The sequence below is a fragment of the Strix aluco genome, chromosome 19, assembly GCF_031877795.1.
Source record: "Strix aluco isolate bStrAlu1 chromosome 19, bStrAlu1.hap1, whole genome shotgun sequence".
In the NCBI taxonomy this organism is placed as follows: Eukaryota; Metazoa; Chordata; class Aves; order Strigiformes; family Strigidae; genus Strix; species Strix aluco.
In genome coordinates this window covers 16,762,386-16,831,972 of record NC_133949.1, presented here as the reverse complement: position 1 = coordinate 16,831,972, position 69,587 = coordinate 16,762,386, and the positions used below count along the sequence as shown (strand labels likewise).

Genomic DNA, 69,587 nt, shown 5'->3' with positions numbered 1-69,587 from the left:
TTTTGGTCTGCAAGTTTTTTCTGGCCTCAAATTCTCTCCAGCCTCCCACCCCTTTTTGGCCTCCCACCCCTTTTTGGCCTCCAATTTTTTCTAGCCTCTACTTCTCTCCAGCCTCCCACAACTTTTTGGCCTCCCACCCCTTCCTAGCCTCCCACACCTTTTTGCCCCGCACTCACTTTTGGCCTCCAAGTTTTTTCTGGCGTCTACTTCTCTCAAGCCTACCACCCTTTTTTGGTCTCCCAGCCCTTTTTCGCCTCCAATTTTTTCTAGCCACTAATTCTCTCCAGCCTCCCACCCCTTTTTGGCCTCCCACCCCTTTTCGGCCTCCAATTTTTTCTTGCCTCTACTTCTCTCCAGCCTCCCACCCCTTTTTGGCCTCCCACCCCATTTTGGCCTCCAATTTTTTCTGGCCTCTACTTCTCTCCAGCCTCCCACAACTTTTTGGCCTCCCACCCCTTCTTGGCCTCCCACTCATTTTCGGCCTCCAATTTTTTTCTAGCCTTTTCTTCTCTCCAGTCTCCCAACCTTTTTTGGACACCCAAACCTTTTTGGCCTCCCACCCCATTTCGGCCTCCAATTTTTTCTAGCCTCTACTTCACTCCAGCCTCCCACCCTTTTTTGGCCTCCCACCCCTTTTTGGCCTCCCACCGCTTTTCGGCCTCCAATTTTTTCTAGCCTCTACTTCACTCCAGCCTCCCACAACTTTTTGGCCTCCCACCCCTTCCCGGCCTCCCACACCTTTTTGCCCCCCCCACTCACTTTTGGCCTCCAAGCTTTTTCTGGCCTCAAATTCTCTCCAGCCTCCCACCCCTTTTTTGGCCTCCCACCTCATTTCGGCCTCCAATTTTTTCTAGCCACTACTTCTCTCCAGCCTCCCACAACTTTTTGGCCTCCCACCCCTTTTAGGCTTCTAATTTTTTCTAGCCTCTAATTCCTTCCAGTCTCCTACACCTTTTTGGCCTCCCACCCCAATTCGGCCTCCAATTTTTTCTAGCCTCTACTTCACTCCAGCCTCCCACCCTTTTTTGGCCTCCCACCCCTTTTTGGCCTCCCACCCCTTTTTGGCCTCCAATTTTTTCTAGCCTCCACTTCTCTCCAGCCTCCCACAACTTTTTGGCCTCCCACCCCTTCTTGGCCTCCCACTCATTTTCGGCCTCCAATTTTTTTCTAGCCTTTTCTTCTCTCCAGTCTCCCAACCTTTTTTGGACACCCAAACCTTTTTGGCCTCCCACCCCATTTCGGCCTCCAATTTTTTCTAGCCTCTACTTCACTCCAGCCTCCCACCCTTTTTTGGCCTCCCACCCCTTTTTGGCCTCCCACCGCTTTTCGGCCTCCAATTTTTTCTAGCCTCTACTTCTCTCCAGCCTCCCACCCCTTTTTGGCCTCCCACCCCTTTTCGGCCTCCAATTTTTTCTAGCCTCTACTTCTCTCCAGCCTCCCACAACTTTTTGGCCTCCCACCCCTTCCCGGCCTCCCACACCTTTTTGCCCCCCCCCACTCACTTTTGGTCTGCAAGTTTTTTCTGGCCTCAAATTCTCTCCAGCCTCCCACCCCTTTTTGGCCTCCCACCCCTTTTTGGCCTCCAATTTTTTCTAGCCTCTACTTCTCTCCAGCCTCCCACAACTTTTTGGCCTCCCACCCCTTCCTAGCCTCCCACACCTTTTTGCCCCCCACTCACTTTTGGCCTCCAAGTTTTTTCTGGCCTCACGTTCTCTCCAGCCTCCCACCCCTTTTTTGGCCTCCCACCCCTTTTTGGCCTCCAATTTTTCCTAGCCTCTAATTCTCTCCAGCCTCCTACACCTTTTTGGCCTCCCACCCCATTTCGGCCTCCAATTTTTTCTGGCCTCTACTTCTCTCCAGCCTCCCACCCCTTTTTGGCCTCCCACCCCTTTTCGGCCTCCAATTTTTTCTAGCCTCTACTTCTCTCCAGCCTCCCACAACTTTTTGGCCTCCCACCCCTTCCCGGCCTCCCACACCTTTTTGCCCCCCCCACTCACTTTTGGTCTGCAAGTTTTTTCTGGCCTCAAATTCTCTCCAGCCTCCCACCCCTTTTTGGCCTCCCACCCCTTTTTGGCCTCCAATTTTTTCTAGCCTCTACTTCTCTCCAGCCTCCCACAACTTTTTGGCCTCCCACCCCTTCCTAGCCTCCCACACCTTTTTGCCCCGCACTCACTTTTGGCCTCCAAGTTTTTTCTGGCGTCTACTTCTCTGAAGCCTCCCACCCTTTTTTGGTCTCCCAGCCCTTTTTTGCCTCCAATTTTTTCTAGCCACTAATTCTCTCCAGCCTCCCACCCCTTTTTGGCCTCCCACCCCATTTCGGCCTCCAATTTTTTCTTGCCTCTACTTCTCTCCAGCCTCCCACCCCTTTTTGGCCTCCCACCCCATTTTGGCCTCCAATTTTTTCTGGCCTCTACTTCTCTCCAGCCTCCCACAACTTTTTGGCCTCCCACCCCTTCTTGGCCTCCCACTCATTTTCGGCCTCCAATTTTTTTCTAGCCTTTTCTTCTCTCCAGTCTCCCAACCTTTTTTGGACACCCAAACCTTTTTGGCCTCCCACCGCTTTTCGGCCTCCAATTTTTTCTAGCCTCTACTTCACTCCAGCCTCCCACAACTTTTTGGCCTCCCACCCCTTCCCGGCCTCCCACACCTTTTTGCCCCCCCCACTCACTTTTGGCCTCCAAGCTTTTTCTGGCCTCAAATTCTCTCCAGCCTCCCACCCCTTTTTTGGCCTCCCACCTCATTTCGGCCTCCAATTTTTTCTAGCCACTACTTCTCTCCAGCCTCCCACAACTTTTTGGCCTCCCACCCCTTCTTGGCCTCCCACTCATTTTCGGCCTCCAATTTTTTTCTAGCCTTTTCTTCTCTCCAGTCTCCCAACCTTTTTTGGACACCCAAACCTTTTTGGCCTCCCACCCCATTTCGGCCTCCAATTTTTTCTAGCCTCTACTTCACTCCAGCCTCCCACCCTTTTTTGGCCTCCCACCCCTTTTTGGCCTCCCACCGCTTTTCAGCCTCCAATTTTTTCTAGCCTCTACTTCTCTCCAGCCTCCCACCTCTTTTTGGCCTCCCACCCCTTTTCGGCCTCCAATTTTTTCTAGCCTCTACTTCTCTCCAGCCTCCCACAACTTTTTGGCCTCCCACCCCTTCCTGGCCTCCCACACCTTTTTGCCCCCCCCACTCACTTTTGGTCTGCAAGTTTTTTCTGGCCTCAAATTCTCTCCAGCCTCCCACCCCTTTTTGGCCTCCCACCCCTTTTTGGCCTCCAATTTTTTCTAGCCTCTACTTCTCTCCAGCCTCCCACAACTTTTTGGCCTCCCACCCCTTCCTAGCCTCCCACACCTTTTTGCCCCGCACTCACTTTTGGCCTCCAAGTTTTTTCTGGCGTCTACTTCTCTCAAGCCTACCACCCTTTTTTGGTCTCCCAGCCCTTTTTCGCCTCCAATTTTTTCTAGCCACTAATTCTCTCCAGCCTCCCACCCCTTTTTGGCCTCCCACCCCTTTTCGGCCTCCAATTTTTTCTTGCCTCTACTTCTCTCCAGCCTCCCACCCCTTCTTGGCCTCCCACCCCTTCTTGGCCTCCCACTCATTTTCGGCCTCCAATTTTTTTCTAGCCTTTTCTTCTCTCCAGTCTCCCAACCTTTTTTGGACACCCAAACCTTTTTGGCCTCCCACCCCATTTCGGCCTCCAATTTTTTCTAGCCTCTACTTCACTCCAGCCTCCCACCCTTTTTTGGCCTCCCACCCCTTTTTGGCCTCCCACCCCTTTTTGGCCTCCAATTTTTTCTAGCCTCCACTTCTCTCCAGCCTCCCACAACTTTTTGGCCTCCCACCCCTTCTTGGCCTCCCACTCATTTTCGGCCTCCAATTTTTTTCTAGCCTTTTCTTCTCTCCAGTCTCCCAACCTTTTTTGGACACCCAAACCTTTTTGGCCTCCCACCCCATTTCGGCCTCCAATTTTTTCTAGCCTCTACTTCACTCCAGCCTCCCACCCTTTTTTGGCCTCCCACCCCTTTTTGGCCTCCCACCGCTTTTCGGCCTCCAATTTTTTCTAGCCTCTACTTCTCTCCAGCCTCCCACCCCTTTTTGGCCTCCCACCCCTTTTCGGCCTCCAATTTTTTCTAGCCTCTACTTCTCTCCAGCCTCCCACAACTTTTTGGCCTCCCACCCCTTCCCGGCCTCCCACACCTTTTTGCCCCCCCCCACTCACTTTTGGTCTGCAAGTTTTTTCTGGCCTCAAATTCTCTCCAGCCTCCCACCCCTTTTTGGCCTCCCACCCCTTTTTGGCCTCCAATTTTTTCTAGCCTCTACTTCTCTCCAGCCTCCCACAACTTTTTGGCCTCCCACCCCTTCCTAGCCTCCCACACCTTTTTGCCCCCCACTCACTTTTGGCCTCCAAGTTTTTTCTGGCCTCACGTTCTCTCCAGCCTCCCACCCCTTTTTTGGCCTCCCACCCCTTTTTGGCCTCCAATTTTTCCTAGCCTCTAATTCTCTCCAGCCTCCTACACCTTTTTGGCCTCCCACCCCATTTCGGCCTCCAATTTTTTCTGGCCTCTACTTCTCTCCAGCCTCCCACCCCTTTTTGGCCTCCCACCCCTTTTCGGCCTCCAATTTTTTCTAGCCTCTACTTCTCTCCAGCCTCCCACAACTTTTTGGCCTCCCACCCCTTCCCGGCCTCCCACACCTTTTTGCCCCCCCCACTCACTTTTGGTCTGCAAGTTTTTTCTGGCCTCAAATTCTCTCCAGCCTCCCACCCCTTTTTGGCCTCCCACCCCTTTTTGGCCTCCAATTTTTTCTAGCCTCTACTTCTCTCCAGCCTCCCACAACTTTTTGGCCTCCCACCCCTTCCTAGCCTCCCACACCTTTTTGCCCCGCACTCACTTTTGGCCTCCAAGTTTTTTCTGGCGTCTACTTCTCTGAAGCCTCCCACCCTTTTTTGGTCTCCCAGCCCTTTTTTGCCTCCAATTTTTTCTAGCCACTAATTCTCTCCAGCCTCCCACCCCTTTTTGGCCTCCCACCCCATTTCGGCCTCCAATTTTTTCTTGCCTCTACTTCTCTCCAGCCTCCCACCCCTTTTTGGCCTCCCACCCCATTTTGGCCTCCAATTTTTTCTGGCCTCTACTTCTCTCCAGCCTCCCACAACTTTTTGGCCTCCCACCCCTTCTTGGCCTCCCACTCATTTTCGGCCTCCAATTTTTTTCTAGCCTTTTCTTCTCTCCAGTCTCCCAACCTTTTTTGGACACCCAAACCTTTTTGGCCTCCCACCGCTTTTCGGCCTCCAATTTTTTCTAGCCTCTACTTCACTCCAGCCTCCCACAACTTTTTGGCCTCCCACCCCTTCCCGGCCTCCCACACCTTTTTGCCCCCCCCACTCACTTTTGGCCTCCAAGCTTTTTCTGGCCTCAAATTCTCTCCAGCCTCCCACCCCTTTTTTGGCCTCCCACCTCATTTCGGCCTCCAATTTTTTCTAGCCACTACTTCTCTCCAGCCTCCCACAACTTTTTGGCCTCCCACCCCTTCTTGGCCTCCCACTCATTTTCGGCCTCCAATTTTTTTCTAGCCTTTTCTTCTCTCCAGTCTCCCAACCTTTTTTGGACACCCAAACCTTTTTGGCCTCCCACCCCATTTCGGCCTCCAATTTTTTCTAGCCTCTACTTCACTCCAGCCTCCCACCCTTTTTTGGCCTCCCACCCCTTTTTGGCCTCCCACCGCTTTTCAGCCTCCAATTTTTTCTAGCCTCTACTTCTCTCCAGCCTCCCACCTCTTTTTGGCCTCCCACCCCTTTTCGGCCTCCAATTTTTTCTAGCCTCTACTTCTCTCCAGCCTCCCACAACTTTTTGGCCTCCCACCCCTTCCTGGCCTCCCACACCTTTTTGCCCCCCCCACTCACTTTTGGTCTGCAAGTTTTTTCTGGCCTCAAATTCTCTCCAGCCTCCCACCCCTTTTTGGCCTCCCACCCCTTTTTGGCCTCCAATTTTTTCTAGCCTCTACTTCTCTCCAGCCTCCCACAACTTTTTGGCCTCCCACCCCTTCCTAGCCTCCCACACCTTTTTGCCCCGCACTCACTTTTGGCCTCCAAGTTTTTTCTGGCGTCTACTTCTCTCAAGCCTACCACCCTTTTTTGGTCTCCCAGCCCTTTTTCGCCTCCAATTTTTTCTAGCCACTAATTCTCTCCAGCCTCCCACCCCTTTTTGGCCTCCCACCCCTTTTCGGCCTCCAATTTTTTCTTGCCTCTACTTCTCTCCAGCCTCCCACCCCTTTTTGGCCTCCCACCCCATTTTGGCCTCCAATTTTTTCTGGCCTCTACTTCTCTCCAGCCTCCCACCCCTTCTTGGCCTCCCACCCCTTCTTGGCCTCCCACTCATTTTCGGCCTCCAATTTTTTTCTAGCCTTTTCTTCTCTCCAGTCTCCCAACCTTTTTTGGACACCCAAACCTTTTTGGCCTCCCACCGCTTTTCGGCCTCCAATTTTTTCTAGCCTCTACTTCACTCCAGCCTCCCACAACTTTTTGGCCTCCCACCCCTTCCCGGCCTCCCACACCTTTTTGCCCCCCCCACTCACTTTTGGCCTCCAAGCTTTTTCTGGCCTCAAATTCTCTCCAGCCTCCCACCCCTTTTTTGGCCTCCCACCTCATTTCGGCCTCCAATTTTTTCTAGCCACTACTTCTCTCCAGCCTCCCACAACTTTTTGGCCTCCCACCCCTTCTTGGCCTCCCACTCATTTTCGGCCTCCAATTTTTTTCTAGCCTTTTCTTCTCTCCAGTCTCCCAACCTTTTTTGGACACCCAAACCTTTTTGGCCTCCCACCCCATTTCGGCCTCCAATTTTTTCTAGCCTCTACTTCACTCCAGCCTCCCACCCTTTTTTGGCCTCCCACCCCTTTTTGGCCTCCCACCGCTTTTCAGCCTCCAATTTTTTCTAGCCTCTACTTCTCTCCAGCCTCCCACCTCTTTTTGGCCTCCCACCCCTTTTCGGCCTCCAATTTTTTCTAGCCTCTACTTCTCTCCAGCCTCCCACAACTTTTTGGCCTCCCACCCCTTCCTGGCCTCCCACACCTTTTTGCCCCCCCCACTCACTTTTGGTCTGCAAGTTTTTTCTGGCCTCAAATTCTCTCCAGCCTCCCACCCCTTTTTGGCCTCCCACCCCTTTTTGGCCTCCAATTTTTTCTAGCCTCTACTTCTCTCCAGCCTCCCACAACTTTTTGGCCTCCCACCCCTTCCTAGCCTCCCACACCTTTTTGCCCCGCACTCACTTTTGGCCTCCAAGTTTTTTCTGGCGTCTACTTCTCTCAAGCCTACCACCCTTTTTTGGTCTCCCAGCCCTTTTTCGCCTCCAATTTTTTCTAGCCACTAATTCTCTCCAGCCTCCCACCCCTTTTTGGCCTCCCACCCCTTTTCGGCCTCCAATTTTTTCTTGCCTCTACTTCTCTCCAGCCTCCCACCCCTTTTTGGCCTCCCACCCCATTTTGGCCTCCAATTTTTTCTGGCCTCTACTTCTCTCCAGCCTCCCACCCCTTCTTGGCCTCCCACCCCTTCTTGGCCTCCCACTCATTTTCGGCCTCCAATTTTTTTCTAGCCTTTTCTTCTCTCCAGTCTCCCAACCTTTTTTGGACACCCAAACCTTTTTGGCCTCCCACCCCATTTCGGCCTCCAATTTTTTCTAGCCTCTACTTCACTCCAGCCTCCCACCCTTTTTTGGCCTCCCACCCCTTTTTGGCCTCCCACCCCTTTTTGGCCTCCAATTTTTTCTAGCCTCCACTTCTCTCCAGCCTCCCACAACTTTTTGGCCTCCCACCCCTTCTTGGCCTCCCACTCATTTTCGGCCTCCAATTTTTTTCTAGCCTTTTCTTCTCTCCAGTCTCCCAACCTTTTTTGGACACCCAAACCTTTTTGGCCTCCCACCCCATTTCGGCCTCCAATTTTTTCTAGCCTCTACTTCACTCCAGCCTCCCACCCTTTTTTGGCCTCCCACCCCTTTTTGGCCTCCCACCGCTTTTCGGCCTCCAATTTTTTCTAGCCTCTACTTCTCTCCAGCCTCCCACCCCTTTTTGGCCTCCCACCCCTTTTCGGCCTCCAATTTTTTCTAGCCTCTACTTCTCTCCAGCCTCCCACAACTTTTTGGCCTCCCACCCCTTCCCGGCCTCCCACACCTTTTTGCCCCCCCCCACTCACTTTTGGTCTGCAAGTTTTTTCTGGCCTCAAATTCTCTCCAGCCTCCCACCCCTTTTTGGCCTCCCACCCCTTTTTGGCCTCCAATTTTTTCTAGCCTCTACTTCTCTCCAGCCTCCCACAACTTTTTGGCCTCCCACCCCTTCCTAGCCTCCCACACCTTTTTGCCCCCCACTCACTTTTGGCCTCCAAGTTTTTTCTGGCCTCACGTTCTCTCCAGCCTCCCACCCCTTTTTTGGCCTCCCACCCCTTTTTGGCCTCCAATTTTTCCTAGCCTCTAATTCTCTCCAGCCTCCTACACCTTTTTGGCCTCCCACCCCATTTCGGCCTCCAATTTTTTCTGGCCTCTACTTCTCTCCAGCCTCCCACCCCTTTTTGGCCTCCCACCCCTTTTCGGCCTCCAATTTTTTCTAGCCTCTACTTCTCTCCAGCCTCCCACAACTTTTTGGCCTCCCACCCCTTCCCGGCCTCCCACACCTTTTTGCCCCCCCCACTCACTTTTGGTCTGCAAGTTTTTTCTGGCCTCAAATTCTCTCCAGCCTCCCACCCCTTTTTGGCCTCCCACCCCTTTTTGGCCTCCAATTTTTTCTAGCCTCTACTTCTCTCCAGCCTCCCACAACTTTTTGGCCTCCCACCCCTTCCTAGCCTCCCACACCTTTTTGCCCCGCACTCACTTTTGGCCTCCAAGTTTTTTCTGGCGTCTACTTCTCTGAAGCCTCCCACCCTTTTTTGGTCTCCCAGCCCTTTTTTGCCTCCAATTTTTTCTAGCCACTAATTCTCTCCAGCCTCCCACCCCTTTTTGGCCTCCCACCCCATTTCGGCCTCCAATTTTTTCTTGCCTCTACTTCTCTCCAGCCTCCCACCCCTTTTTGGCCTCCCACCCCATTTTGGCCTCCAATTTTTTCTGGCCTCTACTTCTCTCCAGCCTCCCACAACTTTTTGGCCTCCCACCCCTTCTTGGCCTCCCACTCATTTTCGGCCTCCAATTTTTTTCTAGCCTTTTCTTCTCTCCAGTCTCCCAACCTTTTTTGGACACCCAAACCTTTTTGGCCTCCCACCGCTTTTCGGCCTCCAATTTTTTCTAGCCTCTACTTCACTCCAGCCTCCCACAACTTTTTGGCCTCCCACCCCTTCCCGGCCTCCCACACCTTTTTGCCCCCCCCACTCACTTTTGGCCTCCAAGCTTTTTCTGGCCTCAAATTCTCTCCAGCCTCCCACCCCTTTTTTGGCCTCCCACCTCATTTCGGCCTCCAATTTTTTCTAGCCACTACTTCTCTCCAGCCTCCCACAACTTTTTGGCCTCCCACCCCTTCTTGGCCTCCCACTCATTTTCGGCCTCCAATTTTTTTCTAGCCTTTTCTTCTCTCCAGTCTCCCAACCTTTTTTGGACACCCAAACCTTTTTGGCCTCCCACCCCATTTCGGCCTCCAATTTTTTCTAGCCTCTACTTCACTCCAGCCTCCCACCCTTTTTTGGCCTCCCACCCCTTTTTGGCCTCCCACCGCTTTTCAGCCTCCAATTTTTTCTAGCCTCTACTTCTCTCCAGCCTCCCACCTCTTTTTGGCCTCCCACCCCTTTTCGGCCTCCAATTTTTTCTAGCCTCTACTTCTCTCCAGCCTCCCACAACTTTTTGGCCTCCCACCCCTTCCTGGCCTCCCACACCTTTTTGCCCCCCCCACTCACTTTTGGTCTGCAAGTTTTTTCTGGCCTCAAATTCTCTCCAGCCTCCCACCCCTTTTTGGCCTCCCACCCCTTTTTGGCCTCCAATTTTTTCTAGCCTCTACTTCTCTCCAGCCTCCCACAACTTTTTGGCCTCCCACCCCTTCCTAGCCTCCCACACCTTTTTGCCCCGCACTCACTTTTGGCCTCCAAGTTTTTTCTGGCGTCTACTTCTCTCAAGCCTACCACCCTTTTTTGGTCTCCCAGCCCTTTTTCGCCTCCAATTTTTTCTAGCCACTAATTCTCTCCAGCCTCCCACCCCTTTTTGGCCTCCCACCCCTTTTCGGCCTCCAATTTTTTCTTGCCTCTACTTCTCTCCAGCCTCCCACCCCTTTTTGGCCTCCCACCCCATTTTGGCCTCCAATTTTTTCTGGCCTCTACTTCTCTCCAGCCTCCCACCCCTTCTTGGCCTCCCACCCCTTCTTGGCCTCCCACTCATTTTCGGCCTCCAATTTTTTTCTAGCCTTTTCTTCTCTCCAGTCTCCCAACCTTTTTTGGACACCCAAACCTTTTTGGCCTCCCACCCCATTTCGGCCTCCAATTTTTTCTAGCCTCTACTTCACTCCAGCCTCCCACCCTTTTTTGGCCTCCCACCCCTTTTTGGCCTCCCACCGCTTTTCGGCCTCCAATTTTTTCTAGCCTCTACTTCTCTCCAGCCTCCCACCCCTTTTTGGCCTCCCACCCCTTTTCGGCCTCAAATTTTTTCTAGCCTCTACTTCTCTCCAGCCTCCCACAACTTTCCGGCCTCCCACCCCTTCCCGGCCTCCCACACCTTTTTGCCCCCCCCCCACTCACTTTTGGTCTGCAAGTTTTTTCTGGCCTCAAATTCTCTCCAGCCTCCCACCCCTTTTTGGCCTCCCACCCCTTTTTGGCCTCCAATTTTTTCTAGCCTCTACTTCTCTCCAGCCTCCCACAACTTTTTGGCCTCCCACCCCTTCCTAGCCTCCCACACCTTTTTGCCCCGCACTCACTTTTGGCCTCCAAGTTTTTTCTGGCGTCTACTTCTCTCAAGCCTCCCACCCTTTTTTGGCCTCCCAGCCCTTTTTCGCCTCCAATTTTTTCTAGCCACTAATTCTCTCCAGCCTCCCACCCCTTTTTGGCCTCCCACCCCATTTCGGCCTCCAATTTTTTCTGGCCTCTACTTCTCTCCAGCCTCCCACCCCTTTTTGGCCTCCCACCCCATTTTGGCCTCCAATTTTTTCTGGCCTCTACTTCTCTCCAGCCTCCCACAACTTTTTGGCCTCCCACCCCTTCTTGGCCTCCCACTCATTTTCGGCCTCCAATTTTTTTCTAGCCTTTTCTTCTCTCCAGTCTCCCAACCTTTTTTGGACACCCAAACCTTTTTGGCCTCCCACCCCATTTCGGCCTCCCACTGCTTTTCGGCCTCCAATTTTTTCTAGCCTCTAATTCTCTCCAGCCTCCTACACCTTTTTGGCCTCCCACCCCATTTCGGCCTCCAATTTTTTCTGGCCTCTACTTCTCTCCAGCCTCCCACCCCTTTTTGGCCTCCCACCCCTTTTCGGCCTCCAATTTTTTCTAGCCTCTACTTCTCTCCAGCCTCCCACAACTTTTTGGCCTCCCACCCCTTCCCGGCCTCCCACACCTTTTTGCCCCCCCCACTCACTTTTGGTCTGCAAGTTTTTTCTTGCCTCTACTTCTCTCCAGCCTCCCACCCCTTTTTGGCCTCCCACCCCTTTTTGGCCTCCAATTTTTTCTAGCCTCTACTTCTCTCCAGCCTCCCACAACTTTTTGGCCTCCCACCCCTTCTTGGCCTCCCACTCATTTTCGGCCTCCAATTTTTTTCTAGCCTTTTCTTCTCTCCAGTCTCCCAACCTTTTTTGGACACCCAAACCTTTTTGGCCTCCCACCGCTTTTTGGCCTCAAATTTTTTCTAGCCTCTACTTCTCTCCAGCCTCCCACAACTTTTTGGCCTCCCACCCCTTCCTAGCCTCCCACACCTTTTTGCCCCGCACTCACTTTTGGCCTCCAAGCTTTTTCTGGCCTCAAATTCTCTCCAGCCTCCCACCCCTTTTTTGGCCTCCCACCTCATTTCGGCCTCCAATTTTTTCTAGCCACTACTTCTCTCCAGCCTCCCACAACTTTTTGGCCTCCCACCCCTTTTAGGCTTCTAATTTTTTCTAGCCTCTAATTCCTTCCAGTCTCCTACACCTTTTTGGCCTCCCACCCCATTTCGGCCTCCAATTTTTTATGGCCTCTACTTCTCTCCAGCCTCCCACAACTTTTTGGCCTACCACCCCTTCTTGGCCTCCCACTCATTTTCGGCCTCCAATTTTTTTTCTAGCCTTTCTTCTCTCCAGCCTCCCAACCTTTTTTGGACACCCACCCCTTTTTCGCCTCCCACACCTTTTTGCCCCCCCACTCACTTTTGGCCTCCAAGTTTTTTCTGGCCTCAAATTCTCTCCAGCCTCCCACCCCTTTTTTGGCCTCCCACCCCTTTTTGGCCTCCAATTTTTCCTAGCCTCTAATTCTCTCCAGCCTCCTACACCTTTTTGGCCTCCCACCCCATTTCGGCCTCCAATTTTTTCTGGCCTCTACTTCTCTCCAGCCTCCCACCCCTTTTTGGCCTCCCACCCCTTTTCGGCCTCCAATTTTTTCTAGCCTCTACTTCTCTCCAGCCTCCCACAACTTTTTGGCCTCCCACCCCTTCCTAGCCTCCCACACCTTTTTGCGCCGCACTCACTTTTGGCCTCCAAGTTTTTTCTGGCGTCTACTTCTCTCAAGCCTCCCACCCTTTTTTGGTCTCCCAGCCCTTTTTCGCCTCCAATTTTTTCTAGCCACTAATTCTCTCCAGCCTCCCACCCCTTTTTGGCCTCCCACCCCTTTTCGGCCTCCAATTTTTTCTTGCCTCTACTTCTCTCCAGCCTCCCACCCCTTTTTGGCCTCCCACCCCATTTTGGCCTCCAATTTTTTCTGGCCTCTACTTCTCTCCAGCCTCCCACAACTTTTTGGCCTCCCACCCCTTCTTGGCCTCCCACTCATTTTCGGCCTCCAATTTTTTTCTAGCCTTTTCTTCTCTCCAGTCTCCCAACCTTTTTTGGACACCCAAACCTTTTTGGCCTCCCACCCCATTTCGGCCTCCAATTTTTTCTAGCCTCTACTTCACTCCAGCCTCCCACCCTTTTTTGGCCTCCCACCCCTTTTTGGCCTCCCACCGCTTTTCGGCCTCCAATTTTTTCTAGCCTCTACTTCACTCCAGCCTCCCACAACTTTTTGGCCTCCCACCCCTTCCCGGCCTCCCACACCTTTTTGCCCCCCCCACTCACTTTTGGCATCCAAGCTTTTTCTGGCCTCAAATTCTCTCCAGCCTCCCACCCCTTTTTTGGCCTCCCACCTCATTTCGGCCTCCAATTTTTTCTAGCCACTACTTCTCTCCAGCCTCCCACAACTTTTTGGCCTCCCACCCCTTTTAGGCTTCTAATTTTTTCTAGCCTCTAATTCCTTCCAGTCTCCTACACCTTTTTGGCCTCCCACCCCATTTCGGCCTCCAATTTTTTATGGCCTCTACTTCTCTCCAGCCTCCCACAACTTTTTGGCCTACCACCCCTTCTTGGCCTCCCACTCATTTTCGGCCTCCAATTTTTTTTCTAGCCTTTCTTCTCTCCAGCCTCCCAACCTTTTTTGGACACCCACCCCTTTTTCGCCTCCCACACCTTTTTGCCCCCCACTCACTTTTGGCCTCCAAGTTTTTTCTGGCCTCAAATTCTCTCCAGCCTCCCACCCCTTTTTTGGCCTCCCACCCCTTTTTGGCCTCCAATTTTTCCTAGCCTCTAATTCTCTCCAGCCTCCTACACCTTTTTGGCCTCCCACCCCATTTCGGCCTCCAATTTTTTCTGGCCTCTACTTCTCTCCAGCCTCCCACCCCTTTTTGGCCTCCCACCCCTTTTCGGCCTCCAATTTTTTCTAGCCTCTACTTCTCTCCAGCCTCCCACTCCTTTTTGGCCTCCCACTCATTTTCGGCCTCCAATTTTTTTCTAGCCTTTTCTTCTCTCCAGTCTCCCAACCTTTTTTGGACACCCAAACCTTTTTGGCCTCCCACCTCATTTCGGCCTCCAATTTTTTCTAGCCTCTACTTCTCTCCAGACTCCCACAACTTTTTGGCCTCCCACCCCTTTTAGGCTTCTAATTTTTTCTAGCCTCTAATTCCTTCCAGTCTCCTACACCTTTTTGGCCTCCCACCCCATTTCGGCCTCCAATTTTTTCTGGCCTCTACTTCTCTCCAGCCTCCCACCCCTTTTTGGCCTCCCACCCCATTTTGGCCTCCAATTTTTTCTGGCCTCTACTTCTCTCCAGCCTCCCACAACTTTTTGGCCACCCACCCCTTCTTGGCCTCCCACTCATTTTCGGCCTCCAATTTTTTTCTAGCCTTTTCTTCTCTCCAGTCTCCCAACCTTTTTTGGACACCCAAACCTTTTTGGCCTCCCACCCCATTTTGGCCTCCCACCGCTTTTCGGCCTCCAATTTTTTCTGGCCTCTACTTCTCTCCAGCCTCCCACCCCTTTTTGGCCTCCCACCCCTTTTCGGCCTCCAATTTTTTCTAGCCTCTACTTCTCTCCAGCCTCCCACAACTTCTTGGCCTCCCACCCCTTCCCGGCCTCCCACACCTTTTTGCCCCCCCCCCCCACTCACTTTTGGTCTGCAAGTTTTTTCTGGCCTCAAATTCTCTCCAGCCTCCCACCCCTTTTTGGCCTCCCACCCCTTTTTGGCCTCCAATTTTTTCTAGCCTCTACTTCTCTCCAGCCTCCCACAACTTTTTGGCCTCCCACCCCTTCCTAGCCTCCCACACCTTTTTGCCCCGCACTCACTTTTGGCCTCCAAGTTTTTTCTGGCGTCTACTTCTCTGAAGCCTCCCACCCTTTTTTGGTCTCCCAGCCCTTTTTTGCCTCCAATTTTTTCTAGCCACTAATTCTCTCCAGCCTCCCACCCCTTTTTGGCCTCCCACCCCATTTCGGCCTCCAATTTTTTCTTGCCTCTACTTCTCTCCAGCCTCCCACCCCTTTTTGGCCTCCCACCCCATTTTGGCCTCCAATTTTTTCTGGCCTCTACTTCTCTCCAGCCTCCCACAACTTTTTGGCCTCCCACCCCTTCTTGGCCTCCCACTCATTTTCGGCCTCCAATTTTTTTCTAGCCTTTTCTTCTCTCCAGTCTCCCAACCTTTTTTGGACACCCAAACCTTTTTGGCCTCCCACCCCATTTCGGCCTCCCACTGCTTTTCGGCCTCCAATTTTTTCTAGCCTCTAATTCTCTCCAGCCTCCTACACCTTTTTGGCCTCCCACCCCATTTCGGCCTCCAATTTTTTCTGGCCTCTACTTCTCTCCAGCCTCCCACCCCTTTTTGGCCTCCCACCCCTTTTCGGCCTCAAATTTTTTCTAGCCTCTACTTCTCTCCAGCCTCCCACAACTTTTTGGCCTCCCACCCCTTCCCGGCCTCCCACACCTTTTTGCCCCCCCCCCACTCACTTTTGGTCTGCAAGTTTTTTCTGGCCTCAAATTCTCTCCAGCCTCCCACCCCTTTTTGGCCTCCCACCCCTTTTTGGCCTCCAATTTTTTCTAGCCTCTACTTCTCTCCAGCCTCCCACAACTTTTTGGCCTCCCACCCCTTCCTAGCCTCCCACACCTTTTTGCCCCGCACTCACTTTTGGCCTCCAAGTTTTTTCTGGCATCTACTTCTCTGAAGCCTCCCACCCTTTTTTGGTCTCCCAGCCCTTTTTTGCCTCCAATTTTTTCTAGCCACTAATTCTCTCCAGCCTCCCACCCCTTTTTGGCCTCCCACCCCATTTCGGCCTCCAATTTTTTCTTGCCTCTACTTCTCTCCAGCCTCCCACCCCTTTTTGGCCTCCCACCCCATTTTGGCCTCCAATTTTTTCTGGCCTCTACTTCTCTCCAGCCTCCCACAACTTTTTGGCCTCCCACCCCTTCTTGGCCTCCCACTCATTTTCGGCCTCCAATTTTTTTCTAGCCTTTTCTTCTCTCCAGTCTCCCAACCTTTTTTGGACACCCAAACCTTTTTGGCCTCCCACCTCATTTCGGCCTCCAATTTTTTCTGCCTCTACTTCACTCCAGCCTCCCACAACTTTTTGGCCTCCCACCCCTTCCCGGCCTCCCACACTTTTTTGCCCCCCCCACTCACTTTTGGCCTCCAAGTTTTTTCTGGCCTCAAATTCTCTCCAGCCTCCCACCCCTTTTTTGGCCTCCCACCCCTTTTTGGCCTCCAATTTTTTCTAGCCACTACTTCTCTCCAGCCTCCCACAACTTTTTGGCCTCCCACCCCTTTTAGGCTTCTAATTTTTTCTAGCCTCTAAGTCCTTCCAGTCTCCTACACCTTTTTGGCCTCCCACCCCATTTCGGCCTCCAATTTTTTCTGGCCTCTACTTCTCTCCAGCCTCCCACCTCTTTTTGGCCTCCCACCCCTTTTCGGCTTCTAATTTTTTCTAGCCTCTAATTCTCTCCAGTCTCCTACACCTTTTTAGCCTCCCACCCCATTTTGGCCTCCAATTTTTCTAGCATCTACTTCTCTCCAGCCTCCCACACTTTTTTTGGCCTCCCACCAGTTTTTGGCCTCACACCCTTTTTTGGTCTCCAATTTTTTCTGGCCTGTATTTCTCTCCCCCTCCCACCCTTTTTTGGCTTCCCACCCCTTTTCAGCCTCCAATTTTTTGGCGTCTACTTCTCTCCAGCCTCCCACCCTTTTTTGGCCTCCCACTCATTTTTGGCCTCTACTTCTCTCCAGCCTCCCCCCCTTTTATGGCCTCCCCACCCTTTTTGTCCTCACACCCCTTTTCGGCATCTAATTTTTTCTGGCCTCTACTATTCACCGCTCTCCCTCTCCTTTTTAGCCTCCCACCCCTTTTTCAGCTTCCAATTTTTTCTGGCCTCTACTTCTTTCCAGCCTCCCACCCCTTTATGGCCTCCCACCCCCTTTCAGCCGCCACTTTTTGTGGCCTCCACTTCCCTCCAGCCTCCCACCCTGTTATCACTGCTGTGCCCCCAGGCAGAACAGCTCCAACCCATACATAAACAGGCACATACCAACACTGCACACATACAAGACAAATGCTGTGACAGAGACATTAAAACAAGCTCTCTAAGAATGACCCCCTCAGCCAGAGAATGTGCCATATGAGAAGACCTGGGAGCCCATGAAGAATAATCCATGGCAGGCTGAGAAGTGCCAAACGCTGTGACCTGAGACAAAAAACAGATGGGAGCAACTGGGATGAGGCAGGTGCAAGACACCTTACTTCAAGACCTAAGCATGTAAGGATTGCAGGGTAAAACTCCCAGGAAACGTCTTTACAAAAATGGACTGCTCGAGACCAGAGATGTTAACGCAGTCTGGAACAATGCCGCAAAAGCAGACCAACCTGAAACTTCCAAGACTTATCCACACTTTAGGCTTGTAATGAAATAAAAAAAAAGCACCCGACCGGCACTGTGTCAATGACTACAGGCATTCAAGACCCGAGGGATGGTGCCTGAAGCACACGCTGTGCTACTTCAGCGCAAAGAGTGACGAGGATATCGTGACCCAAGGAAGCTCTAGCACACATAAAACGGAAAACATGAACTACACAACAACACAGCCATAGGCTGGAACTGCCCTGCCCGACACATGGCAGTCTTGTGCAGAAAGGTCACCTGCTCCTTTTCCCTGCCCAAAAGGCACTGTTCCTGGACAGTCCTCTCACCTACGCTAACTTGAAAACTCCTCCCTGCAATTCCCAACCTTGGGCTCACCCCAGAGACCTCTCCCAAACACCTGTCCCTCAACTTATCTGGGGGCTGGGAGTCTGAAGCCATTTTTCCACAACAACCACATCAGCTAACCTGGATATTCCTATGGACACCAGGTTCCTTGTGGGAGGCATTGGCCTGCCAGCCTTGCACAGCCTCTGAGAAAGTGCTAGGCTTTGATGAAAAACAGGCCTTGGATGAAAGATAAGAGACTGTTGAGTTATGCCAAGGTGGCAGGGAAAACACTAAACTGTGGAAAAGTACTGGACTGTGAGAAGATGCTACCGCAAGAACAGCACGTGAACGAGAGGGTGATTGGTCGGCACAGCGCGTGTTCGAGTGGTCTTATGCTGATAGGAGAAAAGGTTGATAGCTGTCTAATTGCTGATTTGTTAACTATGAAGTAAGAGCTTTACCGACAGCATCCGAGAGCATAAGCATGTATCATTGTAACAGTAAACTCTCTCTTTCTCTCTCTTCTTCTCTCTGGATTTCTTCGGGAGTCCATGCCTCAGTTGCCACAGTTCCTCTTCATCATCTGCACAAAAACAGCACCAGGAGTCAGCACCGTGTTGGCTGACACAGCCCTCTTCTGCAACACGCTCCTCCTCAAAAGCATCAGACTTTCTGCTCACCTGCTCCGTACCGGTTTCGGTGTTGGACACTACGGCGATCATCGCTTGTGGCACCTATGACATCAAAAGACAAAACATCGTAGTTGTGCTTGTGTGAAAACACTGGGGCCATGCTCCTCCTCTCTACTACCCCAGCTCATTTCAAATGCTCATTCTATTCCAAAGGCTGCCTACACAGCACCTGCAAAACAACATGGTTCTCTGCAGGGAATTAGGAAAGGCAATGAGCCATCCTGTACCCTGAAAGACCCTGCGCCTTACATCCCTGCCCCTTTTCTGAGAAATGCTAAAATTCCATGTACAAATGCACACAAGATGCTCATTCTAACCCTTGCTACATTATCTCATCTTTGGTCCTATTTAGACAGATGATATCAACAACTTACAATGTGTACAGCAATACTAGGGAAAAAAACAAGCTCCCATCTTCAATAAAGTTATAAAAGCCAGGAAAATACAACACACATGCTATTAAGCCATCTTAAACACACACACCCACCACCACTTAATACAAAATTACTTACCTGAAAATAAATCACTATGTGCCACTGCACCTCCTCTTATATATGCTGCTGAACCTTGACTGATCCTGAAACTCTTACCTTGGGTAGCTCTATTTCTGTGGTTATCAAAACACACCTGCCTAAAGAGCTTTGACAGCTCAAAAGCTGCTATTTACACAAGGACCACTAGAGCACTGACCTCAGAGAGGCCCAAGAGCAGAATGACCACCCTGAGGAGAGGCTGTGGTTTATATACCCCGGGCCCCACCCACCACCCTGACCACAATCACCTGGGAAAGGGGAGGGCTGAACCACCAGAAGGCACAAAAGCAGCCAGGGGAGCAGAAGCAAGTTTTCTCACCTGCCTTAAGTTTACTGAATGGAAAGTGCTGTTTGAAGAAAGCAACCCTTACTGGAAATGACAATATCTGCTCTCTCGCTACATCTGTTGCATCAGCGATGTGACTGGGTAGGGAATTAAAATTAGCTTTTCTGAGGTGGTATAGATAGAAAAAGACAGATATTGTACTAAGCTATCAGCTAAATAACCAATACTAACTGTACTAACCAATCAGCTAAATGCAATAACAATATCATTATCCAAAAGGATGTGCTTTAGTTTCCTATGAAAAAATGAAATGCTACGGGGTTACGCTTCTTTTCTAGCAAGACCACGCATGCTACCTAACTTCTAACAGAACCGTGTTCTGGATAGGAGTAAAGAACAAAGCACAGCGAGATGGAGAAATCACTATAAAAGGGATGAGGAGTCCTGCTGGGGCATGGTGGAAGAAAAACAGGGTCAGGGAGCAAGGGAGATGGAAATAGAGAGAAAGTGATGAGAGGGGAGCAAAAAGGACAGAAAGAGAGAGAAATTAAATGAGGGGAATAAGGAAGGTGGGAGGAGAGGAGAGAAATAGATGGAGAAGAAGCCAGAAGGGTTGATAGAGTAAGAGAGAGACAGACAGATCAGGGCAAAGAGAGGGACAACAAGAAAACTGTGGTACGCTGCAGGATGAGGAAAAAGGGGCAGAGAGAAGGACAGAGGGGAATAATGGGATAGGGAGCTTGACAGGGGGGATATAGTGAGAGTTAATGGGACAGGGAGCTTGACAGGGGGATATAGTGATGGGACAAGCCATGATATGGAGATACACATTCAAATGGTTAGGGAGAGGATGGAGGAACTAAGACAAAGCAGAAAGGGGGTGAGGCAGAGATGGAGAAAGAAATATTAGAGAAATGGATAGAGTGACTGGACAGAGTCAGAGAGATAGAAAAACAAAGGACAGTGCAAGATAGGAAACTAGAGAATCAAGAAGAGAGATAAGAGACAGAGATCTAGAAGACAGGTGAGGGACAGGGAGCCAGAGAGCAGGAGACCACTGCGGAAGACAGAGGGACACAGAGCAGGATGCTGGATTAGAGAGCAAAGAGCAACAGAGAATGACAGAGAGGTGGAGTACGACAAAGAACAGAGACAGAGAACAGGACAGAGAGATGAAGCAATAAATAATTGAGACAGGGAGCAGCACAAAGGGTCAGAGAAAGGATGAGATAAACAGGGAGGAAAAGAGGGACAGCAAGATATAGAATAAGGGGGGTGGGCATCAATGACCAAGGTAAAGGGATACAGAATGCCAGGGGAGGAGGGAGAGAGAGCAACTCAGAGACATGGAGCGGCACAGACAGGCATGGAGAGGAAAAGAACGCCAGGGAACAGGCCAGAGAAGTTGTGGGCAAAAACAGACCAATGCCGATCAGGACCAAGAACTAGAAAAGGAAAAAACCAGCACTAGGCTACAGGAGAGAGGTGGAGGATGAAAAAAAGGAAGGAGAGGGAGAGGAACAAAGGCATCTAGAGAAAAAGAAAAAGGGAGAGCTAGAAGAAGACACAACAAGAGGGAGTGGGAGCAGGAGAGAAGAAGGAGAGTAGAGATAAAGGGAAGCAAAAACATCACAGCAGCGTGGAATAGAGAGGGGGCCAGGGGAGAGCCCAAAACGCACAAGAGGGGCGACAGGGCCCTGAGGGTCTGCGACTCACCCCAGCCGTCGCTCTCAGTGCTGCCAGGAAAATTTGCCAGTTCAGAGCCTTCTTTCTCCTTCTCTCCTCCCTTCCTCTTTTGTAGCTCCAGTCGCTTGGCTGTCCTCCCCCTAAAAGAATACCTGGGTGTGTCTCAGTTCTTATGAGACACAGCTTTCCATTCATGCAGCCTCACTCGCTCACGCACTACGCTGCCGTACCACACTTGGGGTGACGCACACAGACCCTATGGTGCACGTTGGCGGTCTGGCTTGCTGCAGACTATGAAGAGGGCTGCTTCCTCATCCAGAGAGGCAGGTTCTCTCTTCCTGCAGTGGGAGGCGGGTGCTGCCCAGATGGCCTTGATTTTCTTCTTCATTCCCTTTCTCCGGCCTCTCCAGCTTCAGCTGTGGCAGCTCCTGTCCATATCCAGAAAACATCCCAGGGGCCTGTCCCTTTTCACCTCTATGCTGAGAGGAGCACAAGGCCAGGCAGAGACACCCCACACAGTTCTGAGGTGGGTCCAGTCAGCAGCATCCCCAGGGAAGGAACAGGCAAGCACAGCCTCAGTGCGGCCTCTGGGAGAAGGAAAGATGAAGCGACTACCATTATTACCATAGATCACCCCTGGCCGGAGCCCCTCCTTCCACAGGGGCTTCTGCAGATGCACCAAGGGCCAGCTTGCTGCCATCCCCACAGGGCTTGGGGGTGACCTGGGGCTATGGGACAGGCTTCAGGGGAGGTGCGAGAGCTGGGGCCAGCTGCACGGTGCGGGTGAGGCCAGTACCAGCTCAAGGGGAGCTCTGGCAAGCTGGGGAGGCACCCAGCACCAACCCCTGGCGGGGACACCCATCTTCTTCCCCTTTTCCTTTCTACCAGCTCTCAGGTAACTCTCTGGGGCTCCGCCGGCCCAGATCACCTCCAGCAGAGTGGAGGCATGACACAGCAGGTGGTGTGAAGCTTCCTGTCCCACCACTGCCATGTGGCCAGCAGGCAGGAGGTGCCCCCACACCTGCCAAAGGGGCTTGGTGGCCTCAGCGGTGGCCTTGGCCCTCACCCACCACCAGGAATCACGCCCAGCAAGTCATCATACTGCGGCAGCAGGAAAGCCAGCTCTGGCAGTGCTGCGCACCCGTGCAGTGCTAGCACTGCAGTCCTGCACTTTGCACGCCGAGCACCCACCGACAGCGTGCACGTGGGGTGGCGGCAGCATTTCCTTACCAGGAGGCAGCACCAAGTGTGGCCGCACCACCCCACAGGCATTGGAGCATCACATTGATGTTACTGGTGGGTGGCAGTGTGGGGCATGGGGGCACCTCTGCGTCACCCACATGCAGTACCATGTTGCGTTTGCCAGACAGCAGGAGCGAGCACAGGCGAGCACCACACCCCACACGAGCAGCGGCCAAGTGGCAGTACTGTTCGTTGGATGTGGGGCGGTGCACCACTGCGCTCGCACTCTCGAGGTATGGGCACAAAGCTTTTTGGGGAGCAACCAGAAGCCTGCAGGAAACCACATGAAAGCAGTAACAAAACTATCCCTCGTGCTGCGTTACAGGGGCCATAGTGGTAGCAAGGACTATGCCGTGCTATGCACGCCCGTGAGCAATGCAGCTGCCTGGCAGCCAAGTCTGCAAAACCTACAGCTCCTGGCACATGCTGGCAAACACAGCATGGCCACCTGCAAGCCAAGTGCTGGAAGACCACACATCCCAGCACGCCCCAGGGAACCAACGTGGCTGACCAGAAACCCCATACACCAGGACTACAGCTCCTGCTATGTTGTGAGAGGCAGCTTTTCCTACTTTCTGACCCTGCAGGGACACCATTGTTCACCCCTCCCAACCCCCACCAATACACCCAGAAGCCCCACCAGGCGCAGACCTGGACAGCCTGCCCCACAGTGCCCCCGCCACCGGCTTCAACACCGAGCAGTGTCCCCCCGTTGCTCTGTGCCACCCCATTGCCACCCTGCAGACACCACCATCCTCTCCATGAGCTCCTTCCCCAGGAGCTGCCAGTTGATTGCACAGCTCCACTCACCTTCTCCCTCGGTGCAGCCACAGCCCAGCAACACTCAGTGACTGCTCTGCTCCTTCCTTGGTTTACACCAACCCCTCTGAGGGCTCTCCTGCTTTCAACAGCAGCACCCACCCCTCCACCTGGAGCAACCCCTTTACAGGGAGGGGCCACTGCCATCAGCCTCATTGCCCACACCTGGGGTCCCTCCAGCTCCAGCCCACAGCTGGAGGCCATCCCCCCACCCCCACAGTGCATCATCACCCCTCCCCTGGGCTCCCTCACAGCCCCTCGCCTAGGGCAAAGGAAGCACAAAAGGCAGCCAGCAGACAGCAAGTGTTTATTCAGTCACGCACATAACAAGTCCCAGAAGGGAGTCTGCTCCGGGGCTCAGGGCCCCTAATGCTCCCCCTGCCCCTGGCACACCTGGGCGCTTGTTCCCAGAGCCACACTCCTCAGGCCAGCAGGGAACAGTCAGTCAGTCAGTCGGCTCCTGGAACAACGGGCTGCTGGGCACAGCTGGAGACTGCCAAAAATGAGGAGAAGGGTGCAGGACACTAGAAGACAGGAGAAAAGGGGCAGCCAGCTGGCCAGTATGAGGGTAGCGAGAAAACAAGAGGCAAGGAATGGGGTGGTGAGAGGATGGGGACAGGGAGCCTGACACGGATACGGAGAAAGAAGCAACAGGGAGAGAAGAAAAGAGGCAGCAGAAAGAGGAAGGAGGAGCAGGACAGAGACCAACAAAGAAGGATGAGGAGCAGGACAGAGATGCAGAAAAAAAACCTGGGATGGGCAGCACAACAGACACGGAGGAAAAAAGAATATTAGGGGCAGGGAGCTAGACCAAGAGAGATGGCAAAAGACAAAGCTACAAAGAACAGGGCACAGAGGGAGGAAAAAGCAACAGCGATGGGGAGTCAGGACAGCAAACAATGGAGGGAAAGGGCAGGGGAGGAACGCAAATCAAACCACAGAGCTACATGTTACAGGGCAGAGAAGGAAGAATTAGGAAACAGGGACAGAGAGACAGTAAAAAACAGACCTGGAGACAAAAACTAATACCAATGCATACAGAAAGAAGAGGGGGGGAATTCTAAAACAGAGGAAACAGAGACAGTGAGATGAAGAAAGGACAAAAGCAACAGACTACAAGGCATCAAGAGAGGAATTACTGAATAGAAACAGAGCGCCAGCCAGAAACAGACCACGCAAGAGAAAAGATCACGCGGGGTATGGGGCACAGAGGAAGGAATTCAAAAACCAGGGACAAGGAGCCAGACAGAGAGACACGCAAAAATTAAATGGGGAAAAGAGACAGGCTACAAGGCAGAGAGGGAGGAATTGATAAATAGGGACAGGGCACCAGACAGAGCATGATGGAGAATGGGAAAAAAAATAGCAGCAAGCTACAGGGAAGAGGGAGGAATTAAAGAACAGTGACTGGAAGACAGACAGAGAGACATGGAGAGAGAAGACAAAAGAGCAATGGGCAACAAGATGGATAGGGAGGAAATAAAAAATAGCAGAAGGGAGTCAGCCAGAGAGAAAGACACCGAGGAAAAAGGCCAGACAGGCTATGAGGGGCGGAGGTAGGAATGAAAATCTGGGGACAGGGAGTCGGACAGAGAGAGATGGAGATCACAGGAAATAGCAGCAGGTGCAGGAAGAAGAGGGAGGAATTAATCGATAGGGACAGGGAGCTGGACAGAGAGGGATCAAGAAAGGCAACAACAGTGGCAGGGTACAGGGCAGAGAGAGGGATGACCTACAAGACGGGGACAGGGAGATGCTCCAAGCAAGATGGAGAAGGAAGATACAGCTGAGCAAAAAAAGCTGAGCAGCATCAGAAAGAGAGGAGTCTAGGAGAAAGACAGGGAGGGACCAGGACACACAAGAGGGATGAGAGGGCCCCGAGCGCTCGGGACTTACCGCAGCTCTCAGTGCTGCCGGGAGAATTTGACAGGTCAGACTCTTCCTTCTCTTTGTCTTCTCCCTTCCTCTTCTGTAGCTCCAGTTGCCTGGCTGTCCTCCACTTCAGAGAATATGTAGGCATCTCACAGCTCTTACGAGATGAGGCCTGCTAGACACGGAACCTCACTCAATCACACACTACATGCAGGAGTAGGACAGAGGAAAGAGAGAGAAACTGATAAGCGAGGAGCAGAACAGACGGATCGAGAGAGAAATGGACTGAAAAGAGGAGTGAGAGCGATACAAAAGGTACAGAACAAGCTGGAGTGGTTGAGGAAATAAGAGAGAGAAAAACAACAAGCTGGAGTGGTTGAGGAAATAAGAGAGAGAAAAATCCACACAGATCAGGACAACTAGAGGGAGGGATTAAAACCATGGCTGGGCTGCAGGATTTGAAAAAAGCCAGGGAGCACAACACAAGAAATAACGGGACACTGAGCTGGGCAGGGGGATATAGCAAGAAACAATGGGACAGGCAGTGGTATGGAGCTCTACAGGCAAAATGTTTGGGAGAGGGTGGAGGACAGAGAGAAGAAGAGAAAAGGGACAGGCAGTGATGGAGAAAGGAACAGCAGCAAATGAGAGATGAGGAGAGAGACAGGAGAGAGGTGGAGAAAGAATGCCAAGCCAGCGATGAGTAGCAGGCCAGAGGGATCAGAAAACAGAGGAGGCAGGACAGAGGCATCTAGAAGAGAGGTGAGGGACAGGGAGCCAGAGAGCAGGAGACCACTGCGGAAGGGAGAGGGACACAGAGCAGGATGCTGGCCTAGAACCAGCAAGAGCAACAGGGAGAATGACAGAGAGGTGGAGCATGAGAAAAGACAGGAACACATAAGACACATGAAGCAATCAATAGCCGAGGCAGGGAGCAGCACAAAGGGTCCGAGAGAGGGCGAGGTGAAGAGGGTGGAGGACGGGGACAGGGAGATAGAGAATGAGGGGGTTGAGCGTCAGTGAGCAAGACAAAGAGATAGAGGTGGAGAAGGGGGGAGGGCAATAGGCAGTCAAGGACACATAGCAGCACGTGCAGGCACAGAGAGAAAAAGAATGAGTGGGAGCAGGCCAGAGAAGTTGTGGGAGAAAAGGGATCAATGCCAATCAGGATGAAGAACGGGAAAAGGAAAAAACCAGCACTAGGTTACAGGAGCGAGACAGAGAATGAAAAAAAAGGAGAGGAAGCAGGACAATATCATGGAGAGAAAAAGAAAGAGGCAGAGCTAGAAGAAGAGAGAGAAAGAGGGAGAGGGAGCAGGACAGAAGAGAGGAGAGCAGAGGTAAAGGGAAGCAAAAAAAAAAAAAAATCACATCAGTGTGGGATAGAGAGGGCAACAGGGGAGGGCCCACATGCACTCGAGGGGCTTGCAGGACCACATGGTCCCAGGACTCACCACAGCTCTTGCTCTCAGCACTGCCAGGGAAATTTACCACTTCAGACCCTTCTTTCTCCTTCTCTCTTCCCTTTCTTCTTCTGTAGCTCCAGTCGTCCCCCTAAAAGAATACGCGGGTGTCTCTCAGCTCTTACAAGCCCGGCCGAACACAGCTCCGAGAGCCACAGCGCGGCTCCGGGCAACACCACCGCCGCCCGGCCCCACCGCGGAGCGCCTTCTGCCCCCAGTCCCGCCGCACCGCGCGGCCCCCCCCGTCGCGGCTTTTCCCGGCAGCCGCCAGGCGACCGACCGCGCGGCCCCGCTCGCCTTCTCTCTGCTGCTCCCTCGGCTCGCACCGGCTCCTCCTCCAGCACCGCCCCGGACAGGGAGGGGCCGCTGCCCACAGCCTCACTGCCCGCCCCTGCGACTCCTCCAGCCCGGCCCACGCTCCCCCCCCCCCGCAGTAACTATAGCGACCAAGACCGTTATTAAACGCCTAAAGTGCCGCTCAGTCCTCCGAACTCGCGCTCTATGAGCTGCCAGTCCTCCAGTCCCGGGGGGGGGGGGCGGAGCCAGCGTGGGCGGGGGGGCGGAGTCAAGAGCCGCGGGGGGCGGGGGGACCCAGAGTGGGCGGGGGGCGGAGCCAGGAGCCGCGCGTGCGCGGGGGGCGGGGGGCGTAGCCAGCGTGCGCGGGGGGCGTAGCCAGCGGGGGCGGGGGGCGGAGCCAGGAGCCGCGCGTGCGCGTGCGCGGGGGGCGGAGCCAGGAGCCGCGCGTGCGCGCTGGGCAGGGGGCGGAGCCGGCGTGGACGGGGCGGAGCGAGGTGTCGCGCATGCGCGGTGGGTGGGGGGCGGAGCCAGGAGGCGCGCAGGCGCGGGGGGCGTGGGGGCGGAGCCAGCGTGCGCGGGGGCCGGAGCCACGATCCGCGCATGCGCGGGGCGGGGGCGGAGCCAGCGTGGACGGGGGGCGGAGCCGGGGTGGGCGGGGGGCGGAGTGAGGAGTCGCGCATGCGCGGTGGGCGGGGGCGGAGCCTCCGTGGACGGGGCGGAGCCAGGAGATGCGCGTGGGCGGGGGGGGCGGAGCCAGGAGCCGCGCGTGCGCGCTGGGTGGGGGGCGGAGCCGGCGGGGGCGGGGGGCGGAGCCACAAGCCGCGCGTGCGCGCTGGGCGGGGGGCGGAGCCGGCATGGGCGGAGCGAGGAGTCGCGTGTGCGTGGTGGGCGGGGGGGGGGGGGGGGGGGGGCGTAGCCAGGAGCCGCGCATGCGCGGTGGGTGCGGAGGCGGAGCCATCGTGGGCGGGGGCGGAGCCAGGAGCCGCGCGTGCGCGCTGGGCGGGGGGCGGAGCCACGAGCCGCGCGTGCGCGGTGGGTGGGGGCGGAGCCACAAGCTGCGCGTGCGCGCTGGGCGGGGGGCGGAGCCGGCGTGGGCGGGGGGCGGAGCCACAAGCCGCGCGTGCGCGGGGGGCGGGGGGCGGAGCCGGCGTGGGCGGAGCGAGGAGTCGCGTGTGCGCGGTGGGCGGGGGGGGGCGGAGCCAGGAGCCGCGCATGCGCGGTGGGTGCGGAGGCGGAGCCATCGTGGGCGGGGGCGGAGCCAGGAGCTGTGCGTGGGCGGGGGGGCGGAGCCAGGAGCCGCGCGTGCGCGCTGGGTGGGGGCGGAGACGGCGGGGGCGGGGGGCGGAGCCACGAGCCGCGCGTGCGCGGTGGGTGGGGGCGGAGCCACAAGCTGCGCGTGCGCGCTGGGTGGGGGCGGAGCCGGCGCGGGCGGGGGGCGGAGCCACAAGCCGCGCGTGCGCGCTGGGCGGGGGGCGGAGCCGGCGTGGGCGGAGCGAGGAGTCGCGTGTGCGCGGTGGGTGGGGGGGCGTGGCCAGGAGCCGCGCATGCGCGGTGGGTGCGGGGGCGGAGCCATCGTGGGCGGGGGCGGAGCCAGGAGCCGCTCATGCGCACAGGGCGGGGGGCGGAGCCAGGAGCCGCGCCTGCGTGCTGGGCGTGGGGCGGAGCCAGCGGGGGCGGAGCCAACCACCATGCATGTGCAGTAGCCCGGGGCGTGTCCAGAAGTCACGCATGCGCACTGGGTTGGAGGAGGCAGAGGCAGTCACCGCGCATCCGCGCATGCGCAGTGGGGGGCGGGGGGGGGGGGGCGGAATTCCAGGATGCAGTATCCGCTTTTGGCCACACCGTGGCAGCAACGAGCAGGAATGCGGCGGTGCCAGCGGGCATGTGCGATCGCTGGGATGCAATAAGCGATTTTAACCACTCACCTGGGACAACCCCAATAGATGATCCACTCTGGAAAACTGACCCTCCCGGGATAATCCACACCAGAGAACCCCCAGAAATGCCCCTCAAACAGCCGGCGTCTCACCCCAGATTTTCCCTAAATTGGTTGGTTTTATTTCTGTAACACAAAAACTGGGGGTTTTGTGCTTTTCCGAAATACTCCACTTCGGTTTTTTTCAGCACTTCTCCACAACATCAAAATTGGTGATTTCTGGTTTTGTGCATGAAAAGGGGTTTTCTGTTCTCCAGCTGCACCAATCCAGGCAGGTTTGGCTTTCCCAGGAGCCCCAAAATGAAGGTTATTTTCCAAAAAAAACTGGGGTTTTTTTCCTCCCGTTGCAGACCCTGAATCAGGATGCTTGGGGTATTTTTGTGCCGTGGCAGCGACACAGGGCTGGCCCCGCTGTCAGGGGGTTAACGGCCGGCAGGCAAACCTGGCCCAGGGGACCTGTCGAGCATCAAGGAGACGCTTACAACAACACACCTGAAAAACAAAAACCCCAAATTCTATTCCGGCATCTTGAAAAATAAGACAGAAGAAAGTTCCATCAGAACAAGGGTCAGGATAGCAGTGGAGCTCAGGCAGGACTCTTTGTGAACAGGTCAGCTCCACATACAACACACCCTGGCAAGGCCGGAGCGATTTCACCTCCTCAAACCACCAGCAAGGCCGATCGATACGATCCCGAGCACATCCTGCCCATAAAAGCAAACGCTCTTGCTGGTGTCAGAATGTCTCATCCCATCCATGCAGCAGGGCTGCAGGGAGGGAACCCCGCGAGGCTGCAGGATGAGGTCGTACCGCCATCACAACCTATGGCTGACGGATCTGCCACGACAGCCACGGCCCTTGCGCTGCTGCTGCTGCTGCTGCACATCCTGCTTGCTGGGTCAATAAAATCAGAAGTGAAGTGTAAAACTTTAAAGAGTAAAACAAAGAATAAAGAATAAAGCTCAGTCCTTCACTCTTTAGTATAAAGGTGGGCATATGCTTATAGAAGTGTTTTTATTAGATGTGTAAGTATTTGATTTTCCTTTTGCATTCCCTGAACTCGCCCAGCTGTGAGCTGATACCATTAGACTGTCTATCTCCAAAATACACACGGACAACTTGACGGGGGGGGGTGGTGGTGTGTTCCATAATTAGCAGGGACATCTGGCCAGCTGCACCACCCAAGAGTACTACTGCCAAATACATCATCTCTGAAGATCCACTCTGATGGGAAATTCATAAAATGAAACTTCTTTGAGAAAGGTTTCCATTTTGTAAAGTCTCTTTCTAACTGAAGTCAAGATTAGACACTGTAGGGCAGTGGTCCCTGATCCCTCAACTCAGCTTTCAGAGGCCCAGGGGTCTGAATCCATCCTCAACAAAAATCACATCAGCTAACCAGGATATTCCTGCAGCTGCCAGGTTCTTCTTCATCATCTGCAAAAAAAAAAAAAACAGTGCCAGCAGTCAGCATCACATCAGCTGACACACCTCTGCCACAACACCCTCCACCTCAACAGCCATGGGGCTTTCCGCTCAGCTGCTCTGCGCAGAGTCCAGTGTCGGACGCTGCGGCCAGCGTGGCCCGTGGCACCTACGATACCAAAAGACAGAGAGCTACCACTGTGCTTGTGAGAAATCACCAGCCCCATGCTCCTCCTGTCTACTACCCAGCTCACCTCAAACACTCATCCGATTCCAAAGGCAGCCTGCCCGGCACCTGCAAAACCAAACAGAAATGCTTCATCGAGCTGCCACTTGATTCTCTGCACGAAAACCCTGACCCAGCTGACAACCGCCTCGCTGTCCTGGACTGCTCAGCGGCACGCGGCTTCGCCCCTCCCAGCCTACATGTGGCACCTGCAAAAACCAAAGTGAGAGGCACAAGCTGAACCTGCAGCCTGCCCCCACCGACTGCCATCTCCTGCCCCGTTACCTTGGCCGCTCACCCACCCTGCCTCTGACATTTACTGGTCGCCACGTCAAGGCCTGGGTACCACCTGTAAGACACAGACAACAGGAGATGCTTCTAGCTACACCAACAGTACGACACCTGAAAAATAACTGCTACTTCAGCCCACTCGTCTCACCTTGCCCGAGTCACCTCCAGTGTCGATATCCTGCTTTGCACCTTCAAAATAAAAAAAACCCCAAACCAATAAGCTAGTCATGTAGCAACCAGTCACGTCTTCTCCTCTGACACCACATGCTGACCCACCTTCTTACAGTGCTCTGCTCGCTGCCTCTGTCACTCTTTGGTGCATGTATTGTCCCTCTGGATCTGAAAAAAACTTTTAAGCAAGTCACCTGGATGCTGAGTGACAGCTTAACAATTCCAGAGTTCTTGACTCCATGTAGGAACACTGTCTAGGGTCTCATTACAGCCTGCCATTAAAAAAAAACATAAAAACAAAACAGCATTAAGCCCTACATACACAAGCCTTAACACCTTTGAGATTCCATCTGTTCAACTACCACTCCCGCAGCCTCTCCCAGATAGCTCCCGTCATCCCCGTGACATCCTTGCCTGCTGCTGAGGGCTGCTTGCTCTGAGGGGGCTGTACGGGCTGTACCTAAACAGTCCAGGCAAATCAACATTAACTACAGACTCTTAGTGCTATTCTTCCCCTGACTGACATTGCTGTGCCCCCAGGCACCCAGATATGTGCAGACTGACACACCACAGAGTAAGAGAAGAGTGCTCTGAAGAGCACCAAAAAACAAAATCCAAAGGGAGCTAAAGTGCCACAAGAGTGCGGTGGAGTACGCAAAAGGACTCAGAAGACATTGTTATAGAGAGCAGAGGAGTTAGGAGGGGGCAGGATAAGAAAAGAAGCCTTGCAGACACAGCGAGGGCCCTGGAGTCTCAGGAGGGCAGCTGGGCAAACTACAGATGACAGAGAACAACCAAACGGATACACCCTCGATGGCAGAGAGAAAGAAAAAGGAGCGCTGCACAGCAAAGAAAGGAGGGAGGCTCTGACAGAACGATAGAGAGAGAAAAGGAGATCGAGTGCTACAAGGTGCTGTGGAGATCAAGGGAGGTCTCAGCAGGCACTGCGACTGTGAGGAGAGGGATCATGGGGGCGGGGCTGATGGATAAACGAAGGCTGAGGGACAACCAGGAGGAACTCGGGTGATCACCTGAGCAGAGTACAGGTGGTCTTGGGTGGCTGGGAACTAAACACGGGAATCCTGGCTAGCACAGAGCAACAAATTTGTTTGTTTGTGGCTCAAAGATGGCCCCACAAAGTGCTACAGGACGGAACCGGACCACAAGGAAGGTCTTGGGAGGCATCGTGACTGGGAGGAGAACTGTCCCGAGGGAGCCAGAGAGACAGAAAAAGGATGGGGGACATGACGATTAAATCCCGAGGGGATCTGAACCAAGTAAACACGTCATCAGAGGGACAGGGAACGAACAGAGGCACGGCTAGAGGGAAGAGAGGTCAGAACGAGCGGCTTCTGCCCCCGGTCCCGCCGCACCGCGCGGCCCCCCCCGTCGCGGCTTTTCCCGGCAGCCGCCAGGCGACCGACCGCGCGGCCCCGCTCGCCTTCTCTCTGCCGCTCCCTCGGCTCGCACCGGCTCCTCCTCCAGCACCGCCCCGGACAGGGAGGGGCCGCTGCCCACAGCCTCACTGCCCGCCCCTGCGACTCCTCCAGCCCGGCCCACGCTACACCCCACGCCCCCCACCCCCCCCGCGGTAACTATAGCGACCAGCACCGGGATTAACCGCCTGAAGTGCCCCTCAGTCCCCCGAACTCGCGCTCTAGGAGCTGCCAGTCCTCCAGACCCGGGGCCGCCGCGGCGCATGCGCAGTCAGTAAAACTGATTAACTTGATTTTTTTTTTTTCCCCCAAAGAGAATGAAATGAAGACATAGTATGAAGATCGTGAGCACTGCCAACTAACGAGGACAGTCGCTGCTCAGGCTGAACCGCCTCCACTGTTGTCAGTAACACGACAAGAAGCCATACAAGCAGGTGATTTTAACCGGGCAGAGAAGACCCCAGAACTAGTGTGTGGCGACCACGAGTGCATGAACCTGAGAAAATACTTAAACAGAAATACAACAAACATGGGGAACCCGAGGGGTTACCTCAGGGATAAAGGACACTGTCGAAAGCCTGCAAGGGGCAGAGGAAGAAACCAGAGAATACTGAAGAGCTGGTCGGAGCAGTTTAACCTTTATCTTCTCTGAGAGTTGCCCCCGAGGGGGATATTGCCCCCGGCCACCTCCACTCCCACTCGCCAGCACTCACCTGCCAACACAACTTCTGAGCTCCAGATGAGCACAACGGGGCTCCGTTGCCTCAAGTTCGAGCACAGGCAGGGCAAACCCTTCCTGAACCACTCAAGTTTTATTAGAGAAAGTTCAGGAGAAGGGAAGGGAGTGGAGGAAAACGAGGAAAACACTCCATGGTTGCAGAGTGGCAGCTGCTGCTTCACTTCCTTCACGGAGCTCACGGGTGTGCTGCACTTCTTGGCAATTCGCTCAGGCACGTTCCAGGGTCTGTCTCAACTTTAACAGCATTAAAATAGAAGGTTAAGAAGTGAAGCGGTCGTGCTGATCATTTACACCTTTACTGGTAGCAGCACCTTGCATTTCTCAAAAGGAACCTTTCCTGCTTTTGCCCCCAACTGGGGAGCAATTTTACCCCAGTCCACTCCGACGAACACCTTCGCTGTGGAAGCGGCACTCAAACTCGCAAGTTTGCGGCGGTGACGCTTTCTTTTGACTTTCCTAAGGCGCAGGTTTGCAGCGCTTCTCGGAAGCAGATGGGAACACTGCAGTTACTGACGGCCCTCCTCAGCCTCAAGATGCAGAAGGATGGAGGCCGAGACGGTCGGGGGGGCCGGGGCCTTGTCCGTTCTCAGAAACCCTCCCCAGTTTGCTCTGCACACCAGTCCCGTGCAGAACACGCGCAGCCGCGGCTCTGGCTGGCCCTGACAGCTCACCCTTCTATCCCCTTGCCAGGAACTAGCGCACCACCGGCTACAGCTCAGCCCAAAGCCAAACCAACATAAAATTGCTCCTACGGCGACACCGCCCCACCACCAACCTCATCTTTGGAAACCACCACCTGATCTCCCCGTGTTTTGCTGATTAGGGTATCAATTAAACTCGGACACCAGAGTGAAAAGCGCAGGCGTCTTTTACTAGAAATAACTAAATAATATAACAGGATAATACAGAAAACATACAGTAAGAAAACACAGAATAGTGCACTCAAACAAACAGGAAAATACAGGGTAATGCATCAAATCATTACTACCCGAGAGAGAGGGAATAGCGATTAAGAAAGACCCATCACCACTTGCACCCGTTCCCATCATCCAGACCTGCAGGTGCTGGGCAGCCCCGGTTACAGCGAGGATTTGGAGAGCCTTTCCCGGCAAGTGGGAAGTCCTACACGGTGCGTTCACCCGTAGGTGAGGCTTCCAAAGTTGCTGTGAGCGGGTCCAGCCTTATATACCCAAAAATCAGCAAGCCAGAATAGCTGGCACCTTTGAGTTGAGCTGAAATATCTGGTTTCAATCTCACATTAGATTCCTTCAGAGCCTGGCCAGGGCTCAGGGGAGAAGCTAAGGGAGTTCCTCTGCTTATCTAACTGGATTAGGCGCAAGGTCTCGCATCAGGCCACAGCGACAGACAACGGTCTCCATGACCCTGTTATTTTATCCACACACAAAAAAAGATAAATATACATTCAAGACAGCTACGTCTTCCATACGTATCTCACTAATGATTACATACTGAGTTAGCAGCATAAGCTCAGGGCCTGTTGCTCAGGCTTCAACACTTCCACTTTTTACATCAGAACCGTGCAGGTGCTGAAAGAGAAGCATTCAGAACAGGGAAAATCACCTCCAAATCCCTGCTCCCAACTGCTCTTCCCCTGGCATGCCACACAGCCTCAAAGGACACTTCGGGTGGCTGCAGAGCCCTCCCACTCCCCACAGCTGGTGCGGCCACGTCAAAGTACAAAAAGGCGTTTTCAGACAACTTCAGGAAGTCGAGTCATCTTCAGGTGGAATTGGAGCAGTTTCTAAAACTCTGGAGAACTGCCAGGAGCCAAGTACCTGCTCAAGAGGCACAGAAAACATCCCCAAAGGGGCAGGGATGCTTGAGGAGTGCTTTCTCTTGCTTCTTCGGCAGCCCGCTGCCACTCCTCCCCCGGCTCGCTCTTGCCTTTGCAGGTCCTTCCACACGCGATGGTCGTCTCTTCCTTCTGCTCCACCACCAGCTGCTGCAATGGCAGAAGGACGCCGTTGGGTCTGAGAGGGACGCTCACCACAGCATCACCCGAATCCCGTCCGCCCTCCCACCCGCAACCCCCTATACCCTAACACCCCCCACCCCCCCTCCCCCCAAAAAACCTCAAAGATCAGCTTTTCTCACCCAATCGGCACTCCGGGGCTGCCACATGTGGAGTCCCAGCCGGCACTTGGAGCTGGGCTTGGAGTCGGGCACTCTGGGCAAATGGAAGCTGGGCACGCAAAACAGCGGCCAAAGAAGCTGTGCCCCTGCCTACAGGGGGCTCGAGCCGCTGTCGGGACTGCAGAGTGCCTGGGGCTGCAGGTCACTGGCCAGCCCCAGACTTACTAAAGCAGCCTGCCCAGCCCTGCTTACAGGGCGGCTGAGCGGCTCCTGGGGACAGAGGGCTCCACGGCTCGTGGCACTCGCCCCGAGTACAGAGCGGGCACGCTGGCAGGTCGCCAGCAGGACAGGCAGCCACCCAGGCAGAGACCCGGGCCCTGACTACAGGTGGGTCGCACGTTGGCCGCGCTACGGCCACGCGGCTTCACTCTGTCCTTGGAAAGGAGGGGCAAGCCGGGACTCGCCCTCCGCTAGCGGGCTCAGAGGGGACCGACCCTCTGTTGCTGCACAGAGCCCTTCTTTCCCTCCTGGGAAGTTTAAGCTAAGTACACTGCAGCGATTTCAACAGGGGCCTAAACGAGCAGCTCATTCGCTCGCTCACTCACTCGCGCGGACGCAGGCAGGCACACAGACACAGACAGGGACAAACAAAACTTCCCGGAAGAGAGAGCGAGCTCTGTGCAGCCAGTGTCTGGGGAGCCACCCCTTCCCACGAGCAGGAGAGCAGAGCCCCAGACCTGCCTCCCAGGACACACGGAGCCCACAGGGACTCAACATGCCATGGGGCTTCACAGGTGGCCAAGGGACAAATGCCGTGACACGCCCCGACTCCAGGGGGTCATGCCGGCCAGGCCGCCAGCAGCCAGAAAGCCGCCAGGGCCGGGGAAACAGCCCTCCCCTGCTTACAGGGCGGGCGTGGGGTCTGGAGAGCCCCATTTCCCCCTCAGCGCAGAGACAGCGCTGCTCGTTCTCCTTACAGGGCCACCCTTCTCTCCGGGCAGCCAAACCGTGGGGCAAGATGGCAAAAGACCAGAGACCCGAGCCCTGCTTACAGGGAGGTCACTCAGCATAGTGCTGGCCAGGACACCAAAGGTGCCGGCAACGGTCTTGTGCGACCGCAGCCCCGGTAACATGGAGGCCCCTTTGCCCAGAGCTCCCTTCTCTCGCCCCGCTCCTCTCTTCAGCCCGCCGCTCCTCATGATGCCTCGTCTTTCTTCTCCAGGAGCTGCTGCTTGGAAGGAGAGTACAGTCAGGTGCCAGCTCCCCCACCCGGAGCACAGAGGGAAGCCGGCCCACGGAGGGAGGTCCCCACAGTGCACCGGCCCACCCCCCATACCTCAACACCCCCCCCTCCTCCCTCCCCCACGAAAAAACCTCACAGATCGGCTTTTCTCACCCAGTTGGTGCTTCAGTGCTTCCTGCAGGGACGACTGCAACGGGGACTTGTCTGCTCCAGGCTCCTGGCTGCGTCCAGCGGGGCCTTAGACCCTCCTCAGCCCCTGAGGCGACAGCGCTCCCCCCCCCAGGTGGCTCCAGTCCACCCACTGCCCGCCCCGCGGCAACGGCGCTCCCCCCAACCCAGGCGGCTCTGTCCCCCCACCGTTCCCCACCCCCCCGCGGCAACGGCGCTCCCCCCGCCCCAGGCAGCGACGGCGCTCCCCCCCCCCCCCCCCCAGGCGGGTTCCAGTCCCCTTCCCCTCAGGTGGCCGCTCCGCCCCTCACAGTGGCGCTTTGCCCGGAGCGCCCTTCTCCCACTTTTTGCCCAGACTTCCTCCGCTCCTCCTGCCGCTCTCTCTTGCCTTGCGGGTCCTTCCGCACGCGATGTTTGTCTCTTCTTTCTCCACCACCAGTTGCTGCAACGGCAGGAGGACGCCATCGGGTCTGAGAGGGACGCCGGCACCCAGACACAGCTCGCCACAGCACCACCCGAATCCCGGCCACCCTCCCCACCCCCGTCCCGAAAAAACCTCACAGATCGCCTTTTCTCACCCAGTTGGTGCTCCAGTGCTTCCCGCAGGGACGACTGCGACGTACTCCGTCTGCTCCGAGCTCCTGGCCGCGTCTGGCGGGGCTGGACCCGCCCCCTTCCCCTCAGGCGGCCGCTCCGCCCCCACGGCGACTTTCCCGCCCTCACAGTCTATTACCTGGGCTACAGTACTTGATCTTGTCCAGAGAGTGGCAGTGTGGTTGCGTCTGGCCTCTCTGCCTATAAGCGGAGGATGCCGTAATCCAATTATAACTGAAGGGAATTTTGTGTTTGATTAGCTTCTATTAAAAAAAAAAAATTATTTTAGGGAAGTATACACACAGGGATACTTTTGTAACTGAGTGATCTGTTTAACCATCCTCCAAACCTTAATATACAATACTATTAGAAGTAGTAAACATATTAAAGTTAGAATTAGGAAAATCAGACCGAGTGAAACATGGAATTAAACAGTCCTGTTGGTGGTGGTGACCATCCAAATAAGCTTTCCCACCGTCGATGTTGTCGATGTTCTTCAAGGAAAGAAAAGAGAACTGTCTCGGGGTGGAGGGGGGGGGAGGCTGAACAGGTTACCCCTTAGGATGCAGGATAAATCCATCTCGTACTGATTTTGGTTTACTCCATTATTGTCAATAGCATCCCATGCTAGAGGTAGGGGGGGGTGCACCTAAAATTGGTGAAGGTTTAAATGGTTGCTGTAATGCTAGTGGGTCAGTATTAATAGGCATTTGTAATTTAGATATGTTTTTAATTCTAGTATCAGAGTTTTAATCGCTTCTTCATGTTCTGAATCCCAACTCTACGGTTTTCCTTTTTGTAAAAGCAAATACAGTGGACAGGCAATGGAGAATCCAGGTACATGTTTTCTCCAATATCCTAAAGTACCCATTAGCTATTGTAATTGTTTTTCTAGATTGGGGCATTTCTGATTGTTCTATTTTATTTAGAGTATCTGGTGGTGCTGGGGACCCGCGGGCTCTGCAGGGCTGTTTGCACCTTTCCTCACCTCTGGGCTACCGGTGCTCTGCTCTCTTCCCCCGGCATCCACACGAGGCTCCCTGGGCAGGGCCTGTCCCTTCGAGAAGAGACGCTGCACAAAGTTCCTCCCCAGCCTGCCCTCCAGCGCGCGGCGAGCCGTGCGGCAGGGAAAGCAGAGAGGCCCGTTGGGCTGGGAGATGTCCTCAGCAGGGGACCGCAGAGCCCGGGAGGGTCCGTCTTTGATCCGGGCAGCCGCGGAGCGCTGCGCTCCTTGCCGCTCCCACCAGCGAGCACTATGCTGCCTGCAACACGCAACATGCAACACTTGGTGGGCTGGAGGGGCTGTTCTGCCACTGGGTCAGGCGAGCAGCTCAGTGCCTTCGTCTGCCTAATCCACCTCCTTAAAACATACCATACCTAGTCCTGAGAGTCAGCCCCTCCCACTTGCCCAGCTTTCCAACAAGTGACTTATAAGGAGACTCCTGCTCTAGCTTCCACAGCTTCTAGACCTTCCATTGGCAAGAGATATAATTTGTTGCACACAAGATAAATAACATGGAAGAGGGACATTTCTTCTTATTCCGGAATTTTATTGCCAAGTGGGAGACTGCATCAAGTGTTCTTGAGCATAGATAGATATGAAACAGATAGCTGGAAGTACTAGGTCTGTATTAGTTACCCTGCACAACTAGAACCAGGACAGCATTGAGCCCAACCAATAAATCTGGAGGTTTGTCAATCAAATTTCAGCAGGAGCTGCCTCTTTGGAGCACACACAGTCTCCCAATATGATGGCTTCAGAAGTTGTTAATGTAAACAGACTCTCTCATTTGTAGGCAGAGCACTTCATCAATATACAATGTATTCTCCTTAATCTGGATCTCCTCCTCCAAGGAAAGCTGTCGGCGGCTCAGACCTTTCAACTCTGCCTCAGCCTGTGCCAGTGTGTCCTTTAATCTAACAAGGAAAATACAGAGAGACATTAGTTCAAAACACATGGATAGGTTTTTTTTCATACAGGATAAGAATTGAGGGGGGAAAAAAAAAAAAAAGATGAGAGGGGATTTACAGAGACAATATCCATGCAGCTTCCCTTAAAGTGTCCTGCCCTTAAGGCAAAAGCAATTCCCAACCTTTTAGGGAGAATAACTGGGACCCATGTCACTCTGACTCATTAAATTAACTCAGTAACCTATACCACAGATTTTCCCCTCTTTCATTATTTCCACTTACCTTTGAATATTTTTTGTAATCTCTTGAACTTCATTAATCAGCCTGTCTTGCACCGTGTCATAACACAATTCCACATTGGGGCGATGGTTTCTTGCTTGCAAGCGGGTTTGAGCCACTTTAACAGGTCCTTCTTTATCAGCAATTGCTTTCTTTAAGGCTGCAATGTTCACCTCCTGTGAGGCAGTCTCATCCAGCACCTTAACAAAGCCACAGAATGAAGTGCTGCACACTGTCTCTTACAATGGGTGAAATCATCAACATCTCTTTAATAGTTACAGTAAAACAATCACAGCGACAGTCATTATGTTGTTATTTCATCAAAGGATGGCAGTGGGGAGGCAAAATGCGGCAAAGGTTGCCAATATTGTAAAGGTAAAATTCTTAAAGCGAAGTAGCTCAAGCCATTGGATTGAAAAAACTGGTAGATAACCCAAGCCCATTGTTTCCACATTTTGGCTGACTGTCCCCTACCACTTACCACTGCAAGGAGTGTCTCTAGCTTGTGCTTGGCATCCTTGACTTCCTTCACCCTTTTTCTAAAAGCGACATTCACCATCTCACATTGCTTGTGCATGTCATTCGCTGTCTGTGAGAGGATGCCATCAATCAGCACCCTTAGTGCCAAAGAATTGTTTCTCTGCTTGTCAGCCTTTTCAACATTTATGTTTGAGAAACTTATCCAGTCTTCAGGGCTAACAAAACTGAAAGAGATTCAAAATAAAAGGTCATCAACTGACAGCATCAGACCCCCTGTGACTTCATAAATCTATGATTCCACAAAACTGAGAACGAAGCAGTATTATTAACTGCCCGCGCCAGTGAGTGCCAGTTGTGCTGGAAATCATACAGATACAAAATAAAGACCCTCTCTGTCGCAAACATTTCAGAACAAAGTAGGCAAGGGTAGGATGGAAATGAATTTGCTAATGTCACAGAGCAACTTTGTTATAACTTTTCTTTCCCTGACAAAGGATTAAGTTGTTGTGGGAGAAACACGGATAATAACCAATATTTCTTGGAACACCTTTTATTAAGCAAGCTGTTATTACTAATACAATTCAGCTGTTACTACTAATAGTAGATAACTATTAACATAAAACATTCATTTATTCTCTCACACAGTTCACCACCTACAAGACAGGCACTTATAGCACCTGGCTGGAGCAACAGTTGAGAAGACAACCCCCAACTACATCCCCAGAATTAGAGGGTCATACTTCAACACCAGTGGCTTGCAGGCACGTGTCTGTAAAGATCCTCAGAGGGTTCCTTGTTTCATTGCACGGATATATAAAGCTGTAATTGTCATTTGCATATATCAGCCAACACCATTCTGGGTGTGGTCTGAGTCATGCAACCTGTTGCTGATGCATGCTAACATGCTAGAAGCAAAAACTGTCAGTCTCTTGATGTTCCAAGTTTGTCACGCTGCTTTCTCAGTATGTGTCCTGTTCTCAACCTGTTTTTCTGTGGTAGCTATTTCTCCATCTAAACCATTCACACTAACTAATCCACACAGGAGGGGCATATTTGAGATGTTAATGACTGAGTCAGAAACTGACTCCACACCTCATGTGTCCCAGACCAGTGTTCTTCACACTAGGACACTCTGGGAGAGGAGAAGAAGTTAGATTAGTAAATCTATTCTGGGTTTAAGCAATGTGTGATATTTTTCCCTTAGCTAACTGTGAGCCTCAAAAACTTTTAGTAAACTGCTGTTCATTGGGAACATGATTATTGTGGCTTATTTCACAGACATATTACACAGATATTAAAGTGATACACAGAAGTATAAAAAACAATCTACCAACAGACAGATGATGGACAGATATAGTCCATTTTACACAAAATTACGTTATTCTTGCTATTACTGGAACAGCTTATACTAGCTGTATAATTATCACACGTTCATTGAACTAAATAACCACTTACTTTCCTTCTATTTTCACTGCATTATCAGCACATCTGATATCAGGAGTGTTGTTTGTGAGGCTAGCACAGTAATCATCGATCATCAAAGCTGTGAACTTGTCCTTCAGATCCATTTCCAGGTTGTATTTTGCTGAACGGTTTAGTCTAAGAGGAGAAACAACCAAACTCTAAGCCAAAGTGTAGGCACTCACAGGTGTCCCTAACATGCATGCATTAGGTAATACAAATGATGTTATGGAATTCTTCATGTATGAACTGTTAGCTGCAAAGTCCCAAAATCTAGAGCATGAAGCCACCTCCATACAAATTGATGGTACAGTTTCCACTGGAATTAAAGGCACAGGAATGGATCATGAGAAGACCAGAGATCATGTGTAACTACTATGAGTTCTAATAAACAGGACTTCTCACCATTACTGATCGCATGGTATGAACTAGGACTGCTTTCCTGTAACTGTTTAGCACTGAAGGTAACTTTGGACCTGTGCTCAGCCTGGCTCTACAACTTCTCAGGATGGTGGCTGTCCTACTTCTCAGCTCATCAGTGTTCAGTTGTGCTCTTTGCCTCTGCACCTGATTTGCTCATTGGTTTGTTCCAATGTACGCCCAAGCAAAGCAATAACCCCCTGGAGGACTTCAGCTTCCTTCAGCAGTTCCTCTTCCACTTTATCATGCACCAAGTCAATCCCAGCTCGCCTCTGCCTAAACAAAAAGAGGAAAAGCCATCAGACACACTGTTCAAATGTAAGCACCTAACAAAGGATGATGAAGCCCAGCTTTACAAACTGAAGGCTTTTCCTTGCCACACGGGAAGTTTTTCCTTTATGGCCTTGGCTCCCCAGTGTTATAACACCTAAATCAGACTGTGACTCCACTGCAAAGAGGCAGACCCTTAGTTTGCAGCCTTTTTTATTACTTGTTAACGGTTCATTACTCGGAATGCTTTTCTTCTTAATCATCTCACCTGTTCAGGAGACACTTTTGGGCAATGAGCAGTGGTTCTTTGCAGCTCTCCAATGATTTCTCCAGCCTAGTCTTGAAAGTCAACAGTACCTCTGTCTCATGAACAATTTGTTCAAGTTTGTTATCTAATTCTCGCTTCCAGAATTTTATTTCTTCCCGCCTCTGTTCTGCAGAACGAAAATTGCAAACAGGTATTAATACAAGCCCATTTTATATGCCAGAGCATTGCAGGTCAGATCTCAGATATGGCTAAAAATAGACTTCTTCCATAATGGAGCACATGTAGTGCTGTAAGATGATGTGTGGAGACAGTTTTGCAACCCTGTGTCGGGAGGTTTGGCTGGAATAGCTTTCTGTGTGTTTTGGAGAAGTCATTTGTTCGTTATAAAATAAAGCATCTACCTCAAAATATTTTTTAAAATATTTTGAATTTTCCCATGAGATCAGTGAGCATGGCATTGAGTCCTAGTCACTACCAACTAATTTTTTAAGTCCGTCTTAAACACATAGCTCAATAACTCATCTTGACACTTGCAGAACACATGGGATTACCTATTTTCTTGTTGACATCACTTTGGGTTTTCTGAGTTGTCTTTTCTGTTTCATCCAGCAGCCTCCGACTCTCAGCCATCATGTGCTCTGACCTGGATTTCTGGGACTCTGTACTGGCACACTGCATCTTGTTCGCAATGTCCCATTCTGAGGGATGAAACTTGGGTGGAGCTTGCAACAGTCTGGCCATTGTTTTTTTGGAAAGTTTCTGGATGTAACGCAGGTCAGGTTCTTGAAATGTGGAACCTGAGAACAGGAATAACATTATATTTGGCTGCAAAAGCAAGAAAGGGAGAAGGCAGTTCCACGAGGGTGAGAAAAATTCTTGCCTCTTTCACCTGCAAAATGACACAGGTATGAAAAGGAAAGAATTCTTGCTCAAGACTCCCCAAGACTTTGCTAAGGTGTGGGGGAGACAGTTTGGAGTGGGAGAATGAATAAACAGAATAATTTGGGAATGGAAGCTAAGAGAGAGTAAGAGGCTTGAAAGTGGAACTGAGAGGAAAAGATGGGCTGTCTGCAAAAGGAGGAAGAAGAGAAAGAAAAGGAGACCTGTGAGGAAGGACAGAATTACTAAATGGACAATCACAGAAAACTGAGAAAAAGTGAGCAAATATGAAAGATAAATAGTCTCCCACAGGTTAGAGAAGTAAACACCTTTTAAGAATACAGCTGGAGAGGCAGATGAACCCTAGGTTGTAAAAAAGAAATGCAGTGGTCATTACTTAAAAAAAACCCACGACCTGAAAAGCTGAAGGAGGAAATATAGCAGGTATATGAGGAAATGGAAAAGCCTAGGAAGGGCTAAAGCAGAACAAAGAACAAAGCATACTGGGGACACTGGTTTAACGTAGAGTGAAACCAGTGACCAAAATACACGCAAAGTTGCAGCAGTTTGATTATCAGTTTTCCTTTCTTGCACTATGCCCATCCAGTATTCCTGAGACAACTCCTCACCATAAATGCACACAGCTGCTCCTCAGCAACACACAGCTTTGCTCACACTCCAGCACAGGTACCCTTAAAGTAATCCCCCTTCTCCCTCACACACCTCTTGGCTGATACCGCTCCTAAGGTCAAACTCTGGCTAAGTGCCACGTCCTCAGTTTCCCTTCACTGAGAGGGGTTTGCTCCCAACTGTCTTCCAGCCTCAATCTCCACAGCAGCAGCAGCAGCACATAGTTTCTTTTTAAGAATGTTCGACTAAATATTCCAGGAGGTGGCTCCGAACAGCATGGAATGTAAACAAAGCAGTTGCTAAGGGAACAGCAACACTGCCTCTAGCAACCTTCTGCTATTGCACCAGGTGGAAGACGCACAGCACACACAAGCCAGTGGCGCTTCCTTTCACCCATTCCCAGTTAAGATCTGGCTGGAAATAGAAACGTATTCTTTGTACATTACTTGAGATAGTTCCCACAGCTTTGGATAGTAATTTTTGATCGATTTATTGCAGAAATGCATAAAGATTGTGAAAGCAAATGAAAGGCATGTTAAGTACCTAGCTATCTAAAATGTCACTCATAAAATATCCTTAGCAGTATGCTCCATCTCAGCGGCAACTATATTCTTCCCTGGGATAAAAGAGATTGTAAGCCAGACAGAAGAAATTAAAGTGACAAAAGAGCATTACCTCAGATGGTAGTTATGTCCCCTCCATACAGCCCTGATGTAGTCTAGATCAGAGCAGGGTTTCTCAGAGTTCCCAACAAGGTTCAAGGGGATTACAAAGTGATAAGGAAGCAAGTAGCATTGGTCAAAAGAAACTGAGCTGGTCCAAGACAGAAAAGTGGGAAGCAACTGCAATTGTTGGCTGCAAATACAGTGCAGTGACAGCTAGAAAGCTGCTTAAGGATCTTTAATTTCAAACAGTAGCTAAATTCATGAACGATCATTAAAACTGGTAAATACAGTGCCTCTCATGCCAGTTGCCATGTAAACAGAAATCTGTGCGTACTCCAGAGGAGTTTCTGCTAAGGAAACTGTCTTACAGAAAAATACAGGTATTCCACAGTTAGCCAAAGAAAAATACAGGCTTCAGAAGAAAGGGCTGACATTAGAACTGAGGCCATCAGCCTAAGAGGAGAAGGAGCTAGAGATTCAAGAAGCAGCAGAGAACGGGTTGCAAGGCAAGCAAGGAAAATGAACAATATATGTTAACTGATGCAGGAGGGTGGAAAGCTGTGGACACAGACACTCAGCATGCTCTTGATACATGAGGCAAAGCAAAACTATGACTAGGCTGAACACTGACCAGAATCAATTACACAGACCACTACTGAGGCAGACCTGTAACTGTACACATGAAGTCTGCAACTATTTGCACATAGAGCAGTGCTTCTGTGGGCTGTCCCTTGATTTGTACATTCTGGTGCCTCTTGGTCTAGATATACCTTTTTTTTCCCCCTAATGAATATTTTTTTAACAGATTCTTAACATAACATGCTAAAATGAGTTAGCTGAAAGCAGTAAATTTTGTCACATGAACATCTGGAGCAACAACTGGAGCCATTTCCATAGTAACTGAAAGATTTCCAATGACCTAAGTAGATCTGAACTCAAAGCTAGTGTCAACAGAGGTCTACTTTGGCCAGCGTGAGTCACAGAATATGCATCAGGCTACATATTAGTCATCTTCCACAAAAGTTTATTATCTGTACTCTTAGTAACATTCCAAGGCTTTTAGAAATATGAGCAAAGTAAAGAGGGATAACAAAATGAGTCAAAATAAACTAAAATGCTGAGATAGCTGAATGGCGGTTGAGAACAATTAACGTCTTATGTTTCTGAAAACACGCTCAGTCACTTTGAAAGCTGAGGAATCCCTGAGTGATGGCTCTCCAAGACATTATTATGAGACCTGTGGCACTTCAAGCAGTTTTGTTCTGAAAACCCAGTATCTGATGCTCTCCTGACCCAACTTGTGAGCGACACCATCACAAAGTAATTCATTTGTAGCTACCAACTCTAAATCTGTTCTTGTTAGCTTTCCATAAAAGATTATTTCCTTTTAAACTGTAATACGAAATTTACAATTGATCCTTCAATAGGAATTATACAATATAGAAAAGTTTTCTTTTTACCTCAGATGGTTTTCAGGGGTTAAATCATTGTAGACTTCCTGAGGCTGACAACCATGCGCCGTTAGTCAAATAACACAGGTGGAATCAGCTCCGCAATCAGGACAAGTTAGAAAGAAATGAAAGTGAAAAGTCTTAATTCCTGAAAACCTCGAGCAATTTAGAAGGGGAGAAAATGACCCCGAGGCAGACCGGGGCCGCCACCGTCCGTGAAGGCCCCGCCGCGCACGCCCCGGCCACCTCCCGCCAGCAGCACCACGCCTGCCTCAGCCCCCCGCACCCCCCTCCCCCCCACATATCTCCCCCATATATCCCTCCCCCATATATACACACCCCCCCACCCACCCCCAATATCTTCCTCCCGTCGCCTCTCGCGAGGTTACATGCCTGCGCGGGCAGCACCGCCCCGCAGGCGCGCGAAGGAGCGCAGGGCGGCGTCATCCTGGCGCGGGCGGCAGCGCGGGGCCTGCGGCAGCCTGCACCGCCCTTCCCGCGCAGGATGCGAGAGCTGACACAGCGGGGCGAAAAAGCAAATCTTCCTCGGTGTGGAGGCATGGGTAAGCGAATGCCAGCTTGTGTGCGGCCGAAACGCTGCTCGCAACGCGTGTCCCACGCTAAGGCCTTCCCAAGGGACTTTACAAAGGAGCAGTTCCTCACCCTGGTGAATTGTACCTGGACATGAAAACCAGGTTCATTATGAAGAAGTGGCCAGAGTCCTCAGAGTCTGAAAAATACCTTACGTTTTCTGAGGACACGTCTAAATAACCAGCATTAATAAGACTAGAACTAAATTAAATGTGTTGCCATGTTCCTTATTAGGCGCATGAAAAATACCATAGGTAGACTCATTTTCTAGGTTGAGCTGATACCACAGCATCATTAACTGCTTCTTTCAATTTTGCCAAAATTGCAAAGCAGTCTAACATAACAGGTCTGAATTCTGGTGTTCCGCTAGTGTCCAGAATAACGTCCTATGAAGAAAGGCTGAGAGAGTTGGGGGGGTTCAGCTGGAGAAGAGAAGGCTCTGGGGAGACCTTAGAGCGGCCTCCCAGGACTGAAAGGGGCTACAGGAAACGGGGGAGGGACTCTGGATCAGGGGGGAGGGATAGGACGAGGGGTGACGGTTTTAAACTGAGAGAGGATAGATTTAGATTAGATTCAAGGAAATGTTTTACACTGAGGATGGTAAAACACTGACACAGGTTGCCTAGAGAGATGGTAGATGCCCCATCCCTGGATCACAGTCAGCTTTGGATGGGGTCTTGAGGGACCTGATCTAGTTGAAGATGTCCCTGCTCATTGCAGGGGGAGTTGGACTAGATGACCTTTAAAGGTCCCTTCCAACCCAAACTCTGATTCTATGTTAACTCCACTGAGGCTTTATCTAGACATAGAGTTATTTTAGCATAACCAAAAGTGGATTTTAAATGCACCTTACATAAAGCAGTGCCAACTTTTATTTTGGACACAAACCATCTCTGTAAGCCAGGCCGGGTTTAAATTAATGACGCAAATTGAGCCACATGTGGGTTAGTTTTATACCTAATTACATGTATTGAAGAGTTTGCACTGGTTTTGAGCGTATGTTTAAACACTTGATTGGAAATGTCACACAAAGGGAGAAGTGATGAAAGGCATCCATCCAGTTACTGTACTTTCAAGGATGACTTCCCTGCTGCGGGAAGCTATACGCAGACATAATTCTAAAAAGGAGGTGATGTCTCTGCTGAAATTATTTTGAAAATCTTGCAAAGAATTGATTGATCCGGCCTTTAAAAGTAGGATCAAGTGGCCAATAAACCACCTTAGATAGTACTGAATTTTGGATACAGCGCAGAAACATTAGAAAAGCCAGGAAACACTCCATCTGTGTAAAACATATACTATGCTGATTTAATATATTGTTCTCTTTATCACTCATGCTAAATACGTTTACTGTCATATATACACACACAACCTGCATTTTTTAAAAACTAAAAATAATAAAAATCCAGCAGGGGGCATACATTAATTTCAGTTTAATTATACAACCTAATAGTCATTATTCATATATAGATCAGACTTCTTTTAATGCACAAAGCTGTAGGTTTTTCTAAAATTATGTCATAGCACCATCTCCCTCATCTTCTTACATGTGAACCACCAGCACTTAAAATCAGCTTACAGTCTTCCACTCCCCTGCAATCAGTTTGCTGGCAAGTACCAGGTATCTTTACCATCACCTCTCTGAAGTGGGAAGACTTTAGAGAACCTGCACAAATAGCTTTTGGGTCTTTGTGAAAACAAGCTAAATTACAGAAAGATTGTAAATTCCCCCTGGTGAATTTGCAATAATTTCACTCTCTACAACTTCCATTATATAATTATTTGCTACTAGGCGTAAATTGGCTAAGCACTTACCTGTGTCTTTAGCACTTACGTCACACAGGAAAATCATCTGTGACTTGGGACTGTGAAGGAATGAGATGTACAAAGCCAGTATTGCCCCTCTCGTAGCTATGATGGAACTTGGCTCTGCTAGTAAGAATGTAAATACGCATATTGCGTGTGTCAGTGGACAGATTTCTCATCATGCTTACTCTAACCACTTCTCCAAAACACAAGTGCGGTGTGTTTATCCTTACAGTGCATTTGATGAAGCAACAAGTGCACACTTACTCCTCAGAATTATAGTCATTCAAGACAAAGTCAAAAACTGAAGACAGTGGCAGTCACATGACAAATAGGAACAGCACACCCAACCTCTACCCGCTTGCATTAAAGCTGTGAGATTAGCAATACCAACGATCCTGCTAGTTTGACCAAGTATCCTTCAGATACTTATACTGTGTATTTAAAAGTATTTCAAGCTGTTTCCATAGTGTCATAGCAACAGCCTAGCTACACTTCAAACAGAACTTGATCTGGAGCTTCAGCAGTTACCTTATACTTTACCTTTCATACGTTTTTAGTGTTTGTGGGGGGTTTTTTTTCTGTTTGTTTTTTTTTTTTTTTCCTGAGACTACTAACAAAGTGGTTGCTTTAGTCATGGCTTTTTAAATAATCTTCACTAGAAAGGGAGGCTGAACTAAAATCCTATTCCAAATGCCACCGAACTGTACTTTTTTAAACCGAAATTCAGAGCACAGCATCATGACTAGAACAAAACTCTTCTAAGCAAAACCTCTGCATTCTTTTCACTGATTTTACTTTGTTATCTGTCACTTCACTCTAAAGGAAAGCAATAAATCTGAATAGCGTTTGACATATTTTATTATAAATGGTCATCAATACAGAACCAAAGTCATCTTTATAAATATCTACAAAAAGCACAAATGCAGGTTAAAAAACATTCTCTAGCATGCACAGAGAGCTTGTGGCTTTCACTTTTGACTTTCTATGAGCCTGTTCTTAAGAAATAATTTTAAAAGGTGGGGGTTTTTTCTAAAGTATGCTTTTTCAGTGGTTTTAACATTCACTGTGAAAACAAAGCTCTGTTGATTTACCAAAGATAAATTTACTGGACCTTTTTGACCAGTACATCTGGAATAATCCCACTATATTGTGGTTTTAATGCTAATTTAACTGAAAATGGAAACTAGTCCAAGGCATTTCAGAACTCCCACATCTTTCATACTACTTTGGCATATTGCCCATCCACCTCAGAGTCAGTGTGAGGACTGAGCAAGTCGTAAAGACTTCATTCCTGTCCCCACTGGGGAGTTGCTGTTCCCCAGAGTCCAGGTCAAAGCACACGGTTTTGCTTCTATTACAACTGTTCAGAGGATTTTGTAACTTGCTAGCTCCTCCCCTTCCTGTAATCCTAAATCATGCAAACACACAATCTCACACAGGAACAGCTCCAGCTGTTGCTGTTCTTCGTGATCAAGAAATTAATCCAAGACTGCCAGCAGAGGCTTTAGCAAATCACTTCAGATTTGACCATTACAGACAAACGCTGTTGTGTAACATGGTAGTTATCTGTTGTCCCAGTCAGCAGGTAAGAGGCTATGCTCTCTTTCTGCTTTAAGAGAACAGAATGCCTGTTTGATGTGTGTGTGCACGTGCATGTATGCTGGAGGGTGTAGGGCTGGAGGAGAAGCAATACTGCCTTAGTGGTGGATTACTCTAGGTTATTATTTGCTAAACGGAATTTTCCTTGTCCATCTGCTATTTTGTGCTATGCTCAACAGAGAATTGAACTGAAGGTGCTATCTTCTAGAGTTTTACCTGCATTTGAAGAGGGAACACCTTCACAGCAGAGTTACCTGTCACTGCATAAAACTGTGTCCCCAGCCTAACAGAGATCGGAGCAGCAAGTTAGCTTCCTGTGATCTTTAAACACGAGAATATTAAAAAATCCAACCTACTACTAGCACCAGAATGACAGCATTTGCCTTTCCCTATGTTTGTCTTTTTCAAACATATTTCTGTATTACCGACATGCTGATGTGATCAACACTTCGGGGCGCTGCTCAGCAACACTTCAGTCAGCCAGCCACGCAGTTGAATGTAAGCAAAGGGACAGTAAAAAGCAAGAAATAACACTGTGTTCCATTTGCAAAATGTCACTCTTGCAATCAGCATGCTGTACTTGACCCTTCCAGCTGGAGAGGTGTCGATGGTTTTATTCAAAGCGTCGTAGATGATTGTACAGAGACTGGACATAGGTGAAGACACACATGGGATCTGGCTTGTGACCCATCATCATCATGTCATCCACTTCTATCAGACGATCGCAATGAGCCATCTTCCTGTAGTAGTAATAAAACAGACACAGCACATCAAGAGTTAAATCTAAGGCCTGTAACTACTTCCAAGATTCATTTGCTGCTCTGATTTGAGCATCACTCAGGCATTTAAGAAATCCTGAGGTTTATCAGCAACATTTCATTTCACAATGAAATGGTCAGGCTCAGGTTGGAGATTGTTATTTTTGTGACCATGTAATATTCCTGTTCTTTCCCTCTCTTTGTCTATACTGGGATCTGATCCAAAGCGCTGTAGGATTGTTTGGATGGTTGGTTTTTTTCCACTGACTGCTGTTCACATCCCTGATATCTGTAGCATGTAGCCCAATCTCACATTCCTCTGCCCAGGTCTCAGTAAGCAGGGTCATGTGAGTTTGCAAATCAAGAGTTTTTCTGGTTATTATATAGGAAGCTCCAAAAGAATGGGAAAACATGAGAAGGGATGAGATGTGCTGATGAAGGCCCATGTGGCTGTGGATTGTTCGTTCTCCACCATGCCCATATCTTCAAGGTGTGAGCAACTTGGACAATGACCTCGAATGGTCAGGTTGGAGAGCAGAAACCTGACACCTGGACCAGCAGAAAGGAACAGATCTGCTGAGGCGTAAGACGAAAAATCACAATCAGAAGGGCAGGAAGCAATCTGATCAGCAGAGCTGGTACTGAGGTGAGTAACAGTAACTGAGAGAAGAGCCTTTTCTGGCACCAGAAGAAAACAGTTAGTTTAAAGACAATCACCGCTATGAAGTAGTCATTTCTGTAGATACCTCGTACCTGATGTTTCTTACTGTTGTGTGCATGCTGTCTTTTGTTCTCCCCTATACCTACTGTCATACATAAACTGAGATAGAAGAACACGGCAACTTTCCTTTGAGAGTTGTAGTTTTACTTTAGAGATTAACCACCTAAAAGCGCCATAGAATCTCCTTCAACTCACTGACAAGCAACAAAATTTTTTATATATATGTATGTACATGTGTGTATAAAGACCTTGTAATTCCCAAATGAATTCCTTTGGTAGGGGCTGTAATAAGGAGAGCCAACATTATGCTAAGCATTTTCAGAGCTTTTCTCTGGAATGGCAAACGGCAAATCCAGTTCTGTAATTTATTGCTTTATTTATTTAAAATAAATAAATAAAATAAAAGGCGCTGTGAAAGAAACCCAGAGCTTCAGTGTGGTGGTATCAGTGTTTGAAGCTCTATCAGAAACTGCAGGAAACTTTAGCCATGTATTCCCACATCCTGTTAGTGTTTGGAAAGAGTGTTTTAAACCCAGCTGCATACCACCTGGAGTGTTCTTGCTGCTTTGTTTGAGTTGTGTAACAGTAAGTAAGAATCATATTGATACTGGGTCAAAAAAGTTACTATCTCTAGATGACAAGTTCACACTCATAATGACTTAAGTTATCATTTAATTGCCTGGTATCCTGCATCAAAAAGGATCAGGATACTGTGATTAAGGGTATTTGCTCTGTCTGTTTTACAAAAATGCAGTTTCCAGGTTGAGGTATCGAGAAGCTCTCAGCCTTGATCTAACTCTACTTACACTGAACTCAACCTTCATTCTTGTTCAACCAAAGCAACGTACAGACAGAGGTGAACCCTCCCAAAAAACCCAATTCCAAAAGTTAACCTACTTGCTCCCTGCTGTTCAGGGGTCACGATTTTTCCAGAGAGGCTAGATGGATATATTAACATGCCTCAAATTCAAATTGGGTATCAAGCAGGTGGGATTGGGTAAGAAACTACAAGTTGTATGTCCAGTTCCTATGGACTGTCAGTAAACATTGGATGCCTTGTGCTCTATGAACTCAAATTTTTTTTTAAGATTGATATTGGCAAATTCATTAAGAATCATTCATTACTTCAAGAACAAAATAATAATAAAACAAAAAACGAACAGAGAGGTTTCTTCCCCTTCTGTCCAAACACAACTCATGAGGCTGATTTCTCAAGTTTAGTGTGTCAGTGCTAAGGCTGGTGAGAATCACAGAGGTGAGAAAGCAGAATTCGAGTATTGCCTAAAGACTGTGACCTCTGATTTTAGACTGCCGAAGTCTCCTGTTCTATGCATTCTCTATGCAGAGCTTTATTATCTTTTTTGGCATGACACATGTAAGCTAGCGATACAGGATTTACAAGAAAAATGATTAAACTCTTTACTACTGCCCAGCCATGTTAGACTTGAACTGGAAGCACTTCAGAGATCTAACGTCATACTCACTCTGCCATGGTGAAGGCCAGCTCAAAGTTCCGCTTGCGATTAGCTGGGTCAAGCTTATTATAATCAAAAGCTTCAGGAAAGAAAGAATGCACAAGAGCACAGAATGCCATCCCATCATTCCAGCTTGAGGAGAAGTTCTGGAGATCAATGTGCTGTCATGATGAAAAAAAACATGCATGTTAATGCAGCATGGGGGAACAGCAGGTGCTTTTGCTCACTGCATATTTCTGTCCTTCTCTCCCACTAACCAAAGCAACAGAGCACAGGCTCTATGGTTTTCTTCCCCTCTTTATCTGTTACATTATTTGTATTCTGAGAAAAAACAGCACTCTCAGCAATGAAAGCCATTTGCCTGAAATGCCCAGATGCAAAGCAGACACACAGTCAAGGTCCAAAGCCCACTGAAAATACTGGGAAGAATTTCTGTCAACATCAATTGGCTCTGGAACAGGCCCAATGCACCAGCTCAGGATCTGTGGATACCAAGGACACCGCTTATCCCCATGAAGTATTTATAACTGAAGTTCATTTTGTGGCGGTCAGTAACACTAGATAAAGACTATACTTGCTTGCTTTGCTTTTCAGTAACACCTAATTCAATACCTGTTTACACACAGATAGCTAGAAATATAGGAAGAATTATACCTACTGCAAAACCCAATTCTGAGAACAAATGCTTACTGTTACTTTCAACTGCCACAGTGAAAAGAAGCATATTTGGGCTCTTGTCTCATGCTACTTTCCCATCATATAAAATTCAAGCCCCATATTTTCTGATAAGCAATTTTCACTAGTTCTGCTTATATATACTGTAATTTAGAGTTCAGCAATAATAATGCACATTTTACAATAATGTTGAAAAACATTTTAAAAAAATAAGAAAAAAAATTTCTTTCTCCTAGAAATTGCTGTGGCAATTGCAGTTTAAGGCCAGGTAAAACTACTAAAATTTCAACTGCTGAATTCTTTTAGCTACGCTGATGTTACCTCATAGAAATTAGCTCACTAACACTGTGTGATTCAACCTCAAGCATTTACTACAAATTCACTTGTGTAGAGAATACTTTGGTCTGCTGTGTAGCAAAAGGGCCATAGCATACTGGCAAAATGTTACTCAGATCTTGCCAAATATAATGAGAATGCCAAAATCACACCTGCAACTAAGAAAAGAAGTGTGAGTGTATACTGAAGTCTATACCCATAAGCACAAAAATGTAGGCTTTCAGACAAACACTAATGCACTGCTTTGACAGACATACAGAATCTCACTCATGCGATTTCTGACTGTCTTGAAGTGCTGTTCATACAAACAATGATGTTTGCGTTACCCACACAAAACTTGATGACCTTGAGGAAGTTAACTCATAGTCTGGCATGTTTATGTTCAGTTTTTGAGTATGCTTTTTTGGCAAATTGTCCTGAAAAAGAGCTGAAAGTGCTAGCATGTCTTCACCTTGTATCCTATGGTTTTTGAGCGACACCAGTCTAACAGAATTTGTTTAATGCTGCTAGCGCTGGCAACCGCAAAACTCTGCGACCTCTTCAGCTTCACTCTAGATTCTCCTTTTCCTCTGAAAAATTAAGGGAGACCAGATTAAATTACATTGTAGAAAAACTTGTCAGCAACATCTGTGCAACCTTGCCCGGGTCAGCCCCTGTTCAGGTGATATTTGAGCAACACACTGCTGAAACTTCAACTTGTTGGTTGTTCAAAAAAAACTTAATTTTCATTTCACTAAAGCCAGGATTCCAAGACCTCTTCTATTTAAACCATACCCCCATCATAAAGAACAGTCCATGCTTTTGGTCCTTAATGAATGGCAACAGAAAGTCACTAGATTCCCAGTCTCTCATGATGATGGAGAAGGCAGCTTTCACAGCACTCTTTCCTGATAAAAGGCACCTGCTGCTTCAGCTGAACAACTCCAAAGTCAGAGGGAATCTGCAGCTGTGAATTTCGAGGGCTCAGTCTGTGAAGTCAGCAAAGCTGTACATGACCTCATATTGTCCCTTAGCTTGAAGAGTCCTCCCACCCAGCTGTCCTGTGCTGGTAATAACTGACAAATTAGTTTCCCATTAACAAACCCATTCTGGAGACGAGGAGTGTGACATACTTTCCACCACTGTGTTCAAATTTCTCAAGAAGTGCTTTCCTGGCCTGTGTTCCTGTAGTCCGTGGGAGCGTCTGAGACCTCACCAGTTCTCGCCTCCTTTCAACTTGGTGATGTACAGTGGTAGGTGAGGAGTGAGAGCTGGGGGTCACATCACAGTAACTGTCAGTGGCACTAGAGAAACAGAATATGAAAAGTACGTGGTTAAAGAAAAAAGTAACTCCCTGCAGCGTCAGGAGTCAGCATAAAGGTCCAACTGTTGACTACTCTAAACCTCACAAAACAGCTGTTTCAAGAGGACCTCAATGAGTCAAAAGCAATTGAAGTCAAAGTTTTATTGACAGACAACAGCACTTAAGTATAGAGGAATCTAAGGTACTTCTATGAATGAGACACAGCTGGACAAGTCCTAAATGATTTGTAGCACTGAGTAGAACAACAATTAAACACCTTTAAGAAAAAAGAACAGAAAAGAAGTCATGGCCACACAGGAGCACTAAATCCCTTTAATTTCCAACTTTGGGGTTCCTGGAGGGTAAGTCACATTTTAAAAATGGAACTTGAAGAGTAATTCAGGAAGTACTTTTGAAATTTTTACTTACAGTACACAGGATCCTGAGCTCATGTCAGTGTTGCTTCACTGACCACAAGCTGGTAATTTGATCAAGAAATACAGGATTGTATGTTAATTTGTTTTTATCTGAGCCATAAACCACTTCATCAGCATTAAGGAAGCCACACATTACATTTGGAAATGTTCCCCATGACAGAGATAGGGAAACTGAGGCAAAGAGCAATGACATCAATGTCACACATTAATTTCTGGTACAGATGGAGGTCAGATCTGACAGCAAGTTCTCTAGGGTGCTCAGTGTATGACGACTCAAATACTGACGTGCTGATGTTGGAACTAACTCAGAAGAAATATAATGCCTAATCTGGGATAATTTTTAAGGCAGATGCAAGCCCAATTTAAGAGATTTAAATTGGCTGCCCTCCCATTTTTCTTGATGGACATTTTGCATGCTGAGGATGCCTGGATATGCCAGTAGTAATTGTGATACCATGTAATCCTATACTAAGCAACTGTGACTCCAAGTTAATGAAGGATGTGAAGTAGTCCTCAGTCCTCAGCAAGGCATTTATCTACAAAGTAAACTCCAGGCTAGCCAACCTGAGGATATTTGATGGCAGTCATATGTTGGCTTCCAAAAATAAGCCCAAAATACAAATTTCAACACAGCTGAGTGTTTTTAGAAGAGTTTTCAAAGGGTCTGACAACTTGCTCCTCCTAACAAAAATCCACCACTGGCACTGAGAGTTTTACTTACTAACATCGAACAATGCTGAAATCTGCAATTATGCCAGCTTTAAAACGCTCACAAAAGACTTTTATCCCTTCCCATCTCTGTTCCACTTAGCCCTCAGGAAAGCTCACAGTCTTTAATGGGCTTCAAATACAGCATCTGGGACTCACCTGTTCTCCAAGCCAGCAGAACACCTGTCCCTTGAGACTGTACTGACCACAACAGCCTAACAAAATGTCAGGAAAAAAGCGTACCTTTCACTAGTTTTGGTTCCACTACTCGTCCCATAGCTCACAGTTGAGACAGACTTAGTGACAGAAGTGGTATTCTCTGTATAAAAGCAGGAAAAACAAAATGCATCAGGGCAGAAACTTCTTTTATCTCCTTTCCTCATACACTTTCAAACCATTTCCTGATAGATAGCCATGCACTGATTTTTACTCACCACAGTGAAAAGCTGTAGACCTCTAACTTCCAGTATGAGCTAACAAGCTGGGGGAAGGATTTTCCCCAGGGGTCCAATCTCGCAGCAAAATTGTTGCACTGCAGCGAGGATGGTGTAAACATACCAGAAAGGGCTGTGAGAGGATGTCTTTGATAAAACTGCACTGGGAAGGTTGGATCATTTCAGGTGGTTGTGCAGGCCTCAGAGGAGGGTACACTGTCATGGACATTTCAGTGAAAGGAAGAAATGGTGCTACAGCTAAGCTTGCAACAGTCATTCTGGCAGACATAAGGAGTTCTGAGAAGTCTGCTATGATTGGGAGTGTAATTTAAGTTACCTAGTTTCTACCAGGAAACGTTTTCGTTTGTAAAGTAGAACACACTCCAAAGGTTGCAAAAGCAGCTTAAAACCAACTTTGCATCTTCCTCTCCCCACCTTTTGTGCTTTGCCTCTTAAGAGCCCAGCTCTGGACTCCCAGCTATTCTCTGTAAATGCAGAATAATGGGAGTAACTTGCCCAGTTTTAACACACTAAAGCCAAAAGCTGTTGCACAAGTCAGCAACTCATTTATTGAAGGCTCCTTCTATACACAAAGAAGAATAACTGGCATTTTAGAAGCAACCCAACCTGGTCACTGTCCAAATTACTCTCTGAAAATGCTAAACTTTCCCCACTGCTTATAGAAGGGATATAGATCAAATAGACTTCTCACGTAAAACACCCTGGTAAATGCCAGCATACAGATGTGACAAATTTGGGACCACAAGCAATTGCCAGATATTTGTGCAAATCTCAGAGGTTTTAAGTTGAGGAGTGTGACCCCTAAGTCTGGAAGAGCTACATCTTTGCTAAACTGACACTTGAGACCACTGTGAAAGGCCAGTACATTGTGTAGATAGTAACAGCTTGATGACATCAATCAGAAGTACTTTTGGATAGAGCTCAACCCATCTATTTCAACTGAAATCAAAAATCCTTAAGGCATTTTGTCCTTTGACACATTAATGTATCATGGAGACTATTTACTGCTATTCTGCTCAAAGGAATTTGCTTCAACATCCATAGGGTGGGCCCACCACCTTCCAATTGCCATTGCCTTGCATTCAGTCACAGTCTTCACTTGGTCAGCTCACTCGGTCAGCTGAAACCTTCACCGCTCAAACTGTCTGTTCTGCCACAATTATCTGGCACCTACTGTTTCCACTGCAGAGATTGTCTATACACATGTATACTGCTGGGCAAATAAGGGTAAGTAGCCCTTGCTTTGAACTGATTGAGAATCTGATGGAGCGGAACAAGTTTCCATGATGCCTGGGAAACTAAATCTTCATGCAGTCTTGTCAGTAGTTTTAATATTGCCATGTACCTACTAATAGGAACTACATGCTCAGTTCTGAATCCCCCAGACATGGAGCATTTTGTCTCAATTTGTGCTGTGTAAGGCTACGCTGATAGGAATGCTCACTTCCAGTGGCAGATGAGCCCACTGTTCTCACTGTACTTGAATTCCAGGCCTTCACTGAAACAGCAGAAAAGACCAAGGAAGGCTTTGCTACATTCTTAGCTTCAATAAGATAAAAATTTAAAGAATAATCTGCAAATTATCCCTATCTCTTGATGGCAATTCCATCTGATCTCTGTAATTTCTGACCCATATATATAGCCTAATCTGTAAGTGTCACTATCACTAAATGTACATGAAATACAGCTCAAAGATGAATGACTTTAATAAGAATTAAATGAGATTTCCTTTTTTTTAAAACTCCATTTAGATATAAATAGGATTCTGCAGTCACTCTGACTTGTGTATATGTGTCAGTCTGCTGTTGGGTCATTCCTCCCTTCAAACGACTGTTGAACTCATTAGTCAAATATCTGCCTAACTTCTCAAGGGGCCTCAGGTCTTAAAGCATTAAAAACTCCTGCAAATTTCATTAAAATGGCTGGTCACATTGAAGAGATACTTATTTAGTAACTGTGCTAGAACTGCTGCACTATGAACTCAACTATATTAGCCAGCAAAAATTCTCAGCAGATGTGACATTACAGCCTAAAGTTCCACCTCGGACACACAATATTCTAAATCTGTGTCCCACCATGGGATATGCAGCCATCGAATTGAGGTTTCATCATTACCACTAGGTCACAGGACAATCCCCATAGCACCAGTTTCTTTAAGTAAAGAAATGGGACACAGCTTCAGCAAACAAATTATTTTTGTCTCTTTTACCTGACTGGTTGGAAGTTTTCACTGCCATCACATTTTTGCTCTTGCTCTGTCCCAGCAGGCCAGCAGATGTGTTAGTTGTTCCTGTTGAACAGGTGGTCTCTCCTGAAAACTTCTCTGATATCCTGGTTACTGCAGTAACAGGAAGGTGGGGCATCTGTAAGGTGACTGCAGGGGCATGGGCTTCAGGGGAAGAGTCTGACATGTGAACAGAGAAGAGTTCATGGGAGACTTTTTCCTGAACTAGTGAACAAAAGAAAAGGAGGGAGGAAGTAAATTTATTTGCAGATTTCTAACAAAGTTACAAACCAGTTTCCATGCAACAACTTTATTTTACAAATCACTGGAATTATTCCACCTAGTTCTCCCTGTGGGAGATTATGCCATTTACAGCACGCTGCAGAAAGAACCCTAGTGTAAGTGATCCTTGCAGTGATCACACCTGTCCTACATAAATCTCAGCAAGAACAACTTCTTCAGAGCACTATATCTACTAGCATCTGCATTTGATAAGCTCCTCCTCTTCCTCTGTGCAGCCCCTGCCTCCAATCTCCTGCCATGGGTCAGGAGTCAGCATTCTTTTTCTTTACTGCTGCATGCCTCAGTTTTTTCTAAAATGGAGACAGTAAGTCCTTCCTCCACTGAATGATGGAAGCAGACAGTTAATTTGCAAAATGTTTTGGGATGCAAGGCTACAATGGAACCAAGAATAGCAGGCCTTATTATCACTAGTGCCCTAAGATAACGTGACAATAATAGTTTCTAATTTGTAAAACACCATAGTGCATGCTTAACAATAAACAAAGTTTAAAAGCTGAACTCCTAATTAAATTAGGAAGTAAAGTTAAACGGTATCAGTGCCACAGTACAATATCCATGCCGAAACCATAGCAGATTCTAATGCTTCCAACATGTGAGAGCTGCTCTATGACTGCCAGGATCAGGTATTTTACAAGTAGTGCTACTTCATCTCACGCCGTGTTCCTACCTGATGAAGACTGATGCCCATTTTCAATGATGGAAGAACTAAAAACTCTTCTAAACTCAGGTTTGTGGTGGTCATCCAGGTCTACACTCTGTCAGAACAGACAAGAGACAGGACAGCTAAATTTCAAACAGCAGAAAAAGGTGGAAGAATATCCAGAACCACCTACCAAGAACAGGTCCTTCCTTGTGCTAGTGACCACAATACAAGAAGGGAATAACTATCTAACCCCAAGAGCTGAACCTGGAAACCAAGTACTGGCAATGCAGGACTTGTACCAGTCTTCACATATTTGTCCTCAAAGACCCCATGCACCTAGGAGGGCTCTTCCGTGTGTGTTAGGTATCACCACCCACTCTGAAGGTGATAACCAGAAGACTCCACGCAGTAGCGTAGAGATTGAGGTTGCACAAAACACTTAATACTCTGCATTTTTTTTCTGCTTGCTGCAGAAAAAATGACATTCTGATAACGTATTGTAAAAGCATTACATAAAATAAGTATAATCCTAGAACTTGACACCTGCATTATACTCTGAAACTTCTGTAAGGATATTTTCTTCTGGGAAAAGCACCAATTTTTCCCATAGTGTTTGCAATATAACTCCAGACAAATCAGCCAAGAATTTTTTTTGGTGGTTGTTTTTTTTTGTTGTTGTTGTTTCGTGGTGGGGGGCATGCAAAAAATCACGAGGAACTATGTGATTTTTGGCTGCAGGAACTAAAGAAAGAAGAAAGTGCTTCACAGACACACTATTACTTCAACTAAAAAAATGTAGCTTCCAAGAAGCAGCATATACAAGCAGTAGAGTGAAATTTGCCAACACAAAGTCCATGAAAAAGTTTTGGTTGATTCTAGACAGATATCCAACTACTAGATTGGCCAAAAATTTTAATAAAAAATAAAGAAAAAAAATCTGTAATGTGCCATTATAAACATAATCCAAGATTCTTATAAACTCAATCCAAGCAATTTTTGGATTTTTTAGAGACAGAAAGACTGAGGAGATACTGAAGAAGATTTTATACTTAAAATATACTAAGTATATACTTATACTTAGTATAAAAACAACAGAACAAAACAGAAAAGGAAAGAGGCAGAGTGTATACATGTAATAACTTAGTTTGTCTCTGCTTTTCGTACAGGAAGTATGGAGCAAACTGGTGGTTTGAATTGACTTATTTATTCCACAGCTTCATCATAAATTATTAGAATAATTTATTTATAGGGTGGAAAAAAATATCTCATGTAAAATACAGAAAGCATATGATCAATTCAAGGTAAATCAACAAAAATAGTTTCTTGGAACTTGTCTGCTGCTTACCACGCATCTGTTAATGCTCACCCAAACTTAACTAAGAACACCAGACAACAACATTAATACACCTTAGGAGATTTTTTTAAAAGCGTTTGATCTTGTTAGATGCTGCAGAGTGCACAGACTGGTTTAATATCCATTATCTGAGATACTAGAACTTTCATTACCTCAAGTAAAAATCCCAGTCAACTCCTGGTAACTATGATCTGAGATCTTGCTAAGAATTTGTTAATAAGTATTAGATTACAGTAAAACAGCCTAAACACAATTTTGTCATAGATTATACAGCTGTGGGCTTAGATACTGATCCCCCTAGATATTTAAGTGTCAACCTCCAACCGATTTCAATGGAACACAGGTCTATGTAGCAGAATTTGAGCTACGTGCGTGCACTACTAAAGTTGAGAAAAATCCTTCTTTAAGGAACTAACTTTAAGGTTGGCCCTACACTCTCAGATCACAATCGGTATCCAGGCTTTTCAAGACTACAGCATAATTTGGAGAAACCATTAAAGTGTGGTAAAACCCCATTAACCTGACTTCAAGATGAGGACCTACCACCTTGTAAGCAAGTGTCTTACGAAGATATATTATGGTAAAACACAGAAAGGAATGGTGGCAAGACATGAGATACTGTGAACTATCTTTAAGGCTCAGCTTGGATGGTATATTTTAGTATATTGGGTTGTACACTATTTTTTAACCTGGGGTCATATTCTCATGTGAACTTTTTATATGCTAGGGAGGAAAAGAGCTAGGATCACCTGAATATGATTTTCAAACAGAACAATACAGAGTTCAGAAGAGGACTGGAGACTTCCTGAAAACATGGAAAACGTACTCTCAGAAAAGAAGACTTTTAAAGGGTTCTCAGCCAGGAACTTTCATTTAATTCTCTTGCCTAGTTTCTCAATGATCTTCCTGGGATTATATACGCACTTACGTGCTCCACTAGATAACAGCACAGAGGTTACATGATGAGTCAAGACGTTCCTTAGTCTGTTTACCACTAAGATGCAATAAGAGAGGTTGTTTTTTTTTAAAAAAAAAAAAACAAACAAGCCAACAAAAAAAACCCTAACAAAACCACCACCACCAAAAACCACTCAAACAACCAACCATGCACACCACCATATATTGGCACAATATTGCTTATAGCCCCATTAAGAAGACTAAGGGTTTTCCACTGATGTCAAATGAAGACTTTAGGTGCACTCAAGATAGCTAGGACTTAGAATGTCCATTCCACAACTAGATTAAGCCTGCCTTAAGATACATTGCAAGGTCTACAAATCAAATCCGTAACGAAGTTCAGTATATCAATCCAAACAAGTAGAACTTTTGCTTCATTTTAATTTTCTTCTCATTTTAAAAGAAAGGAAAATAAACAAGACTGGGGAAGTTGGAATGTTCAAAACTTCTCACTCCTTCCCAGCCTCTAAAACTTTCTTACAAGTAAAAGCACTACAATTCAGCTCTCTAGGCTCCACCGATTTTTGTGGTATCTCTCTTATTTAGAGGCTTCATTACAGACAGGTTTTCAGAAGAGCTGACTTTCAACAAAGCTGCACTCTTCAGATAGTTACTCAGCTTAGGTCTGAAAGGAGTGATGAGTTCTTTTGGAAAGCTAGACTGCAAACCTTTTTCACAACACATTTTCACAACTTCTTTAAAATAACATTTGTGTCCTGATAATCAAAAATATTCTTCATTTCCATACCATCTGCTATCCTCACATGCTTCCATATGCGCACAGTCTGACTTACTGCTGCTAAACTGGATCTGTCATTGTATCCAGATATTTTAATTTGTAAAAATAAAATTATTTTGAAACTTTTCAATCTGTCAACAAGAAGGTACTATGCATGAGTAAATGCAGTTATCACCAGCTGTCAGGATTAATTTGACAAAAGTACACCACATGTTAATTATACAAACCATGGAGAACCAGGGGTTCAGAACTTTTATTGCTGTATTTAATGTAAATGAGATCCTAGTCAACAATTACTGCCCATATCCAGAACTGAAATGTAAAGCACAGCTAATGCAGCTCCCTAAAACATATCTGTGGCACACAGTTAGAGCTGTTTAGCCATTCATGTCAGCCATTATGACCTGAATGTGACAAATGCCTGTGGAGACTGTAAAAATAAATCTACTTTATAAGCTGGGGGGGTGGGGACGAGCAAAACAGCCAAATGAGGTGGTCATTGCAAAGATCATGTAGTATCCTACACAATGAACTGGCTTCCTAATGGAGTGACAGGTGCTGCATTGATTTATTTTATGCAAACCTGATTACCATGCTAGCAGTGCCGGGGAAGAAACTGGTATCAGGTAGGAGGACAGGGAAGGCCCATGTGCTGATAAAACACAGGGAGGATCTGGGACCAGATTCTACCATACATTTAGCAGTGTCAGGCTAAAGTACTTTAAAATCCACTTTTTTTGGAGATGCTAAGCTTCTGACAAAACCATTTGTGTAATACTTCCTCTGTCAATGCTGGCTACATAGTTTATAAATAGCAGAGGGACAGGTACCTGTATCTGTGCTTAATAATGAGAGTACTCATTTGTATAACTCACGTAACAACAACATGACAAATAACTGGTGAAGAAGTTGAAGACAAGAAAGTTGATGCTAATATTTTGCATGTCTTACTCAGGCTTGCTCTTAGAACTAATCTCTCTGTAGCTCAGAAGTCTCAATGTAATGTAGGGTGATAATACTTTCCACAGTTGTAGGGCTGCTGGAATTCTTCCTTCACTGTAAAGAAGTTAGACCTTGGAGATCCATAACTGGATGCTGCTACAAAACAGACAAATATCGTAACCCAGTAGTGAAAATCCCACACATTCAGAAAAAGTAAGCACCAGATCATGAGATTAGAAAGAAAGGAAATACAGTTTTTATTTCCTCTCTGAGACTCTAAAGTGCACATCTGTTACGTCTTCAAGCTTTTGCCTGCAACAAGATGGAACTGTAGAAGAATGACAGACAAACAAGATTCCTCTCTCTCAAATGAGAGATCTCAGTCATCCAAAGTCTTTCATAAAAGCACCAATTATCAAAAAGGTCATGATAAAAATCACTGGATCTAGAAATGCTGTTTATCTGTGAGAGGTACCTCCCTCGTTACACATGCCGGATGAAATCGATGCTTCACTTTCGTGAACACCAAAACCACCACTGACTTCTGCAAGGCAAGGCTTGACAATCTGTTCCTTGCCTATAAAGAGATCATTGATACATCAGAAATGGGAAATGATGAGACATGTGAGAAAAGACTGCTAGATGCCAGCAAGAACTGCACCACATTTACCCCTTAATTCTTTTACTAGAAAGCCACTGTCCATCAGATAATACAAATATTCTCTATCTGTAACTGGCCGTGCAGCTTGAAGAAAAAGCCTTGAACGCCATGAGGAAAGCTTTTGCACATGGAGTAATCTCAGAAGAAAAACAATAGAAGCACTTTTCACAGAACCTTTTTGAAGCAAGGCTGGATAAAAATGCACAGCAAGGAACAATTCTACCTTGGCAGCTTCAGCAGGTGCTCATGGTTATGTCACAGTGAATTAAGACAAAACAAACAACAACAAAAATGATCTAGATAAGGATCAAGGCAACCTTGGAATGCCACCATTCCAAAAGGACATTTGCAGGAAGTGTAAGGGAATAATAAGAAGGAAATGGAACTATCAGACTTCCTTTTATCAAATACAGGACTTGAGATGGTTTAGAATCGTAGTATGTAATTCCAGGTGACTGCTGTATCACTTCATCTCCCTACCTGTATACCCCAGGTCATTATGTCTCATGCAGTTACTCCCAGGCTGACTAACTGTTGGGTGCCAAGAGGTCACCACAGAGAGATACCAGTGGGCAATATTTATTTAGATTTTCCCTGGTGGTCATAGCCAGCTATTTGTGTCTCTGCTGCTTTGATCACTGCAGGCAGGTTCTCTGCAGAGGTCTGTCCACATTGTACAGAAACTCTTCTGACAGTATAAAAACAGAACACCCTTACAGTATTTTTAGTCCTTCCTGTTCACAAAGGCATCATGCTCAACCACAAACACTACAGAAAGATCATAAGTGATAAAGCTCCTGCCAAAATTTAAGATCTGATCAACAACAAAGGTCACAACTCTTCCTTTCTAACAATCACAGGCAGGTAGGAGGAAGACCTCAGTGACTGCAGAGGATGACAAACAGCACCAATCTCCTCAGTAGTGCAGCTCTGGCTCCAGGATTCCCCTTTAAAACTAATTCTTCAGACATACCCTATTTTCCACCTTTGTAAAAACAGCTCTCGGATTCTGGCCTGGTTAGGGAGTCAAATTAAAGTTTGGCCTCAAAATACTAGACGGACTCACCTCCAAATCACAGTGGCTAATGGCTGTTCAAAATTTCACCTAAATCAGCATTTAGACTGTTGTATACCAAAATTCAAGGACAGCATAGCAGAGATTGCCTGAAAATTAGATTTAAAAGGAGATTTGTGTCCTTACTTCTGAACTATCCTTGGAACTCCCTGGCTTAACTTTTTTCAATCAAATTACCTCAAAAAAATTATCTAGCAATATTAGAAAATAATGGTTCAGACATTGAAGATGCTCAGAATCTCCAGTATCCAACCTGCAATCTGCAAAAGATAGTCTTAGCTCTTATCCCAAGTATTTTGCTAGAAATGTTGAAGGCAACAGAATCCAGCCTTTCGCTGGGATAAAAGCTGCCTTGACCGCACAGTAAAAAGGAACTCAACCAATAAATCTTTTCAGGGGCAAAAGAGCACATCTTGATTTGCTACTATTTCCAGGTCAGTACTACTTACTCCTTGTATCTCACCAGTTTTACCACAGGAAGTTGTTTATCAGAAAACATACACAGTGTCATTTATGGTATCTGTTTCAAGCGCTTTGGTCATAAAACCAGAAACTGCAAGCAACTGAGGGAACACTTTATTCATTACAGAGAATTTGGGTCACCAGCACAGCCACGAAGGCTTGCTCTGTAGCCATTTGAGCACAGGCACATCAGGGCCTTACCCACAAAATCATGTTTTCACTGCGTGTGTTTGGTGTGTGTAGCTCTAGCTGCATCTCCCATGGTTCTCAATACTGAAATTCCTTCTCGGTCATCTATGTTCACTTGGGAAGTTGTCCAGCCTTCTGGGGAAAACCGCTGGGAGGGCACTGAAGAACTATGAGTACTTAAGTGATCTTCCCTGAACCCTCAAAGTAAAGCAGGAAGGTTTAAATCCAAACAAAAGCTCATTCTGTGCTTTAACACAAAGCGATACCTAAAGCTGGGTATTGCCATAACCTCGATGCAAAACTTTCCACAGAGTGTGAACTACACAGTACAATATAGGCAGTGGTGATGGAGCAGGTGCGATGATGTGAGGGGCCACACCCCCTCACCCCTTCCATGTTGCTCAGCTCACTTCTCTTTCTTGCAATACAAACAAGTGTGGATGGCTCCACAGAACAAAAAGGAACAGATCTGAAAGTTGCGTCTAACCTTTGTCACATGGGGGAAAAGGCAGCAGTTGTCATGACTATGTTGACACAATGCATCAAGCAGTAGTTTTACCTTTTCACCTGCCTAGCTGTGGGAAGCCCTTATGGCTCCATTCTTGAGTCAGTAGGAATGAAAAGGGCTGGAATGCAATACAGGCTCTCTGCTTATTCCCACCAATTGAACTTTGAGTGAATTTCATTTCCAAGCTTTTATTTTTCCATCCCTAAAGCCTGGATAGACCACAGACCAGCTTTTCATGCTCAAGCAGTCTTAAAGACCCCTTAAGACATGGCTTAATCAAGATTACATGAAATAGGCTGTCATCTGTGAAAACCATGTCTCTAGTATCTCAGTTTCATGTTGACTGAATCAGAGTGTACTGTCTGGCTGTCACCTTCTGGTGTCAAGAACTGTACAGGAGCTCTCAACTCCTTCCACAGGGCTGGACACATAGAAAAAGCATTACACAAAACTCCTCAGTGACAGATGAGCTTCCGGCTAACTGCAGTTTCCATGCACCGAATTACGAGGCTCCACTATGCTGCAGAAAGAGTTATAGCACTAGGAGGAATATGTGTGTTTGTGCTAGTGTAGGTCATGGAGACCACGACAGCTTGTCCAAGGCGAACTTCTCAGGGACAAGCTGCAGCGGTGCAGGATAGCAGTGGTGCAGCAAAACTGTCTCACTGTAGGATGCTAAGTTACTATCTTAGGAAAACATGTTACTGTCTGCTATATGCCGAGCTTGCCAACTGGCAAACCCACGTTGCCGGCACACAGATCCCCCTGAATCGAGTCCAGAAAGGATACACAGATGTTCACGTACATATGCATATTGACAGCTGGGACTGCCTCGGCTTCTCGTCTCACTTTTAACCACACTGAACCGAAAGCTCGCTACACCTCTAACCAAGGTCCCGGCTCGACCCGGCAGCGCCGTCATCAGGACCACCTCCCGGCCGTATCGAGGGCCAGGGCCGTTTCTCAGAGCACCTCCCAAACGCCCTCTGATCCTACCCTGCACCAGAGGCCCCGCGGCCCCACGCGCTCCCCCGCGCACCGTCCGCCCCCGGCCAGCGCTTACCTGGCTCCGGCCGGTGACCGCCAGTCTGGCGTGGCTGGAGAACCCGCCGCCGGCCGCGCCCTGCCCCGCAGCGCCGGGCCCCGCGGCCGGGGGGCTCCCCGCCGCCTCGGCCGCCCACTCCCGCGGCAGCCCCGCCGACCGGCCCAGGGCCTCCACCTGCCGCGACAGGCGCTCCAGCTGCGCCCGCAGCCGCCGGTTCTCCTGCTGCAGCTCGGTGACGGTCTGCGCCAGCGGGCTGGCGAGGCGCAGCACCTCCTCCACCTGCCGCCCCACGCCCTGCTTGAACACCCGCACGTCGGCCTGCAGCTCCCGCACCGCGCCCCGCAGCGCCTCCTCGTACCGCCCCAGCGCCTGGCAGACGCTCTGCGCCTCGCGGCCGCTCCCCTCCTCCACCTCGCCGGCCATGGCGGCGGGGGGCTCGGCGGCCGCTGGCGGCTGGCGCCCGACCGGCTGGTCTCCCCTCGCCGCCGCTTCTCCCCTCGGCGGGCGCCCGCGGCCTCCTGGCGACCCTAAGCCCGGCCCCCGCTCACGGTGCGGAGGTGGGAGCCGCGCGGCGCCCGCGCCGCGCCCGACGGGGGGGAGCCTGGGGGGTGTTCGGGGGAAGCAGGGCGGCCCCGCTCGCCTCACGGTCTCTCAAGGCGCGGGGGATGTAATTCCAGGAGGCAGCGGTGGAAGAGGGAGGGGAAGGGGCGGGGGTACCGCCTCGTTCGCAGCTGCTGCGGGGGCCGGGGGGGGGCTGTCTGCGGGCGGCGCCGCGGGGGAGCCGGGGGCCGGGCAGGGGACGGCGGAGCGGTGCACGTCTGGTCTTTCCCGGAGTGCTCGGCCGGCGGTGCCGCAGGAACCGCAGCGACTCTGTCGCGGGGGGGGGGGCGCCGAGGCGAAGGGCGGGGGAACAGAGACAGAAGCGCAGGCGCGCGCTGGGGCCCGCGCGTCCCCTCGCGCACCGGCCGTGCACGCGCCCGCCACGCGCGAGCGTTTCCAGCCGTGGGCTGCGGCTCCGCGGGCGGTGACGGGCAGCGGCGGAGCCGGGGGGACGGTGCTTGCGCGACCAGCGCTCGGGCCTCGCTGCCTGCTGCGGCACAAGGCAGCACCTCGGCCCTAAAAGCCTCACAGGAAAAGGAAATCTGGGTGACATTTTAAGCAAATTTACACCATCCGTTAGCCTACGTGTGTTCAGCACTTTACGTCAGGTAGCTACAACTTTTTTTGTACAATACAATATTTACTATATTACTGAATCATTGCCTCTTCCTCTCAGGAAGTGCACATGCAACACTAATTCCCTTACACACACATTTACAAGCATGTCTAGACTCCCAGATGTTTGCAGAACACTACAGAAATAGTCCCTGCAGGTGAGAACCCTCCAGGATGTAAGCAGGCCGAAGATGCACACCGTAACTTCATGCTTTTTGCATTTGCTATTTTTCGTATGCACAAACTTAACACTCCTCTGCGGACATCTGTATGTGTGTGTATTTGTATGTAGTACCCATTTATCTAAGCTGCTTATAACTTTAAATACCAATTTACCTCTTCCTTTTTCCCAGTACCACTGTATGCATCCGTTTTCCTTGCCCTCCCCTTCTCTCACCCCAAACTCTTTGTGGGACCTATTTTACAGCATTGAAACACTGCTGTAGAAAAATGACAATGTCTTACAAGGTAATGACTGCTTTCTTGCAGAAATGAGTCATCATTTTAACAGTTGTCAACAGTTGCTCTCTTAACATGCAGCAGCAAATAGCTGAGGCTGTAAATCTAAAATGAGCTGGAAAAGTTGGAGAAATTCCACCTTGACTTTTAACCCCACCTCCAGGCTGCAAAGGGTTTAAGTCAGTATATGTGTAAAACCCTAGAGCAATAATAAGAGAAGTCAATTACCACTTGCTTATAGGTAATTTCTTAACATATACGACCTTATCTAACAATATTATATATGTATGTGTGTGTGAATATTAAAGTTGACAGCTCACAGCTATCAGCTACTAGCTAATGGTACTAATACTGCAATTCTTTAGAAAATCTTCCTCCCTCCATGGTAAAGATTTCCATTTTTACAATATTTTTTAATTACTAAGGAAAGCCTGTACTTTTTCACAGA

General features: G+C 49.0%; 2 protein-coding genes and 2 long non-coding RNA genes across 8 annotated transcripts; all 4 read right to left on the bottom strand.

Moving 5' to 3' along the window:
- Positions 1-29,392: 29,392 nt before the first annotated feature.
- LOC141932068 (uncharacterized) lies at positions 29,393-31,870 on the bottom strand. 3 transcript variants are annotated; one of them, XR_012625735.1, is made up of 4 exons: positions 30,635-31,870; positions 30,507-30,547; positions 30,096-30,416; positions 29,393-30,010 (listed from the first exon to the last, which is right to left on the bottom strand). It is a non-coding gene; the product is annotated as an uncharacterized LOC141932068 (long non-coding RNA). The 3 variants fall into 3 exon arrangements; XR_012625736.1 differs by having other exon boundaries at positions 29,393-29,853; XR_012625734.1 differs by having other exon boundaries at positions 29,393-30,416.
- Positions 31,871-33,554: 1,684 nt separating this feature from the next.
- Positions 33,555-36,874, bottom strand: LOC141932160 (uncharacterized). 2 transcript variants are annotated; one of them, XR_012625749.1, is made up of 3 exons: positions 36,788-36,874; positions 34,820-36,026; positions 33,555-34,667 (listed from the first exon to the last, which is right to left on the bottom strand). It is a non-coding gene; the product is annotated as an uncharacterized LOC141932160 (long non-coding RNA). The 2 variants fall into 2 exon arrangements; XR_012625748.1 differs by lacking the exon at positions 36,788-36,874 and adding an exon at positions 36,195-36,366.
- A 1,458-nt stretch (positions 36,875-38,332) lies between these two features.
- On the bottom strand, positions 38,333-45,797 carry TEKT1 (tektin 1). Of its 2 annotated transcripts, none has more exons than XM_074845352.1 (8): positions 45,527-45,797; positions 42,444-42,689; positions 41,893-42,058; positions 41,502-41,630; positions 40,929-41,072; positions 39,475-39,697; positions 38,997-39,193; positions 38,333-38,720 (listed from the first exon to the last, which is right to left on the bottom strand). In XM_074845352.1, exons 2-8 carry the CDS (start codon positions 42,631-42,633, stop codon positions 38,561-38,563), a joined length of 1,209 nt encoding a protein of 402 aa, XP_074701453.1. In that variant the 5' UTR covers positions 42,634-42,689; positions 45,527-45,797; the 3' UTR covers positions 38,333-38,560. The 2 variants fall into 2 exon arrangements, with proteins under 2 accessions (XP_074701453.1, XP_074701454.1); XM_074845353.1 differs by lacking the exon at positions 45,527-45,797 and adding an exon at positions 43,495-43,640.
- Positions 45,798-48,757: 2,960 nt separating this feature from the next.
- On the bottom strand, positions 48,758-68,093 carry SMTNL2 (smoothelin like 2). Its single transcript, XM_074844793.1, has 8 exons — positions 67,484-68,093; positions 59,558-59,645; positions 58,573-58,812; positions 56,152-56,227; positions 54,594-54,764; positions 53,933-54,050; positions 52,480-52,631; positions 48,758-50,256 (listed from the first exon to the last, which is right to left on the bottom strand). Exons 1-8 carry the CDS (start codon positions 67,886-67,888, stop codon positions 50,130-50,132), a joined length of 1,377 nt encoding a protein of 458 aa, XP_074700894.1. The 5' UTR covers positions 67,889-68,093; the 3' UTR covers positions 48,758-50,129.
- Between the last annotated feature and the right edge of the window lie 1,494 nt (positions 68,094-69,587).

Bases quoted from the DNA above. Each gene is read 5' to 3' on its own strand.
- TEKT1 (XM_074845352.1), bottom strand. From the start codon at position 42,633: ATGGCCAGACTGTTGCAAGCTCCACCCAAGTTTCATCCCTCAGAATGG. The intron at 42,059-42,443 runs GTAATCCCATGT...TTCGTTCTGCAG, and splicing joins TGATGTCAACAAGAAAATAG to AACAGAGGCGGGAAGAAATA. The intron at 39,698-40,928 runs GTAAGTGGTTAT...AATCTCTTTCAG, and splicing joins GCAGTGAAAATAGAAGGAAA to TTTTGTTAGCCCTGAAGACT.
- SMTNL2 (XM_074844793.1), bottom strand. From the start codon at position 67,888: ATGGCCGGCGAGGTGGAGGAGGGGAGCGGCCGCGAGGCGCAGAGCGTC. The intron at 58,813-59,557 runs GTAGGAACACGG...TTTGTTCACTAG, and splicing joins TGGGCATCAGTCTTCATCAG to TTCAGGAAAAAGTCTCCCAT. The intron at 50,257-52,479 runs GTGAGTATGACG...TTACTACTACAG, and splicing joins CTGGCCTTCACCATGGCAGA to GAAGATGGCTCATTGCGATC.